We start from the raw sequence: 71,091 nt of genomic DNA, 5'->3' as shown, positions 1-71,091 counted from the left end.
GCAACGTGAATGCTGAGGTCAGGGAAATGATGAGCTACTTTATGAGAATGAAGGACATCAATCCGAACTTCTTTTATGCGGTGAAGCTGGATGAAGAGTGTAAATTTAAGAGTGCAGTATGAGTGGATGCAAGGTGTAGGACATCGTATGAATATTACGGAGATGTCGTGTCTGTTGATAGCACCTACAATACAAACAGGTATGTATTAGTTAAGTTGGTGTTTAGTCCTTTAGTTGGTAAAACTCTATTCGATCGTGATTAGCATTTCTTATGTCCGGTTGGTTTTTCTTGTAGGCATGGATTACCGTTTGTGTCGTTCGTTGGAGTCAACCATCATGGTAGGTCGACCCTCCTCGGTTGTGCTTTGCTGGGGAATGAGGAAATTGCAAGTTATGAGTGGGTTTTCAGCCAATGAGTGAAGTGTGTTGGTACTGCTCCACAGCGTATCATAACCGATCAATGTAAGTTCATTTACCGTGCGATAAAAAATATTTTACCCGACACACGCCACCGTTGGTGCATCTGGCATATTACGAAGAAGTTACCTTTCAAGCTTGGGGGTTACCACCGGTACAGATCTTTGTATGATGACCTAAACGACATTGTGTGAAACTCTCTAACTGAGGAGTCATTCGAAGATAACTGGACTGATTTTATAGATGAGTACAACTTACATAACAACACATGGCTGTCAGGTTTGTTACTGTACGACTACTCCACACGCTTTAATTGCAATTATTCGGCATCTGGATGTTTAGTTTATTAGTTACTATGGATGACAATTATATGGATGTTCATTATAGTATACATATGGATGTTTAATTTATTAGTGATTGTGGATGGTCATTTCTCAGTTGTAGTAATATGTTTGGTGTAAGGTTTCTATGTTTAAATTGGGATTCTTTATTTCTTATAGATCTGTATGATGACCGACGCATGTGGGTCCCGATATACTTCAAGGGTGAATTTTGGGCTGCCATGAGGAGTACGCAAAGAAGTGAGAGTATGCACACATTATACGATTGATACTTACACAGTAAAACTAGCTTGATTCAATTTGTTCACGAATATGACAATGTGCTTGGAGTGAAGGAGTAGAGGGAATTGGAGGATGATGTGGCAGACTCAAGGGGTGTTATCCCTTGTGCAACGAGCTCGCCTATTGAGAAACAGTTTCAACAAGAGTACACTACCAGCATGTTTAGGGATGTTCAAACGGAGTTCATAAAAAAGGCTAATTACAGGGTCTCTGTTGTTGTTGAAGATGGGCCATCGGTGTGCATCAAGGTGAAAGAGGAGAAATTAGTCAACGATACTATGATCTGCATTCCGTACGATGTACACTTTGATCGGTCCACACAGGAGGTTCGTTGTGAGTGCAATCTGTTTGAGAGTTCAGGTGTGTTGTGCTATCACTGTCTTGAAGTTTTCCACTCGTATAAAGTTTACAAAGTACCTCCCTGTTATGTTCTCCCTCGATGGAGCAAGAAAGTAAAGCGCAAGCATACGTATGTCAAGAGTAGCCATGATGTCAGTCGGCCGGATGAGAGTCATGTTGCATTCAGGGGACTTTGTGCACACTTCTATAATATTGCTCAAGAGTTCGTCGGTGACGATGACGAAACAGCATTGCTACATGGTGCTTTGGATGAAACAAGGACCAAGTTGGCAGCACACCGTGCAAAGAAGAGGTCTGAGACCGTATCAGAGACCTACACCAGCTTTGGCTCACAGAGTTCGAATGACATTGGTGTTGATGACATCCAAGGCCCATCGAAGGTCGCCACAAAGGGCAGGCCAAAGAATAAGAGGCTCGGCGCTGCCCTTGAAAAGTCCTTCAAGAATCCAGCTCGGAGGAATCACAAGAAATCACCCCCGATACATGTTTGGCTTTATCTCATCTTTCGATTTTTATTTGGTATAGTACGATGCAAGACCATAACTGTTTGCATTTTTCTTTTTTTGGCAGGTGATTTGTCCTCACGCTTCACATGATGTAAACCATCCTTCTGTGGTTGGTCAGAATGTTCCCGAACAAGTCGGTGGTTTCATGTCTTTGTTAAGCTCCTTCAACAAAAATTAGTATCATTTGGATAAGGTTGTCATAGTGTTTATCTCGTCATATTTGTCTTTAAATGGTCCATGTTAGATTTAAGGTTTGTCGGCTGCTGTGAAAAAGTCTATATCTTATTAATTCCAAGAACCATTTTTTCATTTGTGAGAACGAACCATTTTGCTCTTTTTTTTTCGTTTAGACTTAGTCCACAATGACTGTATTTTATGGTTACTATGTAAGTTACAAGATTGTTTAATCAAATTCTAGTTCATTTCTACATGCTTTTCTTCGGGTACGTAGTAATTCGTGCTATACAATCACTTGACGTTTTTTTTTATCGAACAGAGTGGATGTTCAATTTTGTAAATAATCGGATGTTCATTTTCACTCTAGACATGGATGGTTATCCGTTGCCACGTGTGTGCAGCAATTGGTTATTATGGTCTATTTTTTGACAAAGTTACATTGGATGTTCATTACAGTTGGGTTTTGGATGTTTAGTTTAGTTATTTTTGTGGATGGTTATTAATCACTTATTAACCACTTGTTTAGTACTAACTTTTTTAAAACAACTTTTTATAACTCCAGGAATCTAAGCTGCAAAAAAAGATGGATCCTTTTAATGTAGAACCAATAAATCCTTTTAATGTAGAACCAAAAAAAAATTCTCCTGGAATCATGTCATTCTAATGTGGCATAAATAAATCCATAAGGATATCAACAACGAGTAAAATAATTACAACATGGTATTTCAATTCTCCTTAGATAAACATAAGTAAGCAACTTCTTCCTCCTTTTGTGCATTGCCCCCTTCGGTAATCCTTCTGCACGTTCAATCAATGACCTCATGCTAGGTGCAGTGTATGGTATACTAACTTCCTTCTTCTTATTCCGTGGTGCATTGCGCCGAACAGGTTTAACCTTGTGTTCCAATAACGAAATAAGCTGGTGGACCAATGCATTCTGCGGGCCACAAATAATGTCTAGCATCAACTCCATCCTGTATGATCTGAGTGAATCCTGTGGGTAGATTTATCAGTTGGTTTAGTATTAAGAACCGTTATAGTGATATTTTTACAAGATCAATCATGACATTTACGCAAATATTTATTTAACAAACCTCATCCCATTCGTAAAGTTCATGATCTTCAAAACTTTCCATGAACTTAATGACACACATGCCACAGTCGAAGCTACAGGACAATAAAATGCTATTGCAATTAGGTTGAGAAAAACCAAGTTACATGGTACGACACATTTTGAAATGAAAACTAAAAAAGCCTCAAATTTGGGTTATAGTTTCATCTCACTTGTTTGGTTGCTTTGGAACCCTCGCGTATGAACGAGCTGGGCCGTGCGTAGTCCGAACGAATGCAGGAATAGCAATGCTTGCCATATCCTCACATAGTCTCCCTTGAAAATCATGGAACGAACATAGTCGAGCATAAAGATATCGACTAGAATTGTGCGGTTGTATATTGATTAAAAGAATTATGGTATCTTACCACATATGCATCGAGCTTTATTCGTTTATAATCTTCTGGTGCATAATGCAAACTGTCGAGAATAAGTAGGCGCTTTGCAATCACATCAAATGCATATACCCACCAATGGCCCCTCCAACAATAAAGAATTAACCACTGCAGCAAGCAGTACATATGAAGAGATTTTTCATGTGCGAAAAAAAAAAACCAGAACAAAACAAAACCTATTGATCTCATTCGACCATTCAAGAACCTGAACATTCTCAAATCATGTGACAACCTATTTCCAACAGGTATTTAAATACAAAACAGCAACTCACCCATTTTCTCTTTGTTGCTACTACTTTGTCAAAGAACCTAGTATCATCACCAAAGCTTGGACTAAGACCATCATAAATTGGTGTCACACCGTCCATAAATGATTCTAGACTATCATTTTTTATCACGGATTCCTGCAAAGCCACACATAGCCAAGAAAAAACTTTTTCCACATTGTAATAAGAATGTAATTACCAATATGCCTGGACACGCGCAATAGAATTCTCGCTTGAATCTAGATGATTCAGTGTCGTTGAAAGAATAGCACATTCATTGAATTACCTACACAGAGTATTCATCAAGTGTAATTTAAACACCGATATAAGGATATGGAATTAAAACACATGCTTAAGTTTATATACTTACACAGCTGTTGACCCAACTGCGGGGTTTCAAGGTCCAGAAGTCCTTCTTTTGTAATATCATGTAGTCCTGCCCTTCATAGGAAGCTAAATCTTGATTTCATCCAACGATGGGTTAACTATCCATGTTTTTATTTGTTTCTCCTTAGTCTTCCCCAACTTTATTTCTCTTATTCTTGGATGAATTGAATGTATTGGGAACGGGGTTAGAGTCTTTTCAAGCTGAGTTAAACCAAGTAAAAAGCTCGGTCTACCTGGACTCGGTGTATGATAGGGTAATTTTTTTGGAAACACCGTTTGCAGGGGCTGCATGATTATGGCTTTTGTTTGGTGCCCCTGTTCAACATTATTGAGTACTTGCTCAAATTCAGGACACTGAACGATAGAGATGTCAAATTCGCTGCAAATGAATGCGACGTGAAGTTAGCTAAAAGAACAAGTCATGCCTAGCTAGACGGCTAATCACATGGCATGGGTGTGAAAAAATAAAGAAGAAAAACATACAGCAAGGTAATTAATAACCCACTAACTGGTCAAAATCATAGTCACTGAGCTGTACATGTGCTGCTGGCGGTATGTGTGGAGATCCATTTTTGAGGTCAGTTTTTCCTTCTTGATGACTTTCATGATTGCTGTTGAACACTGGATCTTCTTATCTTGCACCATGTGGCGGAGGGTGCTGTTGGAATAACCGTATCCTTCTAGCAAGCGGCACATGGTCATCATCATCAAATTCCGGGACTACCGATGGTGCAGCAGTGTTTCCTGAGACATTTTCTCTTGGAATTTCTTTTTTGGTGCCTTGTCTAGATCGGCTCCTACAGAGAATCAACTTTCTCCTCGTACTAGTCTTGGATTGCTGTGATGTAAATTCATGCATATCGTCATTTAAATCAACAAACAAACAAAATCCTACTAAAGTGAACAACCAAATCATTCTAAAGTGAATACCCAAAAATGTTATAAAGTGAACATCCAATTTAAATTATCACATGAGCTATCATACAGAAAGCAGATCACCTTATCCATCTCCTTATAGCTTGGCTGAGATGTAGTCTTGCCTTGGGTAGACAGAGATTGCCCAGTGTCCTTGCAGGGCCTTTTATACCCTCCTTTCTCGTTAATTGCTTTACTTGAAGACTGTTTCTTATGTTTTTTCTCTTTCATTGAATTGTTAACTAGGCAACCCTGTGTTCAACATGGGACAACAAATAGATGGAAAAAACTAATGTGAACTTTAAGGCGCAAGGAAAAAAGAACAAACTCACAATCGTTCATCAAAACTAACCATCTAAGGCCACACTATATTGAATATCCAAAACCCAACTACAGTGAACATCCTCAATTACAACCACACTAATCATCACTAGAATCTATTTTCACACAATCAATCAATTATGCATCCCCATCAAGCAATTTTTTCATACATAAAAAGCCATCTAAATAAATTAATCATAAGTTATCTATCCAATTCAGATTAGAACCTAATTTGAGCAACCAAATCCTCCTGTTTAAGTAACAAACTCAACTCAAATAAAACCTTAATTACAATAAGACACAACAACTGTATTCAAACAAGCTTTCAACATAAAAACATGTAAATATCATACACGGTCATTGAATTCAGCTCTCCCAACCGTTCTTTTATAAACACCATATATCAAGACAAGCCATACAGCCACATAATGAAGTTACTTTACAATTTTGTAATCGCAAAAACTATGATAACGATCGACCGTCATATCACATAAGTAAGGATCCAATTAATTGAGCTCACGAGCTTTCATAAGGAAAGCAAATCACCTTTTCTGCCTTCCTACAGCTTGGATGAGGTGAAGTCTTCCCTTTGGTAGACGGTGATTGGTCAGTGTCCTTGTGGGGCCGTTTACACCTTCCTCTCTCGTTAACAGCTTTACTCGAATAATGTTTCTTCTGCTTTCTCTTGTTCCTTGAATTTTTGACTATGCAACCCTGTGTATTCAACATTTGGGCAAAAAAGAGATTCCAAAAAATCAACGTGAACCGTCAATTGCATTTTTTGTTCAACTAGATTTTATAAAATGCATTATTAGAGATTGAACCTGTGAGATAACGTGGTCGGCCTTCTTATCAAGTTCATTAGTGGTCCACTCAACAATCCAGGGTTTGGGTACTTGACATGCATGCAACGGACCATGCTTCAAGCGCTAAAAGTACAAAACCTATAGAGAAATAACTTAAATTTTAGGAATTACACCTACAGTCGTACATTGGTTTTAAATTAAAGTAATTTATTGCATTACCAGCAACACGAACATGCACCCGCCGCATGTTTCCCTATTCTCATCTTGGAATTTCCTTATCGCATCCCGCATCCACTTTAATATGTGATACGGCCAATGAAACCTTATAGGGTTCGACACATCTAATATCGGAGGGAGGTGCCACGGAGAAATAGTTTGCTAGCTTGTGGGGTTCAGAAACATCTTCAAAACAACCATGATAAAGTATCTTCTAAACCTCATCCTCTGTTGCTCAGTCTCCATTGGACAAGAAAAGACAAACTCACGCAGTTGGCTTGTTGTTTTCTTCTGAAACTCCCCCTTAATTGCCATATGCGATGGATTTTTTTTCTGCAATTCTGGGATTGGGTCGCCTGCGAGGAACGAAACAGTTTGCCACAATTAGTAAGTGTCAACAACAGAGAAAGTAAACTAGGCAGAGAAATTTTTACATCCTACATAACTAACACTAACCATGAGAAGGTATGCCAAATACATTGCCAATAAGTTCGGCGCTAATGCGAATGTCCCCTGCGTCCACCATGAGCGTGTTTGTGTCAACGTCATAAGCCTTGGCTAGTTGGAGCATGATGCTTTGTTTCACATGCCATTGTGGTACGTGGCGCAGGAAACCGAATCCTATGGCCTCAATCTCGTCCAACTTAGCTTGCTCATGATGTCGTTCCAAGTGGGTAAATAAGTTATTAATGTAGCATGGTGAGCACCGCGTCTTTACTAGTTTCTGTTGAGCAAGACCAAAAAGGATCAGAATAATGTCATAAAAAAATATGTTGATTTATTGATGTAATCTGTTCGATACCTTTTTACCCATCTGAGTTTGACTTCAGCCGGTATAGAGATTGATTTGTTCGAGCAGCGTGGTAATTTGCTCACACAATAGTCCCCCTGAAACCTTTCAATGTTAACTCTTACAGAAGCGGCAGGTGACCTCCAGCCAAATGACATAAATAAAATCATGATATTACTTACCAATTGATGTAACCTAATTTATTGGAGCTATATGCCACGAGAATATAACACTGATGCATTGAGTCAGATAAGAAAATATTGGCATCAAGGATTAAAACCTAATTTATGGAAGATAAACAAATATCAAACCTCAAAACTTCCCGTTAGTTGTTGACATCTATAATTAGGATGAAAAACTAATTCATGAACACATATATCAACAAATTCACAATATAACTGACCATCCACACACTTAACTAATGATCAAAATAACTATGGGCCATGTCTATCAACCACACCAACCATCCAATTACCTATCAAAAGGACTACCCAAACAGCTTTCAAATATCACTAACAAACAAAGACGAGGAGCATAGCCATCAACTACAAGCATACCAATCATCAAGGAAAACTACTTTCACACAATTCATGAAGTGGAGAGCTCTAGATATTGTTTTCTTACTTCACAAGAGGGCATGCGAATAAATGATTCACAAAAAAGCTATTCACTTCAGATTTACTCCGACATGAGCATATAGAATTGAAATTTTTATTTAACAATCAACAATCATACAAAAACCAAAAGATAAAATAAGCATGTACATTATAAACAAGATCGTTTAGAAATTATAAGATGCACCAAAGACACATTTATGGTTTCATTCCTCTTCCTAGCACAAGATTCAGTGACGGCACTTAACTGTTTATCAATAGGTTAGAACAAAGTTGAAATATACATGTTTCAGGCCGAATCTAAAAAGCCATCAAACAACACAACGAATACAAACATATAGAAAGCAGACACCGTGATATCAAGTTGTATAAACCAATATGCATGTAGTGAGAATTAGTATATAAGGAAAACTAAACAAAGGGGATTCACCTACTAGCAAGTTAGCACGCTTGTATTGTTGAAAGCCTGAACCTGAGATAGTGTGGTTGATTTACTGCTTCCTGAGGCACAAAAAAAAATACTATTGTATAGTTATCCGGCTCATGTAACAGGAAGCAGGATTTAAATAGATTAAAGAAAAAAAGTTAAGCTTGTTTTGCACAAAACAGCATGATACAAAGGTGCATCGCAAAGTCACCAACACTTTCCTTTGTCCATATAGCAGACATTACCTGGTTAGAGCCTACTAACTGCAATTTTTTCGCTCAGGTTTGAAAATTAGAGGGTCCAGGCCTGAGAATAAAATTATTTTAGTGTTATTACAACGCAATATGATAAAGATCAGGTAATTATTTGGTTACAGTGACAAGAGAAACATATTTGGTATCGAAAATTGTCCAAACTATAGCAAAATTTCAAGACTAACCATCCAATATCATAGTAAAGTAACCATCCGAGATAATATCAACGAAGATTCAACAATGGTCAAGCAAGTTAACGTCAACTTAGATGCACATGGTCCACACAGATACAGACAAAAAAAAAAGAAAAAAATAATTTAAACTGACATGAAATCAAAACCAACAAACTTTTTCGTCCTTTTCCTGCGCTAAAGTTAAATCATCATGAATTGCAACAACGTAAATGAACTACCTACTCCACAATCTCCGGGATGCTACCATCGCACCCAAAGCTTTCTCACCATGGTTAATCACTCATATCACCAACAAAATCTATCTATTATACAACATGCAACAGCGATAACCCTTCCAAAAATGAACAACGCCACATACTTACCTTAGATGGTTAGGATCTTTCGCTGGTTATGTTAGACGTTTTCCCTATGACGAGCACGCGGTTGGTTTTCTCGGATCGGATGTTCAGCTGCTCGGCGATGGCGTTGTCCAGGTAATTTTTAATTAGGTTATGAACATGATTTTGTGATGCAATCCGATTCTGATGAAACTGTGCTCTGATGCAATCCGATTCTGATGAAACTGTGCTCTGAAAACTGAAACTGTTATGAGTTTATTTTGTGATTTCATTGATTCTGATGAACTGAACTGATGAACTGAACTCTGATTTTGATTCTGAAACTGTTCTGAATTTATTTTTTGATTTCATTGATTCTGATGAACTGAACTGATGAACTGAACTCTAATTTTGATTCTGAAACTGTTCTAAATTTATTTTTTGATTTTATTGATTCTGATGAACTGAACTGATGAACTGAATTCTGATTTTGATTCTGAAACTGTTCTGAATTTATTTTTTGATTTCATTGATTCTGATGAACTGTGCTATGATGAACTGAACTGATGAACTGAACTTTGATTTTGATTCTGAAACTGTTCTGAATTTATTTTCTGATTTCATTGATTCTGATGAACTGTGCTATGATGAACTGAACTCTGAGTCTCTACTCTCTGAAACTGTTATGAAATAATTTTGGGATTTCATTGATTCTGATGAACTGAACTCTGATGAACTGAATTCTAATTTTGTAAACAAAAAATTTTATTGAACCTGAGATGTTGTACTTGTTTGTAACTTTGTATACTCTGATTTTGGATTTTGGATGATGTTTGTTCATTTATTGTGAAATTGAGAGTTGAGATTATTGGGTTGGATTGCTGGTAATATTTAGGTATGGAAGAAAGTATCAACCAAGACCTACCTAGGAATAATAATGCTGAAAATAATTCTGCTTCGAATGAACGTTCTCCTCCTCCCGCTAGTAACGAAAATCAATCACAAACTTGTAGTGTTAGGGGGAAAACTGATCCTGCTTGGAGATACATTGCTTTACAGAATATATGATGCTGATTTAGATCAAGGTGGTGGTGGTGGTAGTACTAGTACATTTTATGCTGCACCACTTGTTTTTTCTGGTCCAAGTAGTGGAAATAAAGGTGATGAAATCAATGAGGCAAATCTGCAGCAAATTATGGAGGATTTTGATGATTGATGACAAACTTGGATCATTTTGATGATGCTATGTTGGGTTTGATTGGTTGTTTGAGGACTTTTGAACTTTGAATTTGTATTTGAATGAGATTATAACATTTGGTTTATGTAGTACTTTTAATTTGAATGATATTTTAAAGTTTAGATTAGACTATAATTATATTTTCATGTGCTTATTTACATTTTAATTATTATTTTATTATAAAACGGTTTTTACGGTTCAACCACGGTCAAACCGGTTGAACCTATGAACCAGTGAACCAGTGCTTAGAGCGGTTTGATGACCGGTTCGGTTTTCAGAACCTTGGTAATATATAAAATTTTTGAAGATTGATCTGGATAATTATTCTATCAAAAAATAAATTAAAAATTTATTTATTTGTCGGAATAAAATTTTGAATATATATCTATATAAATTTTTATTAAGAATTAAAATATTCACTTTTAAATTTTTTTTAGAACTAATTTGAATAATTACTTGTAAAATAATTATGCTTTAGATACACAAAAAAATTAATTATCGATATCGATATAGAATAATACATATTACGCAAGATACAAAATACAGTTGGCTGATTTAATACAGTTTGGGGAGAGATAAAAAATGAATGATGATTAATTTAACGGCCACGTTGTTTTGCATATAACTGTCAAAACTAATTGTATGAGTTAACGTATACCACACCATTTGCGTATAAAAAACTAATTGCTTACACGTAGTGATGAGCGGTTAATGCGCGACAAAGCTCCATCACCCTCCATCCAACATTCCACTAAAATGTCGCTGTCCTGCGACGCGCCACGCGACTTCAAAACGACATCGTCCCTGTTTCAATTCAAACGGTTTTCTATCGTTATTCTTTTCGTCAGGCTCCATTTCCCCTCTCTCCCTTCTATCATTCTGCGAGCAAAAAAGCCGTTTTCGATTCGGGTCGGGTCGTCAAGCATCCTCTTTCCTTTTCACCTTCACTACACGGTGACGCTTGCGACCCACCTCACATAATTCGATTCGGATTTCTGCTTCTGCGATTGAGATGACGTATCGCGAGGACGAAGACGACGCTACTTACGTAAAGGAGGTGGATCCGAGCCCTACGGTCCGAATCCATGTCGATGATGACAATGGTGATTACGTCAAATTGAGCAGCAGCCCACAGGAAGAGGAGGAGAACCCTTCTCCTCCGTCAAGATTAGCTGGCGTCCCTGTGTGGTATCTAGTCAAATTGTCCGTCACTTGCACGTGCCTAGCGATCGCCGGTTTTTTCCTTTTCAAATGGCTTGGACCCCCTTTCATCGAAAAGGTTCATTTTTTCCCTCCAATCATCACGCTTGGCGCCATTTCTATCCTTGGGGGCTTTTTTCCCCTTTTTTCCGGCGTAAAAATTGTTCGCATTAGATATGTGTTTGTTATCTGATTCTGTTATTTCATTGTGTTGCTTTTATGGTTTCGTTATGCATGTTTGGATGGTATAATAATTATAAGGTAATAGCTACAAACCTCACATGATGATGGCTTGCTTGCTTTCATTCATTCATTTTGTATTGAAATCATATCGGGTTGCTTTGGGTCATCAGAACCTTGGCAATTTCTTTTGTTAAAGAATCAACCGATTGAAATTATGACATGTTCACTCTCAATGCTGCCAAGTGCCAACTCTTGTATTTTATTATCAACATACAACATGGAATTATAGTGCATTGATAAATTATAATGTTGAATTGATTATCTCATTGACGAAATGACTGTATTTTTCAGGTGATTATTCCCCTAATAAACTGGGAGGAAGAGACATTCAGTCCTCCAGTGTTAGCTGCTCTGATGTTTGCTTCTGTAGCACTATTCCCTGTTTTCTTTTTGCCATCTTCACCTACCATGTGGATGACTGGAATGTCATTTGGTTATGTTGTTGGGTATATGATAATAGTATCTGGAGTAGCTATAGGAGTATCACTCCCCTTTTTCATTGGTTCATTCTTCCATCGTAGAATTGAAGTATGTGCCTTGTCCTTCAGTCAAAGTTGGTTTCTATGTACCTGTGTTTGCTTTACCTGTGCTAATTGGGGTTAAGTGTTTTCTGATTCTTTGCAGGAGTGGTTAGAAAAGTATCCAAAGAGAGCTGCTGTTCTAAAAGCTGCTGGTGGAGGAAATTGGTTTCACCAGTTTAAGGCAGTGGCTTTAATAAGGATTTCTCCATTCCCATACATACTTTACAACTATTGTGCTGTGGCGACAGAGGTTCAATACTGGCCTTACTTGCTTGGATCCTTGGTGGGAATGCAATTCGATATAATTACTTCAATCTATACGTAGGGTCTCCATCTCTCCCTCACTTTCTCTTCCATACTGTGAATACTGCAATTGGTTTGGCTAGCTCTGGTTCCATCGTGTTAAATTGTTGGACATTTTCTTAGTAGTATTATGCTCCACTTGTCTCTTTTTAGCCCTTTCTGAAACCTCACATTTTCATTGTCATCTCTTTGATTTGTTTTATTTATCTGCAGCAAAAACATTTTTATGATAGGGCACAGTGGCATTTAGTCAAAAATGATTTGGTGGTTTTATTAGCCAATAGTTATGACCCTTGCGTAATCCTCTTTCAGTTCTCCCCTCATTTTGACATGTTCATATGTTGTTAGCTATTCCAAATAAAAGGAATAATGGTGTCTAACTCTTTGTATGGATGGATGACTGTCTCTGTAGGGGAATTTTGATAAGGGCATTTGCTTCTGTGCATAAAGAGAACACTCTATCCTCTGCTGCGCCCCACGTTTCAGTAACTTTGGTTGGCTTCAGCATGATTGTGGGTACAGTGATCTTTTTCACGGTCTATGCAAAGAGGCAGCTCAGGGAGCTCCAGAAAGAAGATCAGCGGCTTTTGGGGTAATCAACTAACTTCAACTCAAATCTGATAGCGTCACTACTAACATTGCAGAATTTGGGTGAGGCTTGAACATCATCATCTATGATAATTGGAGGGCCAAATATAGGAATTTTCTATCGCAGGTAGGGGGGAGGGGTGACCAAGGAGGAGCTAGCTATAACACAAACCAATTGGCATCTCTTCCTTTTTCCATTTTGTTTATAAAAATGAAATTTTGTTTCTGGGTTGCTTCATGCTTGCAGCTCAATTGTCATTGTTTATGAATGAAATTTCCACTTAGGGAGTTCTTTTATGAATTCGCAATTGCTTATGCTTAAAGCTTCGTTTTGCCGCATGAACCTTTACATTTAGTAAAGTACAAGAACCGAGATGTAAAAATGACAAGAAGTGACCATAGTGAGTGTAGAATCACTGACATGAACATTTTATTTTAACGTTTGAAAACTATAATTTAATTGATTGCTATAAATTTGGTGTCCAATAAACGAACACTAATTCTAATATACGAATAACATTTTTCATACCGTTCTTGCATTCAATTTATCTTATTTAACTGAGATATTTATACTCGATTTTTATATTTTCTTTAGAGGGAAAAAAAAACCATTTTGAGTAGTGGTTAGTAGAAAAAAGCAAGAGATAAAATGAGGGACCTGGGTCCACAAGTGAAACAAGCCAGCCAACCATGCCTCTTTCTTATTCTTATTAGATAGATAGAAAAAGCACCAAATAAATGCATTTGGAAACATGGCAGAAACCGTGGCACAAGGAAACCTATAGGAGACATTCACTTTTTTTTTTTGGATTACATGGAAACATACCCTTATTATATTGCATATTGTATGTGTCAATTCGTCATTTTGTTGTGTTTATGTTTTAACAGTGGATCAAACCCCACTCTCTTTTATTTAAGAAAGACAGAGAATTCTCGAATTTAAAGTGAAAAGACAAAGGATCCACAAGCTTTTCACTGCTTAGTCAAATGCTAAAAGAAAAGGTTGAACAAAAGGAAGTAACGTTAAAGAAAGGGACGACTCGGAAAAATAATCGCAGGTTTATAAAATTATAAATAAAATAAAAACCGTTGAAAATGAAAAGAACCAAATTAGAGAGGGACCAATTTTCTTCCATGTATTTAATAACAAAATAAATCGGAGGGCGAAAATCACCTAATACAACGGGCAAGACAGCGAAGTATATGCCGCGTGTCAAAGACTCGTTGTGGTCGCATCACAATTCTTGTATTGCTCGCTGTTAGAATATTCTCTTAGGGTGTGTTTGTTTGAGAGGAAAATGGGAGGAAGGAAATAGGAAGGAAAGAAATTGGAAGGAAAATAACTATTTTCCTTTGTTTGGTTGAATGGAAAAGTTAAAGGGAAAAAATGAATAGTGTAAAAAAATGGGTGGGACCCATTGAAAATTTTTTCCCTCCAATAATGGATGGAAAATGGAAGGAAAATATATTTTGTATCAATATTCCAATATTACCCTTTAATTTTTAATATATTTTAAAATATCTAAGGATAAAATTGTCTTTTCATAACATTATATACTATTTCCTTTCTTCTCATTTTCCTTTCATCCAAACATATCCAAGGAAAATGAAATTCCATTCAATTTCTTTCTTTTCTCTTCTTTCCTTTCTATTTCCTTCCTTTCTATTTCTTTCCTTCCAACCAAACAAAGCCTTAACACCAATTATTTAGTTGTAAGTTGTTATTACTTCAACAAATATTAAATAAACAAAGTATACATCTTAGGTCTTTAAAGTAGTAAGAAGGAAATCGAATTAAATTAGTCTAATACTCAGTTTATTAGTCTACTTAAATAAATATTAAATATTTAAATTTAATTTTATATATATAATAATTTATTTGTCAACAATAAATTTTTAAATAGAACTCATGATTTTAGTTTTTCATGGTCTTGCAACATAAACACAGTAAAAAAGATGTAATAACATTAGTTTAAAAAAAGCATAGTACCGCATTATTCTATTTATAGATATCAATTCTGATGTTTGTCTCTAAATGTGGTACCTGACTCACTCCAAGCGTTTTTTTTTTTAATTAATGAAACCCAATAATTCAATACATAATAAGTAATAATGTAGAAGTAAATGCTAGTACTATGATGTGACTACATTTTCCATTATTGGTACCTAGTTGATTAATACTAACTACTTTGTAATAAGCTGGTAATTACGACGAATTCCAACTAATAAAGGCATCCCTAATGAAACGGATACATAACATGTCTTGGAATAAAAGCAAAGCAAAAGCCTTCACCAAGAAACGCTACTACAGACAAAACAGCTCACTGCCTCTACCATCAATCCACCATCTCCTTCTTGTTTAAGTTGAATGTTCAAACTTCAAAGCATATTCAATATATCTATATCTATCTATCTATCTGTTGCATAGTAGTAGTGGCAGTAGTATAATTGAGATAGTGATTAGGGTGGTGGTGGTGGCTTGGTTGGTGGGGAAGAATAAATGCCTGGGCAAGAGAAACTGGTCCCTACTCAAAACAACACAGGAACAGGACAACTTAGTGGTGCTGGTGCTAGTAACTGAGAAGTGAGAACTCAAGCTCAAACACACATATAGGACAGTACACATAATAATAGTTGAGGTTTCCACTTTCCATTGTAGAAAGGGCATCATTTGCATATGAATAAGGGTAAGTGAGTGAGTTAGTGTGTGCCACTCTAATGCACGTGGTTGAGTCTTCACTCTGCAGTTGGTGGCAACAACAAGGTTCTCAATTTATATTTCACAACACAATCCAACACTATTTATTACTACTAAAAGAAACAAGAGAAGAGAAGAGAAGAGAAGAGTGAAGAGTGAAGACCCCTTATTTATTAATTCCCTCTCACCTGCTTCCCTTTCCAGCAAAGCTACAGCCACCATTTCCACCATCCTCCATTTACATTTACTCTCCCATTCCTCCTTGCCTTCCATTCCCTCTCTCTCTCCACTTCAAGCTCACATTTTTATCCCACCATTTCCACCCCACAAACATCAAATCATACAAATCGAACAAGGGATTAAAAGGGTTACTTTATTAGTCCACAGAACTTTCCAAGTAATCATTTTTATTTTCTTCTTTTTTTTCTCTTTCTTCTCCAAGCTCGGCCCCCTTTATTGAGGATGCTCCCCGTTGGTGATGATGATGCTGATGTTCATGTTCTTCGTTTCTCATTGGTTCAACAGTTGCAAAGACTCAAACTTTGCAGCTGAGAGGAAACAACAACCACAACCTCCACCGCAATTTGGTTCCAACAGTGATAATAATGCCTAACGGGTAATCACATTCCCACCGACGACGCCTCTGTTTCGAGAGCATGAGAAAACACCGCCAAATTAACCTCTTTCATGCTCTGTTATGCTCCATTCTCTTCTTGGTTTCTTGTGTAACGGTATCACCAGCCACTGAGAGAGAGATTCTGCAACAATTCAAGGGCAACATCACAGAGGACCCTTTCAACAGCTTGAGTTCATGGGTTTCCAGTGGAAACCCCTGCCAAGATTACAGAGGTGTTTTCTGCAACGATGAAGGTTCTGTGGAAAGGATCATTCTTTGGAACACTAGCTTGGCTGGGGTGTTGTCTCCAGCATTGTCTGGTTTGAAGAGGTTGAGGACATTGACATTGTTTGGGAACCGGTTCAAGGGTAACATCCCAGATGATTATGCTGATCTTCACACATTGTGGAAGATCAATTTGAGCTCCAATGCGTTATCTGGTTCAATCCCAGAGTTCATTGGTGATTTGCCAAACATTCGGTTTCTAGATTTGTCCAAGAATGGCTTCACTGGGGAGATACCTTCAGCCTTGTTCAGATACTGTTACAAAACCAGGTTTGTGTCTCTTTCTCATAACAACCTTGCTGGTCCAATTCCTGTGTCATTGGAGAATTGCTCCAACCTTGAAGGATTTGATCTTTCTTACAATAATCTGACCGGTGCTGTCCCTTCGCGGGTTTGTGATATTCCGAGCTTGTCATATGTGTCACTGAGAAGCAATGCCTTATCAGGGAGTGTGAAAGGTCTCATATCACCTTGCCGGAGCTTGAAACATTTGGATTTCGGTAGTAATATGTTCACAGATTTGGCTCCATTCAGCATCCTTGAAATGCAAAATCTTACTTATTTCAATATATCATATAATAGGTTTGGAGGAAATATTTCTGAGATCACAACCTGTAGTGAGAGATTAGAATTCTTTGATGGTTCCGGGAATGATTTGGATGGAGAATTTCCCTCCAGCATAATTAGATGCAAGAACCTAAAGCTCTTGGCCTTGGAGTTGAATAGGCTGAAAGGGAGTATCCCAGTTGATATTCAGGAATTGCAAAAACTACTAGTTATCAGATTGGGTAATAACTCAATAAGTGGAATGATTCCCAAAGGTTTTGGCAACATTGAGCTGCTTGAAGTTCTAGATTTGCACAATCTAAACCTCATTGGTGAAATTCCTGCTGACATAAGCAATTGCAGATTTCTTCTTCAGTTGTGAGTTCCTTAACTTTCTCAAACTGACATATACATTAAACTTGATCTTATGGATTACATCTGAGTTCATTCTTTCATGTTGCTGCAGGGACCTTTCTGGTAATAGCTTAGAGGGTGAGATTCCTCAGACCCTATACAACATGACATACTTGGAATCCCTCGACTTACATCAGAACCGGCTCAATGGAAGCATACCACCAAGCCTAGGAAACCTGTCAAAGTTGCAATACCTAGATCTGTCACATAATTCACTATCTAGTTTAATCCCATCTTCTCTTGGAAATTTAGGAAACATGACTCATTTTGATCTTTCATTCAACAATCTATCCGGTCTCATTCCTCAAATTGAAACCATACAGCGTTTTGGTCCATCTGCTTTTTCCAATAATCCTTTTCTCTGTGGTGCTCCTTTGGTCACCTCTTGCTCGGCGAATGGAACTCCGTCACCTTCAGCACCTGGGAAGACTAAAGTTCTAAGCATCTCAGCAATTGTTGCGATTGTTGCTGCAGCTCTGATCCTTGCAGGGGTTTGTTTGGTAACCATCATGAATATTAGGGCTCGTCGTAGAAAAAAAGACAGTGATGAGATCATGGTTGTTGAGAGCACACCCCTTGGATCATCAACAGAATCAAATGTTATAATTGGAAAGCTGGTTCTGTTTAGCAAAAGTTTACCATCAAAATATGAAGATTGGGAGGCAGGTACAAAAGCATTGCTTGACAAAGAGTCTATAATAGGTGGTGGATCAATTGGAACAGTGTACAGAACTGATTTTGAAGGCGGCATCTCAATTGCAGTGAAGAAGCTTGAGACTTTGGGAAGGATCCGAAACCAGGAAGAATTCGAGCACGAGATTGGACGATTAGGCAACCTCCAACACCCAAATTTGGTTTCTTTACAAGGTTACTATTGGTCCTCTTCAATGCAATTGATTCTATCAGAGTTTGTCCCTAATGGGAATCTCTATGATAATCTACATGGGATTGGATATCCCGGAACAAGCACTAGCAGTAGCAACAGGGAGTTATATTGGTCTAGAAGGTTCCAAATCGCACTTGGTACTGCAAGAGCACTTGCCTATCTTCACCATGACTGCAAACCTCCAATTCTTCATCTCAACATTAAATCCTCTAACATACTCTTAGATCACAAGTATGAGGCTAAGTTGTCTGATTATGGTTTAGGAAAGTTGCTCCCCATTTTGGACAATTACGGTCTGACCAAGTTCCACAATGTCGTCGGCTATGTCGCACCAGAATTGGCTCAAAGCCTAAGGCAGAGTGAGAAGTGTGATGTATACAGTTTTGGGGTGATTCTTTTGGAGCTGGTTACAGGTAGGAAGCCAGTAGAAAGTCCAACAACAAGTGAGGTGGTCATCTTATGTGAATATGTAAGAAGTTTGTTAGAGGTTGGTTCAGCTTCAAATTGCTTTGACAGAAACTTATTGGGATTTGCTGAGAATGAGTTAATTCAGGTTATGAAGTTGGGATTAATTTGTACCTCGGAGGATCCATTAAGGAGACCAAGCATGGCTGAGGTTGTCCAGGTCCTTGAGTCCATTAGAAATGGATTGGGAGTACACTAAGCTACTTGCTAATTGGTTGTGTTATAGAAGCAGCAAGACAAAAATTCTTTTTCATTCATTTTTATATTGTCATTATTTTTTTTTCCTCTTCATAGAATTGGGTACATTTTGCAATAAAAGGCATTTGTTTCATTCCATTGTCTCAGGTGTTTTCAAGTGGAAAACAAAAATTGCACATTGTATTTGAAAATGAAAATGCTTGGAATTACTGATCATCTTAGCATGGTTAGGCTTCTAATATTTTACCATTTCTTCTTTGCAATCTTTGTTTTGTTGTGTATCCTTCGCTTTTCATGGTTGTAAATTTTGGACACACCACACCACCTGCATCAATTCATGCCAAATCATGTTTTTGGATTTGGAATTATGCGCCTTGATCACGTTTCCCCATGCCTAATTCATAAACATATTCCCAATTTCCCATTCCAATACAGCTAATGATGATGCTTATCACTCTCCGGATTGTTCTCAACACAAACGTCCCTTTCTTGTAGGGAGAACCCATGTGTAGTGCCACAAGCTCAGTTTTTGTATGATACTGCAATGACTGGAGTCTCCTCAATCATCACGGAATTACCAATAACACCACCTCGAATTATGTTGTCCAGGGAAGTTGCCATCAACATTACTTATCCATCCTTAGGAACTTTCCTGAGATGTCATCCAAAATGCTCATCAAACTTTCACCAGTCTTTGGTCAATTATTACATCAAATATTAAATATTACTAATACAATATGACCTTCTTGCTGCAATATACAAACCTCGAAGGCAAAGGGTATCTAATTCTCTTATATAAAATATTATGAAATAAATGAAAAACCTAAGGGCAATGGAGCAAGAAGAAAAAGAAACAGCTATATCATCATGCCCATAAACAAATTTGGGTCTTGCAAGTTTACCTTATTATGCATTCTTGTGTTATTATTACTCCTTTTGTTGCTGATAATACCAATGGAGACGCTTCTTCACATTCAGAATCAGATTATCAATTTTTGCATTGTCGCGGACGCAAATAATACCATGCAAGAGGCTCCATCTATACACTTAACAGAAGTCCTAATGCATAGGCTTTAAAACTGAGGTTTAAAAAAGAACTCCATCTTATAACTTCTCCTTGATGATTGATTATTCCTTCTAGGATTATGCCGGAAAGAATAAAGAATCAGTAAACCAAAACAACAATATATGCAGAACTAATTAATGCCATATCAACTCTCTGATTTTGTGGCTGCAGAGATTCGCCGAATCCGTTCCATGACTACAGAAACATCTTTTTCAGACAATGTAGTGAAACAAAAACGAAACCATCCTGGTTCAATACAGTGACAAGATGATCCTGGAGTAACATTGATCTTAGCCTCATTCAACAATCTGTCCCAGAGCTCAAGCTCTCCCTTTTCGCCGTAAGACCGGAGTAATTTACTCATGTTGGCCCAACAGTAAAAACCACCGCTGCTGCTAGTGCACTCGATTCCTAACTGCTTCAATTCTGCCACAAATGTGTTATACATTTTTCGAAGCCTCAGTCTGTTGATCTCAATGAATTTCTGTACAAATCTAGTATCTGAAAGAATGGAGATAAGCAATTGCTGAGTGGGAGCAGAAAGAGCTGAGAACTTTGCCATTCTTCTAGCAGCAACTAGGACATTCTCATTGTAGGAGTAGAGGACACCAACCTTAAAATCTGGAACAGAGAGTTCATTTGATAAACTATATATTATATGAACTCTGTCGCGATCAAGTTCTTCGGCTTCCAGGATTTCCACCATGCTCACAAACTCTTTGCTTCCACAAGCAGACCCGGTAAATGTTTCATTGGAGACTATGTGGATATTCTTCTCTCTAGCAAAGTCCACAATATCAAGTAGTGTTTTCCGGTCCAATAATTTTCCAACAGGATTTGAAGGATTCGTTATGATGATTCCTCGAACTTTTTGTCCCCGTTTCTTTGCCTGGTTAAAGGCCCGGTCAAGAGCAGTTATACTCAGATTGAAGTTATCCGTGCTGCGGCAGGGAACAGCTACTATCTCGATGTCACTTCGCCATTTTATATCCCCATCAAAGCTGCAAGAGGTGATCAAAGCATATTTCATGTTTTCTTGCATGAAAGAAGGTTTGAAAATTGAGGAGTTTGTTAGAGAGTTACCTAGGGCTGTGAGGTGTTGGAACAAGGAATGAATTTCCATGATCTGCTAAGCAGAAGCTAAGAATGTCAATGGCAGAGGTGGCACCAGCAGTTAGTACCATTTGTGAGGGACTGAAGAAAATTGACTTTTCCATAACTTGAGGCATAAAACCAGCCACAGCCTGCAGGATTATAGTGGAAAATTATCACCGTGCATGACATGCATAAATTCCATCGAATTCCAAGTCACGCGCATCAAATTTCTCAGCATTACATTACAAGTTCAATCAAACAAAGCACATCACAATTAAAAAGTAGTTGAAACTGAAATTACCTGTTTGAGTTCCATGAATCCATCAAGGGGTTGGTAAGGTGCAATTCCTCTGCCTAAAATTGCAGTGGTTCCATTCTGGTGAATCCAATCGTGAACCAAGTCCTGAGACAACTACATGAAGTCCCAAACAGAGAACAAAATCCACGAAACTCAGTTCTCATAACCTAACAAGATAACAACACAAGCAATTGTGAATGGAAAAACAGAGAAACACTCACTCACCGTGTTATGTGCCAAACCAAGCTGAATAACACCATGAGGATTATGAACCTCGTGGTAGGGATCCTCAGCCGCCTTGCGCAAACCAACATAGTAAGGAGAGTCAGCGGAGATTCTGGCGACAGAGGTGGCGCGGCCTGACACGTAAGCGGGTCCGGCAGGGCTTCTGGGAGACAGAAGGATCCTGGAAAGAGAGCGGGGCAAGACTTGAACATGATGTGGATGAAGCTTGTCAGAACCGGGTGGTTCAGGGTCCGCGGAATGATGCGGTGGTGGTGGTGGTGGTGGCGGCGGAGGAGGAGAACGGTGGTGGTGGCGGCGGTTCTTGAAGTAGAGCTGGAAGAAGTAGAAGAGGGCGCAGGGGATGACGGAACCCCAGAAGAGACCTCCTTTGCCTTGAACGACTCCTTGCAATGGCACTATCACTCTCATGGCTCATTGCACACACATCAACATAGGCATAGCCACGAATTTTGGATTATTGGAATCTCTTCCACCTCACTCTAACCTTCAATTCAATCATCTTCTCATCCCACTACTATTCCATTGCGTTCATGTGTTTTCTTTGATATATTAGAGGCTGCGGGGGAATCATTATCTCTAATCACTGATTACTATGTGACACTAATCTCAATTGTCAACATTGTATTTGTATCCGATAGCAAATTTAAAATATTTTGCTTTTTAAATTTTTACTTCAAATACTAAAAGGAGTTATCCATCCAACCTTCATCCACTAGAATACCACATATCCTCCCTTTGATGTCATATCCAATCGTTCTTTTTTCTCTCCTACTTTTCTAACCAACCTTTTATTCCTTCCTTGTTACTTAGGTATATTTTATAAGTAACATATCATTTCTTTTATTAAAAGTGCTTGAGTTAAATTATTTATTACTCCATATTGTTCTCCTCCTTCAACACTGGTTACTCGTCATCATATATACATCACACATATACTAACTAGTACACACTATACAACACACATTCACATCATAGTATGCACAACTCATGCACGATTCAATTCTTTGTGTTTATCAATTAGATGCGACGACAAGTTAAGAGTCTAAAAGTTTTTATCATATCATAATTAACCGCAATAAACCAAATGAACGGATAAAATAAAGTATAACTATAAAAAAAAAAGAGTATTTAGACCACACGCTAACATTTGGTCCCTAATTTGAGGTGCTCTTGTGCTGAGTAGTCGGTATGAAATATATTCATGCATGTGTATCTGGAAGCTAAGCAGAGACAAAACACGAATGAGTGGACACAGGAATCTTGCGGTCACGCACAAATATATAATCTCAGATATTTGGTGCAGTGGTGTTGATGATGATCTCATTTTAATTTATCATTATGGAACAATTTTACCGCACATGGCGATCAAGACATTAAGAATTTAGAATAAGTTGTCGTTTAGCCCCTCTATCGGTCATATACTCATATATGGTTGTGATTTTATCGACTAAAACTATTTGCATATATGTGAGATTGTTTTTATATCTAATTTATGCATTCTACTATTAGTTGAAATGGCACTAGACACCAAGGGATAGTAAAAAAAATGGATGTGGACGTTTGAGGTTGAGGCTTGGATGAGAAACTGGTTGCATATAGGGTTGATGCGAAAAAAAAAAAATGAAATTAAACCATGCATGTATGCACCTTATTGCCAATTCAATGGATAGGGGTCCCAACTTGAATGTGTAAGTTTGTCTTAGCTTGAACAAATAACATACCGACGGCTATGATATGTTTGGATGTATTCAGGCATGCCCAAGGTCCAATTATTTTTCTTATGCTGCTAGCTACGGATTACTAATTCATCTGTGCTATATAAAAAGACAGATTTGACACAGTTTCATGGACGTATATGGATCCCTATAGTTCAAACTAGCTAATAATAAGGAGGAAATAAAATCTAGATTTGAAAGTTGAAACTTTGAAATCTGGGCACAGACATGGTAAATAAAACAAATTTAGAACTACGTTGCAAGCTTCTGTGGAGTGTGGCAGCTTGGCCTTGGAGCGTCAACCTTGGTCATTCACCACTTGTAGTTACTGTATTATGTGGGTATATATATAGTTGCACTCTTGAAATTAAAAGATTATTTTAAGACACTGATTATATTTTTGAAATTTACCCTATCTTGTATCTATTTTTCTCGAACTTAAAATTATGTATACTTTTATCCCCAAAAAAATAAAAAATTATCTATACTTTTGTATGTAAAAGGATTGAGGTGCTTCGATATAGTCTATTTAAAGTATTTTGATATTAAAAAAATATCCATCTTAACTAATTTTTTACTAATTGTTATTTTCCACGTTAATTAATGATAAATAAATACAAAAAATGAATTAATATATACTTTTCGGAGTTTGCTTTTTATAAGATTTAAACATAAAAATTGTTATGAGATGAAAATTGTGGTCTACCTTATAAATTATAACTCACTTTATTGACCGTGTAATTTATTTATTCTCTCATAAAATATAATATTTTTTTTAAAAGTGAGATGTTAATAAAATAATAAAACAATATTTTAATTATTTTTTATTTAAAATAATAAGACTTATACATAATAAAATTTACAAATTTAAAAATAATTAAAATATTTTATTATTTCTTCAATTTTTTTTACTTTAAATACTTTTCTCATAAAATGTAAAATAAGGCTACTGAATACCAAAAGTTAAAACAAAATAAATTGAGTTCGATTTTTATTTTGAAAAGAGATTTTTAGAAAAAAAAAAAAAGTTAGTGATCCGTTATACTATAACTTAATTTTTATTGTATATCATGATTCCTAATTCAATTTTAAATGTCTGAATTCTAAGTTTGTAACCAAAAAGTTTAATAACCTTTATTATTATTTTAATGATCAAATGATTATATTATCATTGCTTATATTCATCAATTATTTATACACTTTTTATATCTAATCTAAACAAGTACTTACATTTTAAATTTTATAAGTTTTATTTTATATCTAACATATTTTATTCATAGTATTTTTTGTAGGTAGCATATTTTTTTATTTTGCTTATCCAAAAAATAGTTCGTTGAGACTACCAAATTTAGCTACAGAATTGAATGAGCTATATTCTAAAGTTCTATTTCATCTCAAGACCATTTAATAAAATGATAAAAGTATTTTTATTTATTTTATTATTTTTAAATTTATAAATTTTATTATCTTAATTTAAGAATAATTAAAATATTATTTTATTACTTTATGTTAAGAGTATTGAGATGCCACATGATAAGACATGTGCAACATATTAGAGTTTGTTAGAGAAATCACTTAGAAGAAAACTGAGTCAGTTACATCTAATAAGAAGTAGTTAGAGCTCACTCACTATAAATACTAATGCACTGTAACAAACTAGTTAGTTCAACTAATACATCTCATTTTCCAGAAAATTCTCCTCCTTCTCTCTCTCTCTCTCTCTCTCTCTCTCTCTCTCTCTCTCTCTCTCTCTCTCTCTCTCTCTCTCTCTCTCTCTCTTCTCTCTCTCTCTCTCTCTCTTGTTTTTCATCTTCAAGAGTCTGATACCTTCACATGGTATCAAAGCTCAACGATCCATGGAGAACACTGCGCCAACACCAAAAGCTCCAATGAGCTTCCTCAATCAGAACACGTTCGCTGCGTTTTCAGCCATTAAACTCAACGAGAACAACTACAAAATATGGAAGAAACAAGCACTAGCGTGCATAAAAGTGAACAAGCTTCAAAGTCATCTTGATCCAAGGATGGTACCTGCTAGGTTTAGCTCAGAATCAGACAAACATGAAGGAATCGAAGCTCAAAGCTACACAGACTGGGAAGTGCAAGATCAGTGCCTTGTGGCTTGGTTAACAGCAACAATGGAGTCTAACTTTGTCAACCGTGTAATCGAGTACGATTATGCATACCAGATCTGGAATGTGTTGAGTGAATATTTTGAATCTAGAGTCAAATCGAGGATTAAGCAGCTCAAGACTCAGTTAAAGACACTCAAGAAGCACGGTTCTCCAGTCACCGAATACATGGCGAAGATCAATCAAGTTGCTGACGCACTTAGTGCACTTGGAGCTCCACTAACCAAAGACGAGTATATTGAAGCTGCACTGGGAGGGCTTGGCGAAGAATACAATGTTTTCATCACCGTGGCAACATCAAGGATTGAAGAGACGTCAGAAAGCGAGTTTGAATCTCAGTTGCTCGCTCAAGAAGAATTAGTTGACAGATTTAGAAGAACGGAGCTAGGACCAGTTCAGGCAAACATTGCTCAAAGAGAGGATACTCCAGAAAGATTTCAAGGAAGAGGGTTCAACAACTACAAAGGAGGTTTTCGAGGCTCGAGAGGCAGAAGCTATTTCAGAGGCACAGGAAGGTCATCATGGTGGCAGGGCAGTAGGCCACAATGCCAACTTTGTGGGAAACTTGGCCATACAGCAGTGTAGTGTTTTCATAGGTTCAACCAAGACTTCATGAATCCACAAATGCAGACCCTCAATGCAGCGCAACCACCTTCAGCAGCATTTCATAATGGGACAAGCTCTCAAAACTCTCAACAAAGATTTCAAGAAGTAAAAACTCAGCCTCCCGCACCACTCAATCCTCAAGCATTCCTTACATTGCCTTCAGCTCTCCCAGACACAGCTTGGTACCCTGATTCGGGTGCATCTCATCACATCACCTTTGACAAAAGGAACCTCATCACAGGATCTGATTATGATGGCACTGAACAAGTGTTTGGAGGTAATGGCCAAGGTATGGATATTAAACACATTGGAAGTTCATTCATGCATGCATCTTTATCTAACAAACCTTTCAAATTGCAAAACCTATTACATGTACCTAATATATCCAAAAATTTAGTGAGTGTAGCCAAATTTGCCTTAGACAATGGTGTGTTTTTTGAGTTTTGGCCTTATCTGTGTAATGTTAAATGTCAGATCTCCAAGAAAATCCTCCTTCAAGGATTGCTTAAAGAAGGACTTTACAAGTTTGAAGGGATCGAAATTGGCCCAAGAACAAAGTCTGTACCTGTTAATCCTACTTGTTTCAATGCAAACACTGTTGAAAACTCCAAAAATACATATGTTGAATCTGAAAATAAGCATGTGCAAGCCACTGCCAATGCGAGTTCAGCATTGAATAATAAAGAGAGAGCTGTTGCACCTCTCACCTAGCCAAACTGAATTGTAATTCAACAGCAAATAAAGTTGTCACAAGTCCATTTTCAATTTGTAATTCTGCCTCTCAATTGTCTGTAAATACCTTAGTAAGTCCTATTTCAAATGCAGAAGCCCATGTCACTTGTAAAAGGGTTAGTGATACAAGCCAATTATGGCATAGAAAATTAGGACATCCATCTGATAAGGTGGTAACTCTAGTGATGAATCAATGTAATGCTTCAAGTTCTGATAATTCAATGAATAAAATTAGCTATGATCCTTCATTATGCAATGCTTGCTGTATTAGTAAAATTCACCAACTACCTCATCTTGAGTCTCATTCTAACTATGCACCTTTAGACCTTATATTTTCTGACATTTGGGGGCCAACACCCTTATACAGCAGATCAGGTTGCAGGTACTATATCTGCTTTATTGATACAAGCACAAGGTATACTTACACATACCTACTGAAGACCAAAAGCCAAGCATTTGAAGCATTTCAGCAATACAAGTCAGCAATCGAACTCAAGACTGGGCTAAAAATCAAAGCTTTACAAACAGACAACGGTGGAGAATACTTCTCCACACCATTCAAGCAGTTTTTGGTAACAAATGGCATTCAACACAGACTTACATGTCCCTATACCCATCAGCAAAATGGCTTAGTAGAAAGAAAACACAGGCATATCACAGAAACCTCACTCACATTGCTAGCCCAAGCTAACCTTCCTTTAAACTTTTGGGATGAATCAACCCTCACTGCCACTTACCTCATTAATAGACTACCCACCCAAACTCTCAACAACAAAACACCTCTTGAAGCCCTCACCAACACAAAACCAGACTATAGTATCCTACAACCCTTTGGATGCACATGTATAGATCCCAAAAACCCATTTTCATAGGTTATGCCCCCAACCACAGAGGTTACAAATGCCTCCTGCCAAGTGGAAAAGAAATCATTTCAAGGAATGTCATCTTCAATGAGTATGAATTTCCTTATAACCAACTCTTTAGGAATCAACCAAGCCAATCCTTACCTCACACCTCACCTTCCACCTTCACACCTTCCTTGTCAAATCTTCTACATCAAACCAACTTCAATTCCACTCCTAAACCCAACATTATCCAACCTCCAGCCACCATCTTGCCCAACCAGCCCACCCTATCTTCCTCATCAAGGTCATCACCAAGTCTTCCAGCACAACCTCTCACCTCAGCAGCAAGCACTTCTAGTCATTACAATGTCTCAACCATCCATTCAACACCAGAATCTTCAATTCGAGGCAACACCTCCACTCCTACTGCAGCAGCACCCCAAGTGCCACCAACCCCTTACCCCACATCTTCTCCCCAACCACACCATCATGCATTGCATATGGTGCACGAAATTGTGATCACTACTTTTCACAACTCAAATAATCCCTAGTAATGGCCCCAAAGACTTGGTGCTCAATACCATGGCATAAACACAACTTCGCACAACTAACCAGCAAGTGCACTGGGTCGTCCAAGTAATAAACCTTACGCGAGTAAGGGTCGATCCCACGGAGATTGTTGGTATGAAGCAAGCTATGGTCACCTTGTAAATCTTAGTCAGGCAAACTCAAATGGTTATAGATGATATATGAATAAAAGATAAAGATAGAGATACTTATGCAATTCATTGGTAAGAACTTCAAATAAGCGAATGGAGATGCTTTGTCCCTTCCGTCTCTCTGCTTTCCTACTGTCTTCATCCAATCCTTCTTACTCCTTTCCATGGCAAGCTTATGCAAGGGTTTCACCGTTGTCAGTGGCTACCTCCCATCCTCTCAGTGGAAATGTTCAACGCACCCTGTCACGGTACGGCTATCCAGCTGTCGGTTCTCGATCATGTCGAAATAGAATCCAGTGATTCTTTTGTGTCTGTCACTAACGCCCCACAATCGCGAGTTTAAAGCACGTCACAGTCATTCAATCATTGAATCCTACTCAGAATACCACAGACAAGGTTAGACCTTCCGGATTCTCTTGAATGCCGCCATCAATTCTAGCCTATACCACAAAGACTCTGATCTCACGGAATGGCTGGCTCAGTTGTCAGGCGAACGCTCGGTTGTCAGGCGATCAACCATGCGTCGTGTATCAGGAATCCAAAAGATATTCACCCAATCTAAGGTAGAACGGAGGTGGTTGTCAGTCACACGTTCATAGGTGAGAATGATGATGAGTGTCACGGATCATCACATTCATCAAGTTGAAGAACAAGTGATATCTTGGAATAAGAACAAGCTGAATTGAATAGAAGAACAATAGTAATTATATTAATACTCGAGGTACAGCAGAGCTCCACACCTTAATCTATGGTGTGTAGAAACTCCACTGTTGAAAATACATAAGAACAAGGTCTAGGTATAGCCGTGAGGCCAGCCTCCCAAAGAGGGTTCAATCATAAAAACATGATCAAAAGATGATCTAGAGATCTAAAGTGATCAAAAGATGAAAATACAATAGTAAAAGGTCCTATTTATAAGGAACTAGTAGCTTAAGAATTACAAAGATGAGTAAATGACATAAAAATCCACTTCTGGGCCCACTTGGTGTGTGCTTGGGCTGAGCATTGAAGCATTTTCGTGTAGAGACTCTTCTTGGAGTTAAACGCCAGCTTTTGTGCCAGTTTGGGCGTTTAACTCCCACTTTGGTGCTAGTTCCGGCGTTTAACGCTGGGAATTCTGAAGGTGACTTTGAACGCTGGTTTGGACCATCAAATCTTAGGCAAAGTATGGACTATCATATATTGCTGGAAAGCCCAGAACGTCTACTTTCCAACGCCGTTGAGAGAGCGCCAATTGGGCTTCTGTAGCTCCAGAAAATCCACTTTGAGTGCAGGGAGGTCAGAATCCAACAGCATCTGCAGTCCTTTTTAGTCTCTGAATCAGATTTTTGCTCAGGTCCCTCAATTTCAGCCAGAAAATACCTGAAATCACAGAAAAACACACAAACTCATAGTAAAGTCCAGAAAAGTGAATTTTAACTAAAAACTATTAAAAATATACTAAAAACTAACTAAATCCTACTAAAAACATACTAAAAACAATGCCAAAAAGCGTACAAATTATCCGCTCATCACAACACCAAACTTACATTGTTGCTTGTCCCCAAGCAACTGAAAATCAAATAAGACAAAAAGAAGGGAATATGCAATGAATTCCAAAAACATCTATGAAGATCAGTATTAATTAGATGAGCGGGGCTTTAGCTTTTTGCCTCTGAACAGTTTTGGCATCTCACTTTATCCTTTGAAATTCAGAATGGTTGGCTTCTTTAGGAACTCAGAATCCAGATAGTGTTATTGATTCTCCTAGTTAAGTATGATGATTCTTGAACACAGCTACTTTATGAGTCTTGGCCGTGGCCCAAAGCACTCTGTCTTCTAGTATTACCACCGGATACATACATGCCACAGACACATAATTGGGTGAACCTTTTCAGATTGTGACTCAGCTTTGCTAGAGCTCCCAATTAGAGGTGTCCAGGGTTCTTAAGCACACTCTTTTGCTTTGGATCACAACTTTATTTCTACCCTTGCCTCTTGGTTTAAAGGGCTATTGGCTTTTTCTGCTTACTTTTTCTTTTTCTCTTCTATTTTTTTCGTTTTTCTCCTTCTTTTTTTTTTCGCTTGCTTCCCTTTTTTTTCACTGCTTTTTCTTGCTTCAAGAATCATTTTTATGATTTTTCAGATCCTCAGTAACATGTCTCCTTTTTCATCATTCTTTCAAGAGCCAACAACTTTAACATTCATGAACCACAAATTCAAAAGACATATGCACTGTTTATGCATACATTCAGAAAACAAAAGTATTGCCACCACATCAAAATAATTAATCTGTTATAAAATCTGAAATTCATGCAATTCTTTTCTTTTTTTTTCAATTAAGAACATTTTTTTTAAGAAAGGTGATGGATTCATAGGACATTCATAACTTTAGGGCATAGACACTAAGATACTAATGATCATAAGACACAAACATGGATAAACATAAAGCATAATTTTCGAAAAACAGGAGAGTGAAGGACAAGGAGATTAAAGAACGGGTCCACCTTAGTGATGGCGGCTTGTTCTTCCTCTTGAAGGTCTTATGAAGTGCTTGAACTCCTCAATGTCTCTTCCTTGCCTTTGTTGCTCCTCTCTCATGATTCTTTGATCTTCTCTAATTTCATGGAGGAGAATGGAGTGTTCTTGGTGCTCCACCCTTAGTTGTCCCATGTTGGAACTCAATTCTCCTAGGGAGGTGTTAATTTGCTCCCAATAGTTTTGTGGAGGAAAGTGCATCCCTTGAGGTATCTCAGGGATTTCATGATGAGTGGGGTCTCTTGTTTGCTCCATCCTTTTCTTAGTGATGGGCTTGTCCTCATCAATGAGGATGTCTCCTTCTATGTCAACTCCAACTGAATAACAGAGGTGACAAATGAGATGAGGAAAGGCTAACCTTGCCAAGGTAGAGGACTTGTCCGCCACCTTATAGAGTTCTTAGGCTATAACCTCACGAACTTCCACTTCCTCTCAAATCATGATACTATGAATCATGATGGCCCGGTCTAGAGTAACTTCGGACTGGTTGCTAGTGGGAATGATTGAGCGTTGGATAAACTCCAACCATCCTCTAGCCACGGGCTTGAGGTCATGCCTTCTCAATTGAACCGGCTTCCCTCTTGAATCCTTCTTCCATTGGGCGCCCTCTTCACAAATGTCTATGAGGACTTGGTCCAACCTTTGATCAAAGTTGACCCTTCTAGTGTAAGGATGTTCATCTCCTTGCATCATGGGCAAGTTGAATGCCAACCTTACATTTTCCGGACTAAAATCTAAGTATTTCCCCCGAACCATTGTAAGCCAATTCTTTGGGTCCGGGTTCACACTTTGATCATGGTTCTTGGTGATCCATGCATTGGCAAAGAACTCTTGAACCATTAAGATTCCAACTTGTTGAATGGGGTTGGTAAGAACTTCCCAACCTCTTCTTCGAATCTCATGTCGGATCTCCGGATATTCACTCTTTTTGAGTTTGAAAGGGACCTCGGGGATCACCTTCTTCAAGGCCACAACTTCATAGAAGTGGTCTTGATGCACCCTTGAGATGAATCTCTCCATCTCCCATGACTCGGAGGTGAAAGCTTTTGCCTTCCCTTTCCTCTTTCTAGAGGTTTCTCCGGCCTTGGATGCCATAAATGGTTATGGAAAAACAAAAAGCAATGCTTTTACCACACCAAACTTAAAAGGTTTGCTCGTCCTCGAGCAAAAGAAGAAAGAAGAGAGTAGAGGAAGAAGAAATGGAGGAGAAGGAGATGGCTTTGTGGTTCGGCCAAAAGGGAAGAAGTAGTGTTTAGGGTGTGTGAAAATGAAGGAGTGAAGATGGGTTTATATAGGGGTGAAGAGAGGGGTAGGGTTCGGCCATTATGGGTGGGTTTGGGAGGGAAAGTGGTTTGAATTTGAATGGTGAGGTAGGTGGGGTTTTATGAAGGATGGATGTGAGTGGTGAAGAGGATAGTGGGATTTGATAGGTGAGAGGGGTTTTTGGGAAAGAGGTGTTGAGGTGATTGGTGAATGGGTGAAGAAGAGAGAGGGTGGTGGGGTAGGTGGGGATCCTGTGGGGTCCACAGATCCTGAGGTGTCAAGGAAAAGTCATCCCTGCACCAAGTGGCGTGCAAAAATGCACTTTGTGCCAATTCTGGCGTTAAACGCCGGGCTGGTGCCCATTTCTGGCGTTTAACGCCAGTCTGGTGCCCCTTTCTGGCGTTAAACGCCCAGAATGGTGCCAGATTGGGCGTTAAACGCCCAACTGCTACCCTTACTGGCGTTTAAACGCCAGCAAGACCTTCCTCCAGGGTGTGCTGTTTGTCTTTCTGTTTTTCTTTCTGTTTTTGCTTTTTCAATTGATTTTGTGACTTCTCATGCTCATCAACCTACAAAAATCATAAAATAACAAAGGGAAATAGATAAAATATAACATTGGGTTGCCTCCCAACAAGCGCTTCTTTAATGTCAGTAGCTTGACAGAGGGCTCTCATGGAGCCTCACAGATTCTCAGAGCAATGTTGGAACCTCCCAACACCAAACTTAGAGTTTGAATGCGGGGGTTCAACACCAAACTTAGAGTTTGGTTGTGGCCTCCCAACACCAAACTTAGAGTTTGACTGTGGGGGCTCTGTTTGACTCTTGTTTTGAGAGAAGCTCTTCATGCTTCCTCTCCATGGTAACAGAGGGATATCCTTGAGCCTTAAACACAAAGGATTCTTCATTCACTTGAATGATCAATTCTCCTCTGTCCACATCAATCACAGCCTTTGCTGTGGCTAGGAAGGGTCTGCCAAGGATGATGGATTCATCCATGCACTTCCCAGTCTCTAGGACTATGAAATCAGTAGGGATGTAATGGTCTTCAACTTTTACCAGAACATCCTCTACAAGTCCATAAGCTTATTTTCTTGAATTGTCTGCCATCTCTAGTGAGATTCTTGCAGCTTGTACCTCAAAAATCCCTAGCTTCTCCATTACAGAGAGAGGCATGAGGTTTACACTTGACCCTAAGTCACACAGAGCCTTCTTGAAGGTCATGGTGCCTATGGTACAAGGTATTGAAAACTTCCCAGGATCTTGTTTCTTTTGAGGTAATTTCTGCCTAGACAAGTGATGAGCGGATAATTTATACGCTTTTTGGCATTGTTTTAATATGTTTTTAGTATGATTTAGTTGGTTTTTAGTATATTTTTATCAGTTTTTAGTTAAAATTCACTTTTCTGGACTTTACTATGAGTTTGTGTGTTTTTCTGTGATTTCAGGTATTTTCTGGCTGAAATTGAGGGACCTGAGCAAAAATCTGATCCAGAGACTGAAAAGGACTGCAGATGCTGTTGGATTCTGACCTCCCTGCACTCGAAGTGGATTTTCTGGAGCTACAGAAGCCCAATTGGCGCGCTCTCAACGGCGTTGGAAAGTAGACATCCTGGGCTTTCCAGCAATGTATAATAGTCTATACTTTGCCCGAGATTTGATGGCCCAAACCGGCGTTGCAAATCAGCCTCAGAATTTCCAGCGTTTAACGCTGGAACTGGCATAAAAATTGGAGTTAAACGCCCAAACTGGCATGAAAGCTGGCGTTTAACTCCAGAAAAGGTCTCTACACATGAAAGCTTCAATGCTCAACCCAAGCACACACTAAGTGGACCCAGAAGTGGATTTTTACGTCATTTACTCATTTCTGTATACCCTAGGTTACTAGTTCACTATTAATAGGATCTTTTGACATTGTATCTGTACCTCATGACACTTTACACGTTTCTTTGTGTACCTTCCATGGCATGAGTCTCTAAACCCCATGGTTGGGGGTGAGGAGCTCTGCTGTGTCTTGATGGATTAATGCAATTATTACTGTTTCTCATTCAATCATGCTTGCTTCCGTTCTAAGATATCACTTGCTCTTAACCTGGATGAATGTGATGATCCGTGACACTCATCATGTTCTCAACTATGAACGCGTGCCTGACAACCACCTCCGTTCTACTTTAGATTGAGTAGATATCTCTTCGATTCCTTAATCCGAATCTTCGTGGTATAAGCTAGAACTGATGGTGGCATTCAAGAGAATCCGGAAGGTCTAAACCTTGTCTGTGGTATTCTGAGTAGGATTCAATGACTGAATGACTGTGACGAGCTTCAAACTCCTGAGGGCGGGGCGTTAGTGACAGACGCAAAAGAATCATTGGATTCTATTCCGGCCTGATTGAGAACCGACAGATGGATAGCCGTGCCGTGACAGGGTGCGTTGAACATTTCCACTGAGAGGATGGGAGGTAGCCACTGACAACGGTGAAACCCTTGCATACAGCTTGCCATGGAAGGAGCCTTGCGTGCTTGAAGAAGAAGACAGTAGGAAAGCAGAGGTTCAGAAGACAGAGCATCTCCAAAACCTCAACCTATTCTCCATTACTGCAAAACAAGTACTTATTTCATGTTCTTTTACTTTTCACAATCAACCCTGATAATTATTGATATCCTGACTAAGATTTACAAGATAACCATAGCTCGCTTCAAGTCGACAATCTCCGTGGGATCGACCCTTACTCACGTAAGGTATTACTTGGACGACCTAGTGCACTTGCTGGTTAGTTGTACGGGGTTGCAAAAGTGTGATTGCAATTTCGTGCACCAAGATTTTGGCGCCGTTGCCGGGGATTGTTCGAGTTTGGACAACTGACGGCTTATCTTGTTGCTTAGATTAGGACTGTTTTATTTTTGTTGGTTTAGAGTCTTTTAGTTGAGTCTAGTTTCATATTTTAAGTTTGGTGTCAATTGCATGCTTTTATTTTTTCTTCTAATTTTCGAATTTGCATGTCCTTAGTCCCTTTTTGATCCATAAAAATTCTAAGTTTGGTGTCCTCTTTGTGTTTTTCCTTTAAAATTTTTGAAAAATTGTGTTTGATTTTCTAAAAATTTTTAAGTTTGGTGTCATTTTGTTGTTTTTCTCTTTCTTCATTTCAAAAATCAAATCTTTTTCATAAAAATTTTTCAATCATATCTTTCTAATTGCTAATCTCAAAATCTTTTTAATTAACTAATTGATTCAGTTTTCATTTTGCTTTGATCTTCTTTTCTTTTAATTTTCGAATTTTTATTTTGTTTTATTTTATTTTATTTTTTTCGGTTAATTCAAAAAAAAAACACAAAATTTATCTATTTGCAATCCATATCATTTCCCTTTATCCATTATGGACCTAAGTGGGATTGATCAGTCCAGAAGGACTCTGGGGTCATATGCTAACCCCATTACAGCTGCATATGGGAGTAGCATCTGTACACCTCCCATCAAAGCAAGCAGCTTTGAGCTAAATCCTCAACTCATTATCATAGTGCAGCAAAATTGCCAGTATTCCGGTCTTCCACAGGAAGAACCTACTGAGTTTCTGGCACAGTTCTTACAAATTGCTGACACAGTACATGATAAAGAGGTGGATCAGGATGTCTACAGACTATTACTGTTTCCATTTGCTGTAAAAGATCAAGCTAAAAGGTGGTTGAATAACCAACCTACAGCAAGCATAAAGACATGGAAACAGTTATCAGACAAATTCCTGAATTATTTTTACCCTCCAAAGAGGATGACACAGCTAAGGCTGGACATCCAAGGCTTTAAACAAGAGGATGATGAATCCCTTTATAATGCCTGGGAGAGGTATAGAGGTATGCTAAGAAAATGCCCCTCTGAAATGTTTTCAGAGTGGGTACAGTTAGACATCTTCTACTATGGGCTTACAGAAAAAGCTCAGATGTCTTTAGACCACTCAGCTGGTGGATCTATACACATGAGGAAGACAATTGAAGAAGTTCAAGAGCTTATAGACACTGTTGCTAGAAACCAATATTTGTACTCTAGCAATGAGTTCTCTCCAAAAGAGGAAGTCATGGCAGTAGTCACTGATCCTAATCCTCAAGAACAGATGATTGAGCTTAATCAACAATTGCTCCTGATGACAGAACAGTTAGCAGAATTTAAAGAGATGCTCCATGAAACTAAAGTTGCTAACAAGAACATAGAACTGCAGTTGAATCGAGCAAAACAGCAGATATCTAAACAGATAACAGAAGAGTGTCAAGCAGTTCAACTGAGGAGTGGGAAGACACTGAACAACACCACTCAAAAGAGCAAAAAGTCAAATAAGGAACAATTGACAGAGGATAACCAAGCCACTACCCAAAATCCCTCTGAGGACAGTAAGGGCCCAGAGAGGAATACTTTTGGCGTTCAAACGCCAGAAAGGGAAGGAAAGCTGGCGTTAAACGCCCATTCCTTGCCCAGTTCTGGCGTTCAAACGCCAGAAAAGGGGGAGAAGTTGGCGTTAAACGCCCAATCTTCACCCATTCCTGGCGTTCAGACACCAAGGGAGGATCAGACACCTGAGAGTGCTGACAGTAATCCCTCTAAAAAAGATTCTTCAACCACTTCTGTAAGGAATAAGCCTGCAGCAACTAAGGTTGAAGAATATAAAGCCAAGATGCCTTATCCTCAGAAACTCCGCCAAGCGGAGCAGGATAAGCAATTTGCCCGCTTTGCAGATTATCTAAGGACTCTTGAAATAAAGATTCCGTTTGCAGAGGCACTTGAGCAAATACCTTCTTATGCTAAGTTCATGAAAGAGATCTTAAGTCATAAGAAGGATTGGAGAGAAACTGAAAAAGTATTTCTCACTGAAGAATGCAGTGCAGTCATTCTGAAAAGCTTACCAGAAAAGCTTCAAGATCCAGGAAGCTTTATGATACCATGCACATTAGAAGGTGCTTGCACCAAGACAGCCCTATGTGATCTTGGAGCAAGCATCAATCTAATACCTGCATCCACTATCAGAAAGCTTGGGTTGACTGGAGAAGTCAAACCAACCCGGATATGCCTCCAACTTACTGATGGCTCCATTAAACATCCATCAGGCATAATAGAGGATATGATTGTCAAGGTTGGGCCATTCGCCTTTCCAACTGACTTTGTGGTGCTGGAAATGGAGGAGCACAAGAGTGCAACTCTCATTCTAGGAAGACCTTTCCTAGCAACTGGACGAACTCTCATTGATTTACAAAAAGGGGAAGTAACCCTGAGAGTCAATGAGGATGAGTTCAAGTTGAATGCTGTGAAAGCTATGCAGCATCCAAACACACCAAATGACTGCATAGGCGCTGACATTATTGACTATTTGGTGGAAGAGATCAATATGACTGAAAGCCTAGAATCAGAGCTTGAGGACATCTTCAAGGATGCTCAACCTGATCAAGAAGAACCAGAGGAAACAAAGGAATTTTCGAAAATTCTTCAAGAGGAGGATAAGCCTCCCAAACATGAACTCAAACCACTACCACCATCCCTGAAGTATGCATTTCTGGGAGAGGGTGACACTTTTCCAGTGATTATAAGCTCTGTCTTAAATCCACAGGAAGAGGAAGCACTGATTCAAGTGCTAAGGACACGCAAGACAGCTCTTGGGTGGTCCATAAGTGATCTTAAGGGCATTAGTCCAGCTAGATGCATGCACAAGATCCTGTTGGAGGATAATGCCAAACCAGTGGTCCAACCACAGAGGAGGCTAAATCCAGCCATGAAGGAGGTGGTGCAGAAAGAGGTCACTAAATTACTAGAGGCTGGGATTATTTATCCTATTTCTGATAGCCCCTGGGTGAGCCCTGTCCAAGTTGTCCCCAAGAAAGGAGGCATGACAGTGGTTCATAATGAAAAAAATGAACTGGTTCCTACAAGAACAGTCACAGGGTGGCGTATGTGTATTGATTACAGAAGGCTCAATACAGCCACCAGAAAGGATCATTTTCCTTTACCATTCATAGACCAAATGCTAGAAAGACTAGCTGGTCATGATTATTACTGCTTTTTGGATGGCTATTCAGGTTACAACCAAATTGCAGTAGATCCTCAGGACCAAGAGAAAATAGCCTTTACTTGCCCTTCTGGCGTGTTTGCCTACAGGAGGATGCCTTTTGGTCTGTGTAATGCTCCTGCAACCTTTCAGAGATGCATGTTATCCATCTTCTCTGATATGGTGGAGAAATTCCTGGAAGTCTTCATGGATGACTTCTCAGTATATGGAGACTCATTCAGCTCCTGTCTTAATCACCTAGCACTTGTCCTGAAAAGGTGCCAAGAGACTAACCTGGTTTTAAACTGGGAGAAATGTCACTTTATGGTGACTGAAGGAATTGTCCTTGGACACAAAATTTCAAGCAGGGGAATAGAGGTGGATAAGGCAAAGGTAGAAGTAATTAAAAAATTACCACCACCTGCCAATGTTAAGGCAATCATAAGCTTCCTGGGGCATGCATGATTCTACAGAAGGTTCATAAAGGATTTTTCGAAAATTGCAAAACCTTTGAGTAACCTGCTAGCTGCTGACACACCATTTGTGTTTGACACACAGTGTCAGCAGGCGTTTGAGACCCTGAAAGCTAAGCTGGTCACAGCACCAGTCATCTCTGCACCAGATTGGACATTGCCATTTGAATTAATGTGTGATGCCAGTGACCATGCCATTGGTGCAGTGTTGGGATAGAGGCATAACAAGCTTCTGCACGTCATTTATTATGCCAGCCGTGTTCTAAATGATGCACAGAAGAATTACACAACCACAGAAAAAGAATTACTTGCAGTGGTCTATGCCATTGACAAGTTTAGATCTTATCTAGTAGGATCAAAAGTGATTGTGTACACTGACCGTGCTGCTCTTAAATACTTACTCACAAAGCAGGATTCAAAACCCAGGCTTATAAGATGGGTGTTGCTTCTACAAGAGTTTGATATAGAAATAAGAGACAGAAAAGAGACAGAGAACCAAGTAGCTGATCATCTGTCTCGAATAGAACCAGTAGCTGGGACGTCCCTCCCTTCTACTGAGATCTCTGAGACTTTCCCAGATGAGCAACTCTTTGCCATTCAGGAAGCTCCATGGTTTGCAGATATTGCAAACTATAAAGCTGTGAGGTTCATACCCCAGGAGTACAGCAGAGTGCAAAGAAAGAAATTAATTTCAGATGCCAAGTACTACCTATGGGATGAGCCATATCTCTTTAAGAGATGTGCAGACGGAATGATCCGCAGATGTGTACCGAGAGAAGAAGCACAAAGGATCCTATGGCATTGCCATGGATCACAGTATGGAGGACATTTTGGAAGTGAGCGAACAGCCACTAAAGTCCTCCAATGTGGCTTCTACTGGCCTACTCTCTATAAAGATTCCCGAGAGTTTGTGCGTAACTGTGACAGTTGCCAAAGAGCTGGTAACTTGCCTCACGGATATGCCATGCCTCAACAAGGGATATTAGAGATAGAATTGTTTGATGTATGGGAAATTGACTTCATGGGTCCATTCCCACCATCATACTCAAACACTTACATTCTGGTGGCAGTGGACTATGTATCTAAGTGGGTAGAAGCAATTGCTACACCCACTAATGATACCAAGACCGTGCTGAAATTCCTCCAGAAACACATCTTCAGCAGGTTTGGTGTTCCCAGAGTACTAATCAGTGACGGGGGCACTCATTTCTGCAATAGACAGCTATACTCTGCTATGGTCAGATATGGAATTAGCCACAAAGTGGCAACTCCGTATCATCCACAGACAATGGGCAAGCTGAAGTCTCTAACAGAGAACTAAAAAGAATCCTAGAACGGACTGTGATAGCCCGAAGAAAGGATTGGGCAAAGAGTTTGGATGATGCTCTGTGGGCATACAGAACAACATTCAAGACTCCTATAGGAACCTCTCCATACCAACTGGTGTATGGGAAGGCCTGTCATCTGCCCGTGGAACTGGAACATAAAGCCTACTGGGCAACCAGATTCCTAAACATGGATGCTCAGTTAGCTGGTGAAAAAAGATTGCTCCAGCTAAATGAGCTAGAGGAGTTCAGACTCAATGCCTTTGAAAATGCGAAAATTTATAAGGAAAAGGCAAAGAAGTGGCATGACAAGAAGTTGTCAACCAGAGTCTTTGAGCCAGGACAAAAAGTTCTGCTCTTCAACTCTAGGCTCAGATTGTTTCCAGGAAAACTTAAATCCCGGTGGAGGGGTCCGTATGTGATTACAGGAGTATCACCATATGGATATGTTGAGCTTCAGGATATTGATTCTGACAAAAAGTTCATTGTTAATGGATAGAGAATCAAGCATTATCTTGAAAGCAATTTTGAGCAGGAAGGCTCAAAACTGAGACTTGAGTGATTCTCAGTAAGGGTCCAGCTAAAGACAGTAAAGAAGCGCTTGCTGGGAGGCAACCCAGTCATTAGCAGGTTATATGTTTTATTTCTACAGAGGCAATTATCAAAATTGAAGGAATTCACAGAGTTACAGAAGGATTCAGCGCAAAAAGCAGAGAAAAAGAACTTACTGGCGAAAAAACGCCAGTAAGGGGCATTTTGGGCGTTAAACGCCAGAATGGGCACCATTCTGGGCGTTTAACGCCAGTAAGGGTGCCATTTTGGGCGTTAAACGCCAGAATGGGCACCATTCTGGGCGTTTAACGCCAGGTGTGCAGCATCCTGGGCGTTTAGCAAAACGCCCAGTGACAAAGGGGATTCTGGCGTTTAACGCCAGCCAGGGCACCTGGCTGGGCGTTAAACGCCCACAATGGGCAACAAATGGGCGTTAAACGCCAGAAAGGTGGGGGACCAAGATTTTGCTTTCCAATCAAATTTTTTTCAAACTTTCCTTTTCTTACTCATACATTTCCGCATAAACACACTTCAACCTTTCATCATTCACTTTCAAATCTTCAAAAATCAAAACCATTCTTCAAATCTCTCTCAAATCAATCCCAAATCTTGTTCAAAAACTCACCCTTCTCTCAAATTCTCTCCATATCTTCTCAAATATCTTTTCAATTTTTTTCGAAATCTCCTTCCCCCCTTATAAAAACATGTTCGGCATCCTCATTCCCCCACACCATTCGAATTTGCTCTTCTCCTCTCTCTCTTCTTTCCTTTCTTTTGCTTGAGGACAAGCAAACCTCTAAGTTTGGTGTGCTTTTCCGTGATCACTAAGCCAAAATTCATCAAGATCATGGCTCCTAAGGGAAAACAAACCAATTTAAGAGGAAAGAAAGAGAAGAATCCAAAGAATCTTTGGAATCAAGAGAAGTTCTTAACCAAAGAACATGAAGACCATTATCACAAAATAATGGGTCTGAGGTCAGTGATCCCGGAAGTTAAATTTAATCTGAAAGAAGATGAATATCCGGGGATCCAAGAGCAAATTCGAAACAGAGGATGGGAAGTTCTAACCAATCCTGAGATAAAGGTTGGAAGGAATATGGTTCAGGAATTCTACTCAAATCTGTGGCTAACAGATAAGCAGAGAATGACTGGAACCGCTTACCATACTTATAGAACCATGGTCAGAGGGAAAGTTATGTACTTCCATCTGGACAAAATAAGAGAAATCTTCAAATTGCCTCAACTGCAAGATGATCCTGAATCCTTTAATAGGAGAATGGTGAGAGCAGATAAAGGGTTGGATCAAGTTCTAGAGGACATATGCCTCCCTGGAACTAAGTGGATAACCAATTCAAAGGGTGTCTCAAACCAACTCAAGAGGGGAGACCTCAAACTAATTGCAAGAGGTTGGCTAGACTTTATTGGGCGTTCCATACTGCCCACTAGCAACCGTTCTGAGGTCACTATCAAGAGAGCAGTGATGATTCATTGCATTATGCTTGGAAAAGAAGTGGAGGTTCATCATGTGATTGCTTGTGAGATCTACACAATTGCAAATAAGAATTCTACTGAAGCCAAACTGGCTTACCCAAGCTTGATCTCCTTGCTCTGTAAAGAGGCTGGGGTAAAGATGGGAGTAGATGAATTCATACCCATTGAACATCCAATCACCAAGAAGTCAATGGAAGGACAAACACAAGACAACTCTATCAAAAGGAGGGCGCAGGAGTTCCTCCCCTCAATTTGAGGGAGCATCCACTTCTCAAAATCAAGGTTGTTGAGTCCTAACTCTGTGAAAAACCTCTATCATTAGGAGCCTATTTAAATTTTTGTTTTCTATTTTTAGTCTCATCTTATATCTATTTTTGAGTCTTGTTCTTAATTCATAATTAATAAAATTTAAAATTCATGTCTTAAAGCTATGAATGTCCTATGAATCCATCACCTTTCTTAAATGAAAAATGCTTTAATCACAAAAGAACAAGAAGTACAGGGTTTCAAATTTATCCTTGAAACTAGTTGAATTAGTTTGATGTGGTGACAATACTTTTTGTTTTCTGAATGAATGCTTGAACAGTGCATATGTCTTTTGAATTTGTTGTTTTGAGAATGCTAAAATTGTTGGCTCTTGAAAGAATGAGGGAAAAAGAGAACTGTTATTGAGAATCTGAAAAATCATCAAATTGATTCTTGAAGCAAGAAAAAGCAGTGATTCTGGAACCCAAGGCAAAAAAGAGTGTGCTTAAGAACCCTGGACACCTCTAATTGGGACTCTAGCAAAGCTAGGTCATAATCTAAAAAGGTTCACCCAAGTAAGTGTCTGTGGCATGTATGTATCCGGTGGTAATACTGGAAGACAGAGTACTTTGGGCCACAGCCAAGACTCATACACTAGCTATGTTCAAGAATCATTATACTTAACTAGGAGAATCAATAACACTATCTGAGTTCTAAGTTCCTATAGATGCCAATCATTCTGAACTTCAAAGGATAAAGTGAGATGCCAAAACTGTTCGGAAGCAAAAAGCTACTAGTCCCGCTCATCTAATTAGAGCTGAGTTTCCTTGATATTTTGGAGTCTATAGTATATTCTCTTCTTTTTATCCTACTTTGATTTTTAGTTGCTTGGGGACAAGCAACAATTTAAGTTTGGTGTTGTGATGAGCGGATAATTTATACGCTTTTTGGTATTGTTTTTAGTATGTTTTTAGTATGATTTAGTTAGTTTTTAGTATATTTTTATCAGTTTTTAGTTAAAATTCACTTTTCTAGACTTTACTATGAGTTTGTGTGTTTTTCTGTGATTTTAGGTATTTTCTGGCTGAAATTGAGGGACCTGAGCAAAAATCTGATCCAGAGACTGAAAAGGACTGCAGATGCTGTTGGATTCTGACCTCCCTACACTCGAAGTGGATTTTCTGGAGCTACAGAAGCCCAATTGGCGCGCTCTCAACGGCGTTGGAAAGTAGACATCCTGGGCTTTCCAGCAATGTATAATAGTCTATACTTTGCCCGAGATTTGATGGCCCAAACCGGCGTTGCAAATCAGCCTCAGAATTTCCAGCGTTTAACGCTGGAACTGGCATAAAAATTGGAGTTAAACGCCCAAACTGGCATGAAAGCTGGCGTTTAACTCCAGAAAAGGTCTCTACACATGAAAGCTTCAATGCTCAGCCCAAGCACACACTAAGTGGACCCAGAAGTGGATTTTTACGTCATTTACTCATTTCTGTATACCCTAGGTTACTAGTTCACTATTAATAGGATCTTTTGACATTGTATCTGTACCTCATGACACTTTACACGTTTCTTTGTGTACCTTCCACGGCATGAGTCTCTAAACCCCATGGTTGGGGGTGAGGAGCTCTGCTGTGTCTTGATGGATTAATGCAATTATTACTGTTTCTCATTCAATCATGCTTGCTTCCGTTCTAAGATATCACTTGCTCTTAACCCGGATGAATGTGATGATCCGTGACACTCATCATGTTCTCAACTATGAACGCGTGCCTGACAACCACCTCCGTTCTACTTTAGATTGAGTAGATATCTCTTGGATTCCTTAATCCGAATCTTCGTGGTATAAGCTAGAACTGATGGCGGCATTCAAGAGAATCCGGAAGGTCTAAACCTTGTCTGTGGTATTCTGAGTAGGATTCAATGACTGAATGACTGTGACGAGCTTCAAACTCCTGAGGGCGGGGCGTTAGTGACAGACGCAAAAGAATCGTTGGATTCTATTCCGGCCTTATTGAGAACCGACAGATGGATAGCCGTGCCGTGACAGGGTGCGTTGAACATTTCCACTGAGAGGATGGGAGGTAGCCACTGACAACGGTGAAACCCTTGCATACAGCTTGCCATGGAAGGAGCCTTGCGTGCTTGAAGAAGAAGACAATAGGAAAGCAGAGGTTCAGAAGACAGAGCATCTCCAAAACCTCAACCTATTCTCCATTACTGCAAAACAAGTACTTATTTCATGTTCTTTTACTTTTCACAATCAACCCTGATAATTATTGATATCCTGACTAAGATTTACAAGATAACCATAGCTTGCTTCAAGCCGACAATCTCCGTGGGATCGACCCTTACTCACGTAAGGTATTACTTGGACGACCTAGTGCACTTGCTGGTTACTTGTGCGGGGTTGCAAAAGTGTGATTGCAATTTCGTGCACCAACAAGTCATCCAGTTCTTTGGTGAGCAAAGGAGGTTCGTTCTCCCAAGTCTCATTACCAAATAACTTATCATTTAGCTTCATGATTGCTCCAAGGTATTTGGCAACTTGCTCTTCAGTGACATACTCATCCTCTTCAGAGGAAGAATACTCATCAGAGCTCATGAATGGCAGAAGTAAATCAAATGGAATCTCTATGGTCTCAGTGTGATCCTCAGATTCCCATGGTTCCTCATTAGGGAACTCATTGGAGGCCAGTGGACGCCCATTGAGGTCTTCCTCAGTGGCGTTCACTGCCTCTCCTTCCTCTCCAAATTCGGCCATGTTGATGGCCTTGCACTCTCCTTTTGGATTTTCTTCTGTATTGCTTGAAAGAGTACTAGGAGGGAGTTCAGTAATTTTCTTGCTCAGCTGTCCCACTTGTGCCTCCAAATTTCTAATGGAGGACCTTGTTTCAGTCATGAAATTTTGAGTGGTTTTGATTAGATCAGATACCATGGTTGCTAAGTCAGAGTGGCTCTGCTTAGAATTCTCTGTCTGTTGCTGAGAAGATGATGGAAAAGGCTTGCCATTGCTAAACCTGTTCCTTCCACCATTATTGTTGTTGAAACCTTGTTGAGGTCTCTGTTGATCCTTCCATGAGAAATTTGGATGATTTCTCCATGAAGAATTATACGTGTTTCCATAGGGTTCTCCCATGTAATTCACCTCTTCCATTGAAGGGTTCTCAGGATCATAAGCTTCTTCTTCAAATGAAGCGTCCTTAGTACTGCCTGGTGCAGCTTGTATTCCAGACAGACTTTGAGAAATCAAATTGACTTGCTGAGTCAATATTTTGTTCTGAGCCAATATGGCATTCAGAGTATCAATCTCAAGAACTCCTTTCTTCTGATTTGTCCTATTGTTCACAGGATTCCTTTCAGAAGTGTACATGAATTGGTTATTTGCAACCATTTCAATGAGCTCTTGAGCTTCTGTAGGCGTCTTCTTCAGATGAAGAGATCCTCCAGCAGAGCTATCCAGAGACATCTTGGATAGTTCAGACAAACCATCATAGAAAATACCTATGATGCTCCATTCAGAAAGCATGTCAGAAGGACATTTTCTGATCAATTGTTTGTATCTTTCCCAAGCTTCATAGAGGGATTCTCCTTCCTTCTGTCTGAAGGTTTGGACTTCCACTCTAAGCTTACTCAATTTTTGAGGTGGAAAGAATTTTGCCAAGAAGGCATCGACTAGCTTTTCCCAAGAGTTCAGGCTATCTTTAGGTTGTAAGTCCAACCATATTCTAGCTCTGTCTCTTACAGCAAAAGGGAATAGCATAAGTCTGTAGACCTCAGGGTCAACCCCATTAGTCTTGACAGTGTCACAGATTTACAAGAATTCAGCTAAAAACTGATGAGGATCTTCCAATGGAAGTCCATGGAACTTGCAATTCTGTTGCATTAGAGAAACTAATTGAGGCTTAAGCTCAAAGTTGTTTGCTCCAATGGCAGGGATAGAGATGCTTCTCCCATAGAAGTCGGGAGTAGGTGCAGTAAAGTCACCCAGCACCTTCCTTGCATTGTTGGCATTGTTGTTATTTTCGGCTGCCATAGGTTCTTCTTCCTTGAAGAATTCTGTTAGGTCCTCTACAGAGAGTTTGCGCTTTAGCTTCTCTTAGCTTTCGCTTCAAGGTCCTTTCAGGTTCAGGGTCAGCTTCAACAAGAATGCCTTTGTCTTTGTTCCTGCTCATATGAAAGAGAAGAGAACAAGAAAATGTGGAATCCTCTATGTCACAGTATAGAGATTCCTTGAGGTGTCAGAGGAACAGAAAAATAGAAGGAAGAGGTAAAAGAATTCGAACTTAGTGAGATAGAGTTCGAATTGTGCATTGAGGAGGAGTGGTACTCCATAAATAGAAGGATGTGAGAAGAGGGGAAGAAATTTTTGAAAATTAAGTAAAAGATTTTTTTAAAAACATTTTGAAAAAGATTTTGAAGAAGATATGATTGAAAACTATTTTGAAAAAGATGTGATTAAGAAGATATGATTTGAAAAACAATTTAAAAAGATTTGATTGTAAAAAAAAATTAATGACTTGGCTAACAAGAAAATATATGATTCAAACATTAAACCTTTCTTAACAGAAAAGGCAACATACTTGAAATGTTCAATCAAATCATTAATTGTTAGCAAGTATCTTTGAAAAAGGAAAGAAAATGATTTTGAAAAAGATTTGATTGAAAAGATATGATTTGAAAAAGATTTGATTTTGAAAAACTTTGAAAACTTGAAAAAAAATTTGCATTAAAAACAGAATCTTCCCTCTTGTGCCATCCTGGCGTTAAACGCCCAGAATGGTGCACATTCTGGCGTTTAACACCCAATGCTCTACCTTTTTGGGCGTTAAACGCCCCATCAGGCACCCTGGCTGGCGTTTAAATGCCAGTCTGTCCTTCTTCACTGGGCGTTTTGAACGCCCAGCTTTTTCTGTATAATTCCTCTGCTGCATGTACTGAATCTTCAGTTCCCTGTACTATTGACTTGAAAATAGAACTAAGATCAAATAAACAATGCATGCAAGACACCAAACTTAAAATGAGACACTAGACTCAACAAGAAACATAAAATATTTTTGGTTTTTCTATGATTTTGTAATTTTTTGTTGGATTTTTTCGAAAATTAAGTGGAAAAGAAAATAAAGGTATCAAATTTCTTAATGAGAATTCTAGGAATCATACAATGTTAGTCTAAAGCTTCAGTCTAAAGGAATTAGACATGGATAGCCAAGCTTCAGCAGGATATTGCATTCAAGAGCTAAATTGAAGAGAATCAATCAGCTTTGGTGATGATAAGATCATCACTTTGAAACACTAGAATTCATTCTTAAGAACTCTGAAAAATACCTAATCTAAGCAACAAGATGAACTGTCAATTGTCCATACTCGAAACAATCCCCGGTAACGGCGCCAAAAACTTGGTGCACGAAATTGTGATCACTACTTTTCACAACTCAAATAATCCCTAGTAATGGCCCCAAAGACTTGGTGCTCAATACCATGGCATAAACACAACTTCGCACAACTAACCAGCAAGTGCACTGGATCGTCCAAGTAATAAACCTTACGCGAGTAAGGGTCGATCCCACGGAGATTGTTGGTATGAAGCAAGCTATGGTCACCTTGTAAATCTTAGTCAGGCAAACTCAAATGGTTATAGATGATATATGAATAAAAGATAAAGATAGAGATACTTATGCAATTCATTGGTAAGAACTTCAGATAAGCGAATGGAGATGCTTTGTCCCTTCCGTCTCTCTGCTTTCCTACTATCTTCATCCAATCCTTCTTACTCCTTTCCATGGCAAGCTTATGCAAGGGTTTCACCGTTGTCAGTGGCTACCTCCCATCCTCTCAGTGGAAATGTTCAACGCACCCTGTCACGGTACGGCTATCCAGCTGTCGGTTCTCGATCATGTCGGAATAGAATCCAGTGATTCTTTTGCGTCTGTCACTAACGCCCCACAATCGCGAGTTTGAAGCACGTCACAGTCATTCAATCATTGAATCCTACTCAGAATACCACAGACAAGGTTAGACCTTCCGGATTCTCTTGAATGCCGCCATCAATTCTAGCCTATACCACGAAAACTCTGATCTCACGGAATGGCTGGCTCGGTTGTCAGGCGATCAACCATGCGTCGTGTATCAGGAATCCAAGAGATATTCACCCAATCTAAGGTAGAACGGAGGTGGTTGTCAGTCACACGTTCATAGGTGAGAATGATGATGAGTGTCACGGATCATCACATTCATCAAGTTGAAGAACAAGTGATATCTTGGAATAAGAACAAGCTGAATTGAATTGAAGAACAATAGTAATTGCATTAATACTCGAGGTACAGCAGAGCTCCACACCTTAATCTATGGTGTGTAGAAACTCCACCGTTGAAAATACATAAGAACAAGGTCTAGGCATAGCCGTGAGGCCAGCCTCCCAAAGAGGGTTCAATCATAAAAACATGATCAAAAGATGATCTAGAGATCTAAAGTGATCAAAAGATGAAAATACAATAGTAAAAGGTCCTATTTATAGGGAACTAGTAGCTTAAGAATTACAAAGATGAGTAAATGACATAAAAATCCACTTCCGGGCCCACTTGGTGTGTGCTTGGGCTGAGCATTGAAGCATTTTCGTGTAGAGACTCTTCTTGGAGTTAAACGCCAGCTTTTGTGCCAGTTTGGGCGTTTAACTCCCACTTTGGTGCCAGTTCCGGCGTTTAACGCTGGGAATTCTGAAGGTGACTTTGAACGCTGGTTTGGGCCATCAAATCTTAGGCAAAGTATAGACTATCATATATTGCTGGAAAGCCCAGGATGTCTACTTTCCAACGACGTTGAGAGCGCGCCAATTGGGCTTCTGTAGCTCCAGAAAATCCACTTCGAGTGCAGGAAGGTCAGAATCCAACAGCATCTGTAGTCCTTTTTAGTCTCTGAATCAGATTTTTGCTCAGGTCCCTCAATTTCAGCCATAAAATACCTGAAATCACAGAGAAACACACAAACTCATAGTAAAGTCCAGAAAAGTAAATTTTAACTAAAAACTAATAAAAATATACTAAAAACTAACTAAATCCTACTAAAAACATACTAAAAACAATGCCAAAAAGCGTACAAATTATCCGCTCATCAGCATACATTGAATGACACTTCCAATACGCTCAATTATATATCTGAACCATTATCTACTTCATCTTTTTCTTTGTCTATTAATCATGATTCTGATGTCACTCCTGCTAACTCTTTTTCTCTTGAAACTCCCTTAGCTGCAAATGTGCCTGAGCAAGCCCCAACTGAGATAGTTCCCCCTGCACTATCAGCAGCTACTACAAATCACCATCCCATGCAAACAAGGAGAAAGTCAGGCATCTTCAAGCCAAAAATTTATGCAACAGTGCTTAAAGAGGCTGACATTGACCTCTCCCAATGCGTCCCTCAAACAGTTGAACAAGCACTGACCAACGAGCATTGGAAGCGGGCAATGGAAGAAGAATATGAGGCCCTCATGAGGAATCACACTTGGACACTAGTGCCAAAGCCTCCCCCAAGCACAGCCCCCACCATTGGAAACAAGTGGGTCTTTCGAATCAAGAAGCATCCAAATGGTACAATTCAAAAGTACAAAGCACGGCTTGTGGCAAAGGGATTTCATCAAAAAGAGGGAATTAACTTTGATCAAGTGTTCAGCCCGGTGGTCAGACCTCCCACTGTTAGAGTCATGCTGAGTTTGGCATTAGCAAAAGGATGGAAGATCCGACAGTTCGACTTCAACAACGCCTTCTTAAATGGCGACCTCGAAGAAACTGTCTTCATGACTCAACCAGAAGGCTTCATCTCCACCCACACTCCTCACCATGTTTGCAAGCTCCAAAGATCATTATATGGGCTGAAACAGGCCCCCAGACCTTGGTTCACCAAGCTGAAACTCACTCTCAACAAGTTTGGCTTCGACAGCACTAGATCAGACACGTCACTCTTCACCAAATTCACACCTGCATCAGCGACTTATGTTCTCGTATACGTAGATGACATTCTAGTCACAGGAAATTCTCAAGCAGAAATCACAGCCTTAGTCAACCAGTTACATGCAGTATTTGCACTAAAAGACTTGGGGGAAATGAACTACTTTTTGGGAATTGAGGCAGTAAGAAACAATGACCAAGTAATGACCCTATGCCAAACAAAGTATATCAAAGAACTCTTAGTTAAAGCAAGGATGCAAAAAGCCAAAGCAATGCCTACTCCAATGGCATCTAGTTTGAAACTCTCAGCGCAAGGAGGAGAATTGTTTCAAAATCCAGCACAATATAGATCAGTTGTTGGAGGACTCCAATATGCAACAATCACAAGGCCAGAGATCTCTTATGCAGTAAACAAAGTATCGCAATTCATGCACCAACCGTTAGATAGCCATTGGAAAGCGGTAAAGTGAATCCTCAGGTACTTAGCAGGGACACTTCAGCATGGATTAAGGTTCCAAAAGTCTGATGAGAGTAGAATCTATGCATTCACAGACTCAGATTGGGGAAGTGATGTAGACGACAGAAAGTCAACAAGTGGATTTTGTGTCTTTTATGGACCAAATCTTGTCTCTTGGTCCAGTCGAAAGCAACATGTAGTATCAAGAAGCTCCACCGAAGCTGAATATAGAGGGCTAGCTGCTGGACTTGCTGAAGTCATTTGGTTGCAGAACTTGTTGAATGAAATGAGGATACCTTGTACCACCAAACCAAACCTATACTGTGATAGTCAGAGTGCTGTACTACTTTCAGCCAATCCAATCCTACACAACAAGAGCAAGCACTTTGAACTCAATCTCCACTTCGTTAGAGACTATGTGACCGAAAAGAAACTACATGTGATCCATATTCCAGCCCAAGAGCAGATAGCAGATTGCTTAACAAAACCTCTGTCAAGCCTTGCCTTCCATAAGTTCAAATTGAGATTGAGAATTGCTGACAGAAGATGTAATGACAGCAGGATAATTGGAAGCCCAGACAACAGAGTTGATGTTAAGAGTTCAGAAAGCACAATATACAAGAAAGAACAAAGTACAGGTTTCAGAAACTCAAGTAGCAGGATTGATGTTAAGAGTATTGAGATGCCACATGATAAGACACGTGCAACATATTAGAGTTTGTTAGAGAAATCAGTTAGAAGAAAACTGAGTCAGTTACATCTAATAAGAAGTAGTTAGAGCTCACTCACTATAAATACTAATGCACTGTAACAAACTAGTTAGTTCAGCTAATACATTTCATTTCCAAAAAATTCTCTCTCTCTCTCATCTTCAAGAGTCTGATACCTTCACACTTTATTAATCCCCTCTTCACTTTAGGAGATATTCATCTTTTCATTATAGTGTGTGTTATAATATCTAAAAATTATTGTATAATTATCAAAAATAAATTAAATAATTAATTTTAAATATTAAAAATTAATTATAAAAATAAATTAGATAAAAATTAAACACTTAAATAAAAGACATGGTATAATTGGCTTTTTATTTTTATCTCACTCTGTTCTTTGGGGCCACTGAAAACGCATTGACTATATTTGACACGTTATTTTGTGTGATTGAAAATTTTCCTTTAGATTCTGATTCTCAGTAAGTGGACCTGTGGAGTGGAGTCCTAAATTCAGAAATAAAACAAGAGGTGCAGACCCGGCCCAACTGAGTGAGAAAAGAGAAACGTTAAGGGTAATCTGGGGATTTCGGGTCCTGGGAAATGTAGCCAATTGGAAAGAGGACTGAGGCGCCGAAATTGCAGTTTATAGTGTGGTGCGCATTTGACACAATGTGAGCACTGACCTCACCGCACCAAAACAGGACCTATCCAAAGGGGCAAATCCGTCCAACAAACAGTCCCCACAAATTCAAATTTTGGATCGTTAGTGATGTACTGTCTTGGTCGTTACACTTATGTATGCCATAGGGTTAAGCTCCCGGCGCAACAAGACAAAACCCCTCTCCCATAACCCCAAGCTAATTAATTACAATTATTTGAATAAATTTGTATACTTCTATTAAATTAATTATTACTTAATTAAGATATATACTTACAAATTACAATGGACCCAACACTGGGTGGTGGCATTTGCCAACCTTCCATTTCGTGAAACGAAACGCATAAAAATTAAAAAAATACAAAATACTATTATTATATTATATAATATTTAATTAAATTAAATTGAATAATGAGGCGATTTGGTATTCAAATGTAAAATCCCTCTCAGTACTCAGTAGCTTGACTAGCTAACAGTAACAGTAGCTATCAACATTCAGCAGTGCATTTTCTTCAACGAGTTCTATTCGGAGCTTTATAACCCGCAATCGCAATAGTCGGTGGCGACGATGATGATGACCACCACGACGATGGAGGAGGAGGAGGAAGACATGGAAATAGAGAATGACGTTTATGTGGCTCACGAAATCGACCTCGATTACGAGTTTGATGCAGCGCGCTTCTTCGATTTCACGGTGCAAGAATCTCCCGTTCAAGCTCGCCTAGCCGAGCTTTGGTTCGAAACCGCCGCCAGCTACCCTCCTTCTCGTCGGTTTTCGCCTTTCCTCTTTCTTCCAACGCATTTCTCATGCCTCATTCAATGCACCTTGGTTAGCTCAATAATCTCTTGTGTTTCAGCTTTTGTTTCGAAGCTTGTGCTTAGAGAAGACGATGTTAGCGCCTCTTCTCTGGAATGCTTCAATGGTGGTATGCCTATGCTATTTTACTTTACGAAATGTTGTTAGTTCTTGTTTCACTGATATTGTCATCTAAGCTGCTTTCTGCTTTGATAGATTCGAAATCGGTGGCTGGAGTTCTGCAAGATATAGCTATGCAAATGCAACCGTTACAAGTAAATAGCACAGGTAATCGACGTGATTGAATGATCATAGATCGGGACACTGTTCTCTGAAAGAAGTTGTTCACCTAGTAATCGTATATTGTGATTCTTCTAAATGCATTGAATGATGAACTGCATCACAAGAACTTTTACCAATTTTTCTCTTTAATTAGAAACCCTATCTGTAATTCCTGGTGCTCAAACTGCTCTGAGTTTTTAACCTTATATGTCAACTATAGTATTTTATTGATTTTTTCACAATTCATCAGATTCTCTTTCGCTTATTTGTAGCTTTTTTCTTTTAATTCCCTCTTTTTATTCCCTCTTATCGCTTGACAAGTATTTCTCTCTTTTAGGACTAACCTTTACCAGTAAGACAACCGGGAACAGTTTGAAATCAAAGGCTAAATCCACTGTGAGAAAGGGTTCAACACTAATGAAACCTACAGCTAGTCAGCTGGCTAAGCAAAATCGGGCTCCTCAAAATGTTGCTTCGAGGTAATTTTCTGACTAGCTTATACATTTTCATAGTTAGGGAGGCATGTACTATTATCCGAAAAGCAAACAATTAACATACTATTAGTTCACAAGGTTTGCGTGTTTGATGGTATTTGCATTTCTCCACAAGATTTCTGTTCTCTCAACATGATACATCATCTTAAATGCAGCCTTCGCAATTACTATGTTCTTTGTAAGTCATGTACTCATAACCTGTTGGCCTGCAGGACTGTTTTCTACTTTCTTTTCCCCTAGTTTTTCTGAGGCTGGTGATGCTAGCTCATGCTTTCTGATCTGCGGATGCAGAAAGAACCGAATTTACCTTTTTTCTTTATTTATACAATCCACAATTTTCCCATTGTCTCAGGTTTCAGAAGTTATCTCAGAACAAGGAAATGAATTTGTCTACCTTTTCTGGGGTAGAAACTCAAGCTTCAAAACGGCAGAAATTAGAGGATGGTCACTCGCGCAAGGTCTGTAAATTACTCTATTCTTCTTCCTCTCTGTTTAACTAATAACTGAGAGATGGGTGTTATATTTGTCTGATTGAACCAATTAGTATATGCCAGAAATCAATATTAAAATTTATCACTTACAGCTGTAAATTTGTGCAATTCCGAGTTAGTTGGAGATATAACATCTTATAAAATTATCGCTAAGCCTGCATTACATTTTTATTTATTAGAAATACTCTAAGGAGGTTATGAGAGCTTAATTGATGCTTTCATGGGTAAGAATTTAATAGAGTGTGTATATTAAATTTGGCTCTCATGTTCGGTTGGTGGTACCATGGAAGTACTGGAACCGTAAATTGGGAATTAAGTGTGGCTTAACTACTGTTGGGAAGTTCATTTATTTTACACAGTGCATTTGAAATACTTACCATATCTATCTCTATGGCAGGTTGGTGATGTGATTCAGCAAACTAATTTTGTACATAAGGCACCTAACAAGGTAGGAAACTATAAATTCTAATGCAGAGTTCTTGAATATTCCCTTTGTTAAAAAATTGATTTTATAAATTGCTAAATACCTTCCATTTGACATGTTGGGGATTTTGTTGTGTCTAAAATATGTTCCCCCACCCCGACTTTTTTGTCATTCTCTTTACTATTTGAGTTTGTAAGCAGAAGATTGAATTCTCTATTTGTTTCCTGTGACCACTGTTGTGATGATTGAAAAATATTAAATAATGGTCAAGGACAAACGAGAGACCTTGTAAATTGAAATAATACGAGAAATTAAAGTTCTTTGGGCAGAGGACTATCTCTGGAAAGGCAGGAAAGAGGTCCACATGATGATGTCTGTAAATTTGTGTATTATTGCAGATTGTAACTACTGAAGAAAACTCTAGACACACCAAATTGAGGATTACTATTCCTAGGGAGCCTGAGCTTGAAACTGCTCATAGAGCACAAAGGATAAGGTTTGTTGTTTTAGTTTTCAGTGAAATTTGCTATTGTGGATTATGTTCCTCATGAAATCAAACTGAAGATGTTTTATATGCGGCTGTTTCAGACCAAAAAATGTTGTAGAGGCAGAACATGTGACAGTGGCTGGGCCCAGATTCAAAGCACGCCCATTAAACAGAAAAGTTAGTATTTGTAGTTGATAGACTCTGGTTTCAAATTTTGGTGAATCTTTCTCTGTCTTCTCTTTTTAACTATTTTGCCCACAATCTAGATTCTTAATGCTCCTACATTGCCACTACCCAAGAGGAGCACTCCGCAGTTGCCTGAATTTCAAGTAAGTTCTCAACACGTGCTTTCTTGGTTCATCTATGTTTTTTTTTTTCACTATTTCATGAGTTATATAGAAATGGAAAAGCATTTTGCTGGCAAGCCAATAATTAATTAGCAAAACGAGTTCTGCATTATTTATTTGAAGCTCAGATATTTTGTGTATTGTTTCTCAGGAATTTCACCTGAAGACATGGGAGAGGGCCATGCAACACTCATCCGCTACTTCATCATCTTTACTTCGTTGCAACGATTCTGACAAGGTTCATTTAATTCTTAGAAACTTTAGCGTTTCATGACATGTGTATTGTATTCAAAGTTTCTCATATCCTACCAATATGAAATGCATTAAATATGAATTTTTTAAGCTGCTAACTCTTATGATTGGCCAGCCGTATATTTCTTTATTTTCCTGTAGACCTGTAGAAGATATATATGATTACTCCATCAGAAATTGAGTTTATTAGTTTCAGGGATTGGACAAACCTCCTTCTTCCACAGTAAATAGAGGCAGGGATTTGAGAAGGTAACAAATGGCATTATGTTAAGTGTAACATGATAATTGGTGAAATGAGACTAACTTCAATGCACTCTTTTTGCATAGGCCATCTGCCATGACTCCCATGAGTGCTCCAAAGCATGATGGATTGGATTTTACTCATAACTTTAAAGCTCGGCCTCTTAATAGGAAGGTAACAAGACGTTGTAATAAAGTTGGAAAGTATAAGCACGGATTATATTCTAAGGATATTTGAATATATTACTTTAAAGTTTGTACTATCTTAAATTGCTGCATTTTTATTTAAGTTTTTGGAATCCATTATATTTTTGTTGCTTTTTTTTTTTTGGATTAAGTAGGTTCTACTTTTTGCTCCCTTCTTTTCTTAGTTCGATCTATTGTACTAGCAACTCTGCAATGCCTTTGCAGATACTTTCAAGTAGAGGAGATATTGGTGTTTTCCGGAATAGAAAGCAGGAATCCACAGTGCCAACAGTGAGTTGGTTCATCTGTTTTCACCCCATAATATATTCAGATAGAAAAAATATAATGATGTCACATCTTGTGTCAATTAATACAGGAATTCAATTTCCAAACAGAAAAGAGGGTTCAGCACAACCTTCCAATTGAACTGTTTAGCAAGGTGAATTCTTGCTAGTCTTTTTCTTACATAACAATTTACAAATTCTTAATTTCACCAGTATTGCTATTTTCAATTTAATTCCTATCATTCTTGTTTGTTCTCCTTTTTCTTGGGACTAGCTATCCCTAACCTCTGAAATCCAGTCAAATAATGGATCTCACATCAACCAGCCGCAGCATTCCATGGTGTTCAGAAAGGTTTTTCAATTTAATTCCTATCATTCTTGCTATTTTAAACTTATTGTATTAAATACAATGATATTTTTTTTGGTACCTTAGTGAGTTTTTTTTTCTCCCTGATTTTTCTTGCTGCAAGGATTTGAAAGAAAATATAAGTTCTTTTCATCTGAATCAGAAGGTAATATGACAATCTGAATAACACATGGCTTGCACTGAGCCTATTATTTTTACATAGGTTTCTTTTATATTATAAACATCAAATATTCATCTTCCATCGGACACAAATATGTAGGATAAGCCTTTCATCTTTGGGGGGAACAAAATTCATAGCGGGAATGAACATTGCATGAGTGAAGTTGGTTCTCGGTTGACTGCGAGGTATCAATGATTCGCACTACTCTTGGTTATGTCTGGTAAATTTGGTTAATTATATCTCCTGCTCTCTAACTAACATGTTCCAGGAGCTTGGGAATTAGGTGACAACAAAAGATTGTCAATGTGCAACAACCAACAAGCTTTTGTTACCAGGATCGAGATTTTTGCTGTCAAGTTATAGTTTGATAGGGACATAGCCTAATGTCAGCAACCATTCTCAGATGGTATCATCCGATAGGTGGTTCTTTTACTGCGACACAAAATCAAAGAAAATTATTTTGTTAGAACAGAAGTTAGCATACATGTGCGTAACTGCATCAGTTGTATCTTGTACAACCGCTCCTAGATCTCTGTCCAATAGTAAAATCGTTAAAAGGGCAAGTGTATTATAGTCCTGAAGCCTATCTTCTATTTTTGATAGCATTAATAAATTGCAATGTGCTATTGGCCATTCTACTAGTCTCATGCCTTGACACCAAAATAGAACAAAGGAACTATAAACAGATCATTTAAATATTTATATATTCAAAACTGATTGAAAGGAACTTCAGACAACTGAATATAACACTCATAAATTTCAACTTTACGCAGATCCCATTATATTCTGGAATCCCGAAGCATCGGTGCTGATAAATCCCAATTAATTACTTCCTTTCCACAACAATCCTATTCACCCCCTTTCTTATTATTAGTAAGATAGGTTGCCCCTTTCCCTTCCCTTTTAAGAAGGTAAAGTGAGAGAGATGGCAAGAAAAAACAACCTAAATTGGAAGTCTAATAAGGATGTTTTGCATGGAGATGGACCACCGTAAGGTGTTTTTCATATCTGTGCAGGATGAATGCAGCGATGCCTCACGGGTGGTGAGAAGAATGACGATGGAGATGGATGCGTTAGCAGGTGGATATATGATATATGTGTACAGAAAGTCAGAAACATAAGCAACTACTTTTGTAACACAAGTTGGTTGAGGGATGGAGGCATCCCGTGAGTCATTATCAAACATTATCCGCCTTCGGATTCCTTCCTCTATCCAGTTGTACGCCACAAACACCCTCCACACATATTACTATATGAGTATATATATTCCTTTTACAAATCAAGTACAAAATTATTGGCCTTATTCCATTTTGGTTCGAGGCTTTTCATTTTCCTTCTCATTTTAAGTTGAGTTAACAAGTCTCGTATTCTAAACTAGAAACACATGAATAATCTTACATTTAAAACTTTAAACAATGTATAGGTTTTATTTTTTCTTTATCTTCAAATTCTATCCTTAACGTTAGACTTTTCGCTATAAAAATTTTGGTATAGTATCATGAACTACATTTTAAAAGGTTTAAATTATTATATAAAATCATATAGATGATTTCAGTGACGGATGCAGAAAATTTTAGAAGTGGGGGCAAAATAATATAGCAAAATAATAAAAAATATTAATATTAATATATTTAGATATTTAAATTTTGGAGTATATTAGCTAATCAAATTTTTAATAAATAAATATAATTAATACATCTAAAAATATAGTAATTTAGTTAATTTTTTTTTCATTTCAATATTTCGGTAATATTGCGTGAGCTACATTTATTATTAATATTTGTGCCTAATTAAGCATTTAATATCTGTCAAATTACATTTATATTGATTATTTTTTATATGATACAAAAAAAATTATAACTCAATAGCTAAAAAATTTATAAAAAATATAACTCGAATGAACTAAATTAAAATTTTGACAATTTTTTATTTTGGTGTCTAAATTTTTTCTAAAATTATGCGAGAAAGACAAAAAATTTGTGAAAAAAATAAAAATTCAAATCAAACAACCACAGTTATCTTTATATGTAGGTATAGACAAAATAATATATTTTTTTCTATTAAATAAATATTAAATAATTTTTTCATATTTAATTGAAAAGTTAACATTTTATAATATTATAGTAAACGTTTTTTTTAACGAAAACAATATTATATATATGTATAAACAAAATTAAATTAAACAAAATAATAAAAAATAAATAAATGATATATATTATAAAAAAATATTAAATACTAATAATCTCATTTATATTTAAAAAGTTAAGCTTAACTTTAGGCAATTAAATAATTAGATTTTTATTAGTTATTATTAATATTTGTTTTGAATTTATATAATATAATAATTTTTATTATTGTATTAATATCTAATAATATAAATGTTTCTTGCACATAATTTTTTTTGAAGTGTGGGGACAAATAAATTATTATAATGGGGACAATTCTCTACACATATATAATTGTTATTAGTTCTTTAAAAATTTAATGGGGGCAATTGCCCCACACTGCCACACATAAATCCGTTCCTGGACTCATGATCTATATCTAACTCTAATTAGTATCACTAGATTGATCTATTGATGTATGACATACATCATCATTTTAAATATTAAATGAAATAAAATATATAAAAAAGACTTCTTTTAGAAATTAAGACCATATTTAACAAATTTTATTAGGAAGAAAAATTAATTTTCTTATAACTCACAAAAATATTTTCATATTCCTCTGTTGAATTTTAGCGACTGTAATATTATTTTCTCTGTTTTATTTACATTGCAAAAATAATTTGAGTGAAACGTTTATTTGAAATTAACATCTAATTGTTTATAATAATTTTAAATTAATTGGTGTGTATCACATATTCTTAGTAGCGTATTAAAAAAAAACAATGAAATGTTTTATCGCTTCTAAAGAGTAAACTATTAAAATGGTACTCGAAATATTTTAGCACCAACAAATATAATTTTAAAAAATATAAATAATAAATTAATCTCTAAAAAGTTATTAAATTTAACAAAAATGACGAATTAATTAACTGCGTTTCCATGGACAGAAAATACCAAGGTGGTAAACATTAGTGATGAATTGACAAACTCTCAAAGCAATATGATTATGTGGTATTTTTATTTATTATTAAAATTTTCAAATCATTAACCTTAACATTTAGAGAGGCTCGTTCTTGTTACAAAATCTGGATCTCTTAGCTTCTTCTCCCCCTTCACGTACGGTGGTGGTGGTATAGAATTCAAAAAATTTTGATAGTGAGAGTAAAATATATATAATATGATAATAATTTTTATAATAAAAATATTATGTTTACATATAAAAATTAGCTATCAAATTATCTACTATAAATTTGTGTATAAAAAATTTATTTTTAATGTGTATTTTATATTTTAAAATTTGTATTTAAGATTTATTTTGTACAAGTAATTATTTTATGTATACATAGCATAATTGTTGTTATAATTATAGTTTGTTATTGTAAAATATGATTAGGTTTTAAAATATCTAATTACAAATTAAAATACTAAAATAGTAATTTAAATAATAACATATAATTTAAAATTTAATTTTTTATATTTCATATTTTAAAACATTGACAATATAATTAAAATATCTTTTTTTTGTATATCTCATTAAACAATCATTTAAAACTCAACTTTCATACCATTAGCTCTTGATGATATTCATAGTTGAAAAGTTCATTCAATTAGTGTAGTTATTATGAAAAAAAAACTAAAACTAATTTTAAAAATAGAAACACAAATGGATAGATAATATTCTTTCAAGTTGATTTCTAAGAAAGAACATCAATCTTATTTAAATTTAAAAATTGATTATTATAATGGACATCTAATATGATGTTCTCAAATTGGCTATCAAGTGTCGAAAGTTGAATAAGAAATTATTGTAGGGTCAAATTTAATAATTTAGTAGGGACAAATAAATATTATTATTATAAACTACTCAATAAAATTCCAAATTGTAGTGGGGTGCTTACCCCCACACCCTAAAGAGTGGATCCGTCCCTGTATAGTGGAGTTCCGGAAGAATGTAGCTACAGCAGTAGTAGCTCCTCAAACTTCTTTTCTCCTTTTTTCTCGTATCTTTGGTAGCTCGTATGGCAGAGTTACAGCACGATGTGGAAAGGCTTCATTGGTAGCTAACACGAACGGTGCAGAGAATAGATCGGCCATGGAGGCTAGAGGAGACAAAAGCACCACAAATCACAACAGCAAATTAGAGTCTATAAGATGAAGTCAAATGTGTTTGCAATGTTCAAGGAATTCAAAGCAAAGTTAGAACTTGAATTTGGAAAGAAAATCAAGTATTTAAGGACAAATAGTGGAAGAAAATGTGTTGATGGTTATTTTTCTAATATTTTGGAAATAAGCAGGCATTCAACGACAATACACAGTTGCATATACGTCTTAACAAAATGGTGTAGCAGAACGAATTAATATAACTCTCCTAAGAAGAGTACAAATTATATTGCGAATTGCAGATTTAGCCAAGTCTTTTTGAGCAGAAGTTGTTAAAATCGTCTGTTGTGTCATAAATCAATCACCATCAACCACAATAGGGTTGAAGACACCAATAGAAATGTGGCAAGGTAAACCACCTAATTATATATATATATATATATATATATATTTCCTGTGTACATAATGTATAATTCTCAGGAAAGAACAAAGTTAGACCCAAAGTCTAGGAAATATATATTCTTGGATTATCCTGACGGAGTTAATATAAGGGGTCCCGTGGGATCCCATTACTCGCAAAGTAGTTGTCAGTAGAGATGTGATATTTGTAGAGAACAATAAAATGACAACACTATTAAGGAGACATTCATTGTACAAATAGATGAGAAATGCAGAGAAGGTGATTTTTCTGAAGTAGAGCCAAAGTATGAAGAACAAGAACCAGAGGTCAATGACAGAGAAGTTCGTCAATCCACTCGACAAAAAAAAAAACACCATCATGGCACTCAATTATGTTTTGGCAAGTCACGATGCATATTATCTTTTGACAGAAGGAGAGCTAATAACTTTTATGTAGGCTATGCGCAATCTAAATGTTTATATGCGGATGACAACAAAGCAAGAAGAAATCAAGGCATTACATAGGAACCATACTTGGGACTTTGTTACACTTCCAGCAGATTGAAAAGCCTTACAAGATTAAGCGGGATAATAATGATCAGGTGAAAGGATATCGTGCAAGATTAGTTGTCAGAGGATATGTTCAAAAAGAAGGTATCGACTTCAATAAAATATTTTTTTCTGTAGTGAGATTAACTATTATCAGAATAGTTTTGGCTATGTATGCTGTTTTTGATTTACATCTAAAGCAACCAGATGTAAAAATTGCTTTTTTTTTCATGGAGTACTTGTGTGTGGTCCAATCAGAAGACTTGAAGAACAAAGAAAAGAAAACTTGATTTGCAGGTTTACTAAATATTTATACAATCTAAAGTAAGTGCCAAGATATTGTACATTTGATTCTTTTATTATTAGTTTTGGATACAACAGACTTAGTTTAGATTATTGTACCTATTACAAGAGATCTAGTGATAATGATTTCATCATTTTGTTGTTGTATGTGGATGATATGTTAGTGGTAGGTCCCAACAAAAATCAAATCTAAGAATTGAATGCACAATTAGTTGGGGAGTTTGATATAAAGGACTTAGGACTAGCAAACAAGATTTTAAAAATGCAAATCCACCGAGACAAAAGGAATAGAAAGATTTGGCTACTGCAAAAGAATTATTTGAGAAAAATCTTGTAATGCTTTAATATGCAAGAATATAAGCCAATTTCAACCTCACTTCCTATGAATTTTAAATTATCCTTAAGTATGTGCCCTAGTAGTGAAGCAGAGAGGATGAAAATATCTCGAGTGCAGTATGCATCAGCGATAAGAAGCCTTATGTATGTCAAGATCTGTACAAAGTCAGATATTGCTCAAGCAGTTGTAGTGGTAAATCTATTTATGACAAATCCAGGTAAAAAGCATTGGAATGCTATTAAGAGAATCCTAAGATACACAACGGGACTTCGGATGTTATATTATGTTTAGAGGATCAGAACCCATTGTCGATGGATATATCGATTCAGACTTTGCAGATGATCTTGATAAATGAAAATTTACTAAAGAATATGTGTTCATACTTGTAGGATGAGCAGTGAGTTCGCTATTTAAATTACAAACTATTGTAATTCTATCTACTACAGAAGCTGAATATATGTCTGTTACATAAGTATGCAAGGAAGCTATTTTGATCCAAAGGTTAATGAAGGAACTCAGACACAAATAGTAAAAAGTTCTTGTATATTGTGATAGTCAGAGTGTCTTGCATATCACAAAAAATTCAATCTTTCATTTAAGGACCAAACACATTGGAGTACAATATCATTTTGCCTATGAAATAATAGAAGAGAGTGTGAATATACAAAAAATTCAGACTAAAAATAATCGAACAGATGTCATGACAAAACTGATAAACACTAATAAGTTTGAATTGTGCAGATCCTATTATGGTCAATTAGGTACATGAGCAATATAGATTTATAAAATATACCAAAATTAATTTTAAATAGGAGATTATAAATTTAGTAAAGCTAATTTTATGAAAAAGAAAAAAAAAAGAAAACTAAACAATGAAAGAAGAAAAATACTTTGGTAATAGCCATCAAATTTTGGTGGCGGAAGAAGAGAAAGATTAGCAATCTCATATTACGGGTGGTTTACATGACAAAAGTTCGTCTATAAATTAAACTTTTTCATTTTATTTTTCATCAATTCAATTCAGTAAGAACAATAGAAACATTTTAGTTTTTTTGAGATTTTTTTAGAGAAGTATTCTCTGTATATTTAAAAAAAAGTGTATTTCTTTTTGTCAAGAGAGTGCTTTTCTAATCTGTGTATAATAGAAAAAAATTATAATTCTCAAATATAACTATTCAATTCTTTTCATATTTTATACAAATTTTTTATTTTTCATAACTAGTTGTATCATTTATCATACCTAATATTATGCCATATCAAACTCCAAAGAGATTGGGCCAAATGCATTAATATTTTATCTGCCTTAGAATAAATAAATGTTAAAAAAATTTAACCATTTAACATATGAAACTCACCGTGGCTTAAACTTAAAAATTCTATGGTCATATATGTTATGACAAAGTAATCTTTTGTGGAAATCATGCTCATATAAGGACTAAACGTTGATTTGAAAAAGAGAAAAAAAGTTCTCATACCAAAATATATATAGCTTTCAACGCCATATCTAATTGATATGTCAAGACTCAAGTTCTTTTCGATGCTTATTTTTAAATTCCATGACAGGTTTTGGTAAGAAGTTCTATGATATCACAAGTTAATACAATTAGAGAAAACAAATCTAGAAACAACCTTGCCACTAGAACTAACCATCTATGTGCTAATTTATTCAGTGCAAAATCGAAAATGTATTTCCTGTTCATGACTTACATACCTAAGGTTTTCAATTTAACATAATGTCATAAATTTCAGTGTTTGCTAGTTCACTTCAATCTCAACAAATACCATTTTATTAAGCAACTTGACTACTTAAAAGTTAAAACTACCTTCTTTTTTTTCTTTTTTCTTCTTTCTTCTTTTTGGGGAGTTGTTGGATACTTTACATTTGTATTGCTAAAGTTTTTAAAGGGGAGAAATGAAATCCACAGCGAAAAACTACTCACTAGTCTTTGGTTATATATTGTATGTAGATGTAGCAATTCTCAGTCACAATAACAGAACTTAAAATATGACCTTCCACAACTTTCTCCCACTTGATCATTTTGTAACATACAAATCTTGATCAACAACCAAAACAACTAATAACCTATTTTTTAGGACTGATTTCAAACTTCTTCCTCTCAACTTCACAATTGCTTAAAACAATATACATCAATAAGGAAAAACTTGAACAAAAACTACTAAAAACTAGAAGTATAACATAGCAAGATACAACAATAGCATGGCAATTAGGCAACGAAAAAACTCAGCTAAATTGCAAAATAGAACATGATAAATACGAAAGAATTTAAAAACATAACTGAAACAAGATATATGTGTGATTAAGAAAGAGAAGAGAAGGAGAATTTTCCTCCCTCACCAAATAAAAGAGGTCTTTTCATCTTTGAATTGTTTTTATCTATGTTGCAAAAGCGCAACGAACATGATATATATATAGGGATACACACGCACAAGGCACAAGAGGAAAAGACACAGAATTTTCAATTATCGCAGCTAAAAAAGAGAAACAAAAAAGGGAGCATAATCCTTTCCCCTTTCCCCTTGCCCCTCCTTCCTTCCTATACATCCCACTTGCTATGATCTGATCCAATCAAATCAAACGTAAATCCAAAAAAAAAAAAAAAAAGAATGTGGAGAATTTATCTTATCTTATTGTTGTTCAATGAGATGTAAGTTTGGATCTTTTCTTGGCCTCGCTGTAAAGGACTACACCCATGATGGTAACGGCGAACCCCGTCATTCCCATTACTGTTACGGGGTTCCTGAATATCAAAACGGAGACCACAGCCGCCACTGCTGCTTTTGCATTTCCCAGAACTTGCAGGGTCAAGGCGCTGGTGTGCTTCGTCACCAAGAAATTCGTCAAGTTCACCAAATACGCCACCGTTGCGTTCCCAACAAGCAAGAACACGATGAACCTGTCCCCTCTCGCCTTCTCAAGCGTAACCGCCGCCACATTCCCTTCGATGTAGAGTGTAAATGGGAGCAGTATCAGCGCTGCCATTGGAGCCATGTAGAGAAGCAAGTTCATTGAGTTGAGCTTCTCCGATTCCGAACTCAACAGAATCCCCTGAACCACCGACTTCAATGCACGACCAGCAGTGGAACCAACGCAGACCAAGAACCCGAAGAGATGAAACAGAGGCTCACTGTTGCTTGCAACAACGATTCCGAAGACCACCGGCAAGAGAGCCAAGTAAACCTCGCCGGATTCCTTCTTGCAAGTGATCAAGAAAGCGAAGATGGCGGTGAAGAACGGCGTGGTGGCTCCAATGGCTTGGTTGAAGGAAACCGGTAGATACCTGAGGGAAGTGTTGCCGCAAACGACGGAGAAACAGAAGATGACGCTGAGAGCGAAGATCTTAAGGAACTGCTTCTTGGAGTGGATGTGCTGCAATGGAACGAGCTCGAGGAAGTTGATGGCACCGTAGCTGTAGGCGGCGCAGGATAGCATGTGAAGCATTGTAAGGAAGATTGGGTAGCGGTAACCGTAGAAGCTGAGAAGGTACTTGTTGAGGAGGAGAACGCCGATGTTGGAGAAGTACCATGACGCGATTATGAGTGCTGTGAGGATGTTGGGGGAGATGGAGACGCTGTACTGTGATGAACCGAAGAAGAAGAAGTGGTGGGCGCCGTTGTTGCTGCGTTCATCTGCTGTTGGTGTGGTCGGAATATTCACGACAGAGTCGTTGGTTGTCGTGTCCAGCAACCTCGGATTGCTCATTCGACGGGTTGTCCATGTCTGTGCCTCCACCATCGCCAGGGGCAAGGGCACGATGGGGATTTCAAAAGGGTAAAAGGGTTGTTGTGGTGTTCTGTTTTGTGCCCCTTCAGTCTCAGCTGCTGAGATCTGAAGATGGAGAAGAAAAGAGGGAAAGGGTTGTGGCTTATGAATGAGAGGGGATCTGATCCTACGGTCAGATTTCAGATTTGAGATGATGGAGGCTTTCTGGTCGTTGGATTGGAGTGGGGCCCTTGGAGGGAATAAAACATGAAGCTTTGGACAAATGGCTTTTGGAAAGTTGAGACTTGAGACAGCCACTGCCACCAATCCAGCTTCAGCTTAAGGTCTAGGCTGTCGGTGTGGCATCCCCTTCTAATTCAACTCATTCAAATTTAACAAACAAGGGTCGCCAATTAAATATCTAAGCATGATGCTAATGATGAAACCTTAATCTTTGTTAATGCACACTATTGTACAATTCTTAAGTAACAAATGAGAATAACAAGTATGGTTTGGTAGGACTAGGAGTGACCACTCTGACTCTTGTTCCTCACATCAAATCTAAATCTAATGAAAGCGAGATAACATCTAATCGAGGTTTTAGGGATCTCCCTCTCACGTTCTCCTCACATGCTATGTGTTATTTGTGATTTTGTCCCAAATTTTCATGGCTAAACAAGGCATATTCTATTGTGCACCATGCGAAGATGTGAGGAACTAAAATCAATTTTAATGATTAAGTAATTTTGTTTACATTAAAGAAAAGAATTATTTTTATTGTGATGAATGAAAAATCAATTTTAATTTATCTATTAGTTGAAAATGATAATACAAATTGATAAACATAAATATTATTAAAAAATTTATTAATTGTAAAATTTGAATATTTCAGAGGCAAAAAATCAATTATTTGGTCAAAAATTTTAATTTGAAATTATTAACTTACAACTCATAAATATGCACATTGATAATATCGCAAGTTATTATATTTGTAATATAATTTTATTATATACGAATTAGGATAAATAGGTGGCTTAATTAGTTTAGTTTGGTATGATAGAAGTAATAATACATTGAGTGTAAGAAAAAAAAATTATAAGATTCTTTTGTGTTGTATTTTCATATTAGTTTTGTGTACTAAGTTACCAGTGAATTTTTCGGTTATAGAAGATTAATTTGTGGACTTTGATATTTTTTCTTAGTAAATTTTATGGTGCTTTTATTGTAATGCTTAAATTGTCTAAGATATTTTTAAAAGTAAAAAAAAGATATTTAAAATTTATTAAATATTATTATTTATTATTTCTTTTAATAAATTAGGTATAATATTAAAGACATCATAGCATTCATTTTTTTTTTTGTGTTTGGATTGAGTGTTTATATTATTTAGTTTGGTATTTCAAGTATAATTAGAACTTCATTTTGGATAAAATATCACAAATTACTATTTTATTTTGGATGAAATATCACAAATTATCATTTTGTATTTCTATGTCAAGGATTTGGTTTGAGTAGAGTAGCTACCCGTGTAAAATTTCTTTAAAAGAAATTTGATTAAGGTCGAATAGCGTCGGCAATCACCACTTTATATCTCGTTAGAGATTTAGTTAAAGTAGAGTGTCAACCGAAATTTATTATTCTTTTATATTATATTTCCTTATAAAAAAATTTGTGCTTACGCTCGCATGTTCCATTTTCTAATAGCGGTATTAGAGCTCTAAGTTGAATTATGGGCCAATTATTTAAAGGTGCCGTCCATAAAATTCGAGATTAAATAGTTTAATGGCCACATCAATTTTAAAATGTGAAAAATTTACATAATGACAATACTTATGTAACACTCTACTACATAGAGCTTTACGCTTAAGTAGGGGTGTTCAGATCCAAATCGGTCCAAAAAAACCGCGAAACCGGACCGATTCAAACCGAAAACCGAATTAAACCGCTCTATTTTGGATATTTTTTAGATTTTGGATCGGTTTTATTGCGGTTCGGTTCGGTTTGCGGTTCCCCTCTACATAACCGAACCGAACCGAACCGAACCGCATATATTACAAATAATAATAATAATAATAATAATAATAATAATAATAATAATACCTACCGTAGCACTAGCACACTTGTGCAGTAGCGCCGAATCCGATTCCTAAATTTTGAAAACCCTAAACTAAAGAAGGAAAGTAAGAAACCCTTTCTGCTCAGTGCTCTCTCTCTCGCTCCTTAGTCCTTAGTCTTCGTTCTTCATCCTTACACAACATCACTCACTCTCACTATCACAGATTCACAGCATCATTCACTCTCAGTCACTCCTACTGACACACGCCGACGTCGTCCGCCGCTCTTCTTCTGAGTAATGCCCTTCGCCGCCTCCTCTTCTCAGTGACGCCGCTGGCGGCTCCTCTCCGCGGTGACACCGCTGCCGCCTTCTCCCCTCGGTGGTGCTGCTGCTGCTCTTCTTCAAGGTATATTTTTACTTAGTTTTGTTTATTTTGTTTTGTTCTGTTGTTTTAAGATTTTGTTTAAATTTAATTTTTACTTGTTAATCTGTGTTAAACTATGTTAAACTGTTCATTGTTGAAGGTAGATTTTTACTTGCTTTTGTTTATTTTGTTTTATTCTGTTATTTTAAGATTTTGTTTAATTTTAAATTTTACTTGTTAATCTGTGTTAAACTGTTCAAGCCTCAAGGTATATTTTTACTTGGTTTTGTTTATTTTGTTTTGTTCTGTTGTGTTAAGATTTTGTTTAATTTTATTTTTTACTTGTTAATCTGTGTTAAACTGTTTATTTTGTTTTTGTAAATCTGTTAAACTTTCACTGATATCATTGATTCAAAAGACAAAAATTTCTTAGAAGGTAACAAGTTCGACTTTGATATTTTTAACAAACTAATGAATATGCAATTCTATACTACCTTAATGTTTCTTATGAGTAAAACATTAAATCTTATGTAACATTGTTCACATCAATCATTGATGGTAGCTTTGAGTTAATGTCTTGTACATATATTTACCTGTGCTTAGTACTTATGCTTCATTTCATATTCTTTTACAAGATAATTGCCACAAATTGCTCAATGTATAATTGTTAATATGAACTTCAGTGATATTTGAAAGGGGACAAAGATGATGGATTTCACGCTTTAAGTGTTCTATTTAGGATGTTCTGGTAGATGCATAAGGAAAAGAAATAAAATAAATAAAAAAGTTATGCTACTAGATTTTCATAATAAGTATATTCTGGAAATATAATGGAACACGACTAGGGTATATGAACAATTAAAATATTATTATCATTAAATTTTTGAAAAAAAATATATAAAAATAGACATAAATCATAAACGAACTAACTTTTTCCCATCTCCACTATATCTTATGGTGTTACCTTAGTAAAATAGACTTCCACAAAGTTATTCCTGTTCCTATAGAAAAAGCATAGATTCCTTTAATTTGGTACCAAATTAAAGGATATGAAAATTAAAAGTTAGAAAGAAGCTTGTGAGGTATATGTATAAAATCTACCTTTGTTCTTGTTGATTGAAATTGAATTCTATTTTTTTTTATCTTTTGCAGATTTTATATTTGTTCCAGTAATTTTAGCTTTCAATTCGAAGGTCAACAATGTCAGCTTCATATCCTGAGGTAATTTTTTATTGTGTAATGTGTATGTTGGTAACAACTCAATATGTTAATTAATTGAGAAAAATATTAAAATAACATAAACTGATTAATTATCTTTGTTATCACAGGATGTTCAAAGTAGCGAGCCAGGATTTACCAGTGCTACTCCATCCACTTTTGAATCAGTCAGATCTTCAGGACAGTTAGAGTCAATGCCGCCTCCACAGCAGCAATCGCAGCCACAAACTCAGACGCAGACGCAATATGTTAGATTGTTGGGCAATTGGACATGTTAGTTTATAATGTTTTATGGAATTTTTGTTTTATTATTACGTTGAATTGTGTTTTATTATTATAATGGATTATTGGACAGGTTATATAACTTTATAAATTAAGTTATTATTTTGTATTTAAAAAACCGCGGATCCAAACCGCTTGTAATCGGATCGGATCGGATCGGATTTCCAAAAAATGTTCATCCAATCCAAACCGCACCGCACATAAATTAAGTGTTCGGATCGGATGACTTTTTTCTTCAAAACCGAATCAAACCGCACCGCGAACACCCTTACGCTTAAGCCGTAGAATAGAGGTAGTGTGGTGTTACGGACCTCTAAAATAAAATACATACGTATAATAGTGAAAAAATATAATATACTAGGAGTCTTGAAAAACGAGTAAAGCAAAATTGCAAAATAAAAAGCGCAACGCTCAGGAAACGGAATTACTTGCGTGCTAAGAA

General features: G+C 37.4%; 6 protein-coding genes and 1 non-coding gene across 8 annotated transcripts; 5 read left to right on the top strand and 2 right to left on the bottom strand.

Annotated features, from left to right (window-relative positions):
- Positions 1-162: 162 nt before the first annotated feature.
- On the top strand, positions 163-2,084 carry LOC130980468 (protein FAR1-RELATED SEQUENCE 9-like). The gene is made up of 4 exons (XM_057904147.1): positions 163-199; positions 296-339; positions 1,100-1,885; positions 1,971-2,084. The coding sequence occupies exons 1-4, from the start codon at positions 163-165 to the stop codon at positions 2,082-2,084; spliced, it is 981 nt and encodes a 326-aa protein (XP_057760130.1).
- Positions 2,085-11,144: 9,060 nt separating this feature from the next.
- LOC130979802 (uncharacterized) lies at positions 11,145-13,503 on the top strand. Its single transcript, XM_057903349.1, has 4 exons — positions 11,145-11,612; positions 12,068-12,304; positions 12,401-12,618; positions 13,013-13,503. Exons 1-4 carry the CDS (start codon positions 11,346-11,348, stop codon positions 13,194-13,196), a joined length of 906 nt encoding a protein of 301 aa, XP_057759332.1. The 5' UTR covers positions 11,145-11,345; the 3' UTR covers positions 13,197-13,503.
- Positions 13,504-15,791: 2,288 nt separating this feature from the next.
- On the top strand, positions 15,792-19,512 carry LOC130982200 (probable LRR receptor-like serine/threonine-protein kinase At1g12460). The gene is made up of 2 exons (XM_057906092.1): positions 15,792-17,711; positions 17,800-19,512. Exons 1-2 carry the CDS (start codon positions 16,543-16,545, stop codon positions 19,295-19,297), a joined length of 2,667 nt encoding a protein of 888 aa, XP_057762075.1. The 5' UTR covers positions 15,792-16,542; the 3' UTR covers positions 19,298-19,512.
- Positions 19,513-20,381: 869 nt separating this feature from the next.
- On the bottom strand, positions 20,382-22,947 carry LOC130982201 (1-aminocyclopropane-1-carboxylate synthase 6-like). Of its 2 annotated transcripts, none has more exons than XM_057906094.1 (4): positions 21,981-22,947; positions 21,759-21,860; positions 21,446-21,606; positions 20,382-21,363 (listed from the first exon to the last, which is right to left on the bottom strand). In XM_057906094.1, exons 1-4 carry the CDS (start codon positions 22,407-22,409, stop codon positions 20,508-20,510), a joined length of 1,548 nt encoding a protein of 515 aa, XP_057762077.1. In that variant the 5' UTR covers positions 22,410-22,947; the 3' UTR covers positions 20,382-20,507. The 2 variants fall into 2 exon arrangements, with proteins under 2 accessions (XP_057762077.1, XP_057762076.1); XM_057906093.1 differs by having other exon boundaries at positions 21,759-21,869; positions 21,981-22,945.
- Positions 22,948-46,157: 23,210 nt separating this feature from the next.
- Positions 46,158-46,265, top strand: LOC130983774 (small nucleolar RNA R71). Its single transcript, XR_009087751.1, has one exon. It is a non-coding gene; the product is annotated as a small nucleolar RNA R71 (small nucleolar RNA).
- A 6,613-nt stretch (positions 46,266-52,878) lies between these two features.
- Positions 52,879-57,862, top strand: LOC130982562 (protein TPX2). The gene is made up of 18 exons (XM_057906599.1): positions 52,879-53,169; positions 53,260-53,328; positions 53,415-53,486; positions 53,818-53,959; positions 54,327-54,432; positions 54,863-54,913; positions 55,288-55,385; positions 55,478-55,553; positions 55,643-55,705; positions 55,875-55,961; positions 56,172-56,224; positions 56,303-56,390; positions 56,627-56,692; positions 56,778-56,840; positions 56,960-57,037; positions 57,156-57,197; positions 57,312-57,397; positions 57,481-57,862. Exons 1-18 carry the CDS (start codon positions 52,971-52,973, stop codon positions 57,497-57,499), a joined length of 1,458 nt encoding a protein of 485 aa, XP_057762582.1. The 5' UTR covers positions 52,879-52,970; the 3' UTR covers positions 57,500-57,862.
- A 7,439-nt stretch (positions 57,863-65,301) lies between these two features.
- Positions 65,302-67,077, bottom strand: LOC130979682 (probable sugar phosphate/phosphate translocator At1g12500). The gene has a single exon (XM_057903201.1). It carries the CDS (start codon positions 66,760-66,762, stop codon positions 65,665-65,667), a length of 1,098 nt encoding a protein of 365 aa, XP_057759184.1. The 5' UTR covers positions 66,763-67,077; the 3' UTR covers positions 65,302-65,664.
- Between the last annotated feature and the right edge of the window lie 4,014 nt (positions 67,078-71,091).

The sequence above is a fragment of the Arachis stenosperma genome, chromosome 5, assembly GCF_014773155.1.
Source record: "Arachis stenosperma cultivar V10309 chromosome 5, arast.V10309.gnm1.PFL2, whole genome shotgun sequence".
NCBI lineage: Eukaryota > Viridiplantae > Streptophyta > Magnoliopsida > Fabales > Fabaceae > Arachis > Arachis stenosperma.
The sequence above is the reverse complement of the archived record's forward strand: the minus strand, read 5'-3'. Positions and strand labels throughout refer to the sequence as shown.

What these genes read in the sequence shown, in the direction of transcription:
- LOC130980468 (XM_057904147.1), top strand. Translation starts at nt 163, where the DNA reads ATGTCGTGTCTGTTGATAGCACCTACAATACAAACAG. An exon ending in CGTTGGAGTCAACCATCATG is followed by an intron (nt 340 to 1,099) that starts GTAGGTCGACCC and finishes GTGAAGGAGTAG; the next exon opens with AGGGAATTGGAGGATGATGT. An exon ending in AGAAATCACCCCCGATACAT is followed by an intron (nt 1,886 to 1,970) that starts GTTTGGCTTTAT and finishes TTTTTTTGGCAG; the next exon opens with GTGATTTGTCCTCACGCTTC.
- LOC130979802 (XM_057903349.1), top strand. Translation starts at nt 11,346, where the DNA reads ATGACGTATCGCGAGGACGAAGACGACGCTACTTACGTAAAGGAGGTG. An exon ending in TCTTCCATCGTAGAATTGAA is followed by an intron (nt 12,305 to 12,400) that starts GTATGTGCCTTG and finishes GATTCTTTGCAG; the next exon opens with GAGTGGTTAGAAAAGTATCC. An exon ending in ATAATTACTTCAATCTATAC is followed by an intron (nt 12,619 to 13,012) that starts GTAGGGTCTCCA and finishes CTGTCTCTGTAG; the next exon opens with GGGAATTTTGATAAGGGCAT.
- LOC130982200 (XM_057906092.1), top strand. Translation starts at nt 16,543, where the DNA reads ATGAGAAAACACCGCCAAATTAACCTCTTTCATGCTCTGTTATGCTCC. An exon ending in TGCAGATTTCTTCTTCAGTT is followed by an intron (nt 17,712 to 17,799) that starts GTGAGTTCCTTA and finishes ATGTTGCTGCAG; the next exon opens with GGACCTTTCTGGTAATAGCT.
- LOC130982201 (XM_057906093.1), bottom strand. Translation starts at nt 22,409, where the DNA reads ATGAGAGTGATAGTGCCATTGCAAGGAGTCGTTCAAGGCAAAGGAGGT. An exon ending in TTGGTTTGGCACATAACACG is followed by an intron (nt 21,870 to 21,980) that starts GTGAGTGAGTGT and finishes GACTTCATGTAG; the next exon opens with TTGTCTCAGGACTTGGTTCA. An exon ending in GATTCATGGAACTCAAACAG is followed by an intron (nt 21,607 to 21,758) that starts GTAATTTCAGTT and finishes ATAATCCTGCAG; the next exon opens with GCTGTGGCTGGTTTTATGCC.
- LOC130982562 (XM_057906599.1), top strand. Translation starts at nt 52,971, where the DNA reads ATGATGATGACCACCACGACGATGGAGGAGGAGGAGGAAGACATGGAA. An exon ending in AGAGGCAGGGATTTGAGAAG is followed by an intron (nt 56,225 to 56,302) that starts GTAACAAATGGC and finishes CTTTTTGCATAG; the next exon opens with GCCATCTGCCATGACTCCCA. An exon ending in AGGAATCCACAGTGCCAACA is followed by an intron (nt 56,693 to 56,777) that starts GTGAGTTGGTTC and finishes CAATTAATACAG; the next exon opens with GAATTCAATTTCCAAACAGA.
- LOC130979682 (XM_057903201.1), bottom strand. Translation starts at nt 66,762, where the DNA reads ATGGTGGAGGCACAGACATGGACAACCCGTCGAATGAGCAATCCGAGG.